Consider the following 72,089-nt stretch of genomic DNA (forward strand, 5'->3'; position numbering starts at 1 on the left):
AAAAATATAATCCAAACACTTGTGGCTTTCTGTGACGAGTGCAAATTACCCATGACTAATGTTTTACATTTCTTTCCTCATGTGCTACTGTCAATTAATATCAGTTTGTTTGCCTTGTACAAAAGATAATAAACCTCTTTGTCTAAACATCAGGACAAGCTAAAAGTGGTAAGCTAGATACATATTACTACTAAGCCTCCTCACTTTCTGATTTGTCATGATCAAATATTAATGGTCCATCAGCAATACTCAGAGGGAGCTTATATTGCATTTTTGAGTAGACTGGTAGTAATGTACAGTGGATCTATCCACTTCTTCAAATCCCAGGGCTCTAGGCCATTCAAGGCTAGCACTGCATTTTCAATTAAGCTCTGAGTGAATCCCTGGCATGTGCAGAAGCAAAACGGGTGCACAATTAGCTTATTGTTCCTTTAGCTGTGTGTGTGTGGAGAGAGGATCTAAAGGACTGAAGAAAAGAAGCCAGTCAGTTACAAGAACTGCCATTGATGTGGAATAAGGGAGTTGCTCTTTTCATGCAGCAGCACTTGATAAGACTGAAAATACAGCTATCGCCAAACTGCATTGAGAGTCATCTTAAAAGCATTTGCCAGAGGCTAGATACTTGGACTGCTCGGCTTTACTGGGGGTGTCAATTTTTTTTCTTCAAATTACCATCTGCACAAAATGGAACCCAACAGTCCTAAAAAGATACAGTTTGCCGTGCCATTATTTCAGAGTCAGTTGGACCCAGAAGCCTCAGAACAGGTAAAATAACAATAAAAACGTGTGTGTGTGTATATGTGTGTATATATATATATATATATATATATATATATATATATATATATATACACACACACGCACTTTTTTTGCATGTATGCTCTATGATGTTTCATAAAAAGTTAAAATGTATTGGTATTTTAACCTATTATAATATATAGCCATGTGTGATATTTATGTGGTGCTTTTAGGTACCGTAGTTGGTAAATTCTTATTCTTGACCCGATTATTCCCTCTGTATAGGGGCTTGAGTGCGTGGCCATACATGGGGTCAGTGTTTCCTAGTACAGAAACGGGAAAGGTCCACTGAGAAGGGAGTAGGAAAGTCTTTATTTTACAGGACCATTTTACTACTTCCTTCTGCTAGGAACTAATCCTGTTTTTGTGAAGAAGAAAAAGGGGCTCTAAGAACATGGGCCACCAATACAGTCCTTTAGACAAGCCTTAAGCACATCTTGTGGTCTTCTATACCTAAAATAACATTGAAAATGTTATGGCCACTTAGAATGAGCAAAAATGTGTAAGCTGTGCTTGTAAATACTTGGCTGGGATAGTTATTTTTAGCCAAACCCAGGAGTGGGTCCAAAACACAGAAATGAGCAAATCTTTTTTTATTTATTTTTTAATCTCTTCTCGATTCTACTTCTTGTTTAAAAGTACTGAGCAAAATGGGAACCAAAATAGGTTCCAAAGACTGACCAACATACGTTCGAGTCCAACCTTTACCTAAAAACACTCGGTATTCGACCATACCTTTACAAATATAAAATTTCCTTTAGCTCTAATTTAGATCTAATGTCTAATCCTCTTCACATTAGAGGGAGTATGCTTCTGGTAGAATGCTTTTAGGAATTCCAGAAGCCATTTCCTAAATCTTAGCCACTGTTGTTCTTAGATGTACAGGAACTAACCATATTGCATGATCTATATTGCTTAGATCTGTCATTGGTGAAAACAATTATATTAGACGACAATTCGAAGAGCACTAAATATCATTTGTTACAAAATGCATTCTGTTACAGGTGCTGGCAAATTGTATGATCAGAAAACATATATTTATCCTCAAACATATTTATACAAATATAGGTCTATTACTCAATAGCACATGTGTAGTAGCACATATTTATTTGCACACACACAATATATACAGATATATTACTTGATAACACATTATTATTCGTCTATGATAAAATGTAGGTACGTTTATGGGCAACTGTAATTTGTTTTATGAAAAATGAAGAGCACGTCATATATTTACGTTTCAGTATTTCAGTTTCGAGAAATATACATTCTTCTTTATATAAAGGTTCCTTTCAGGTATCAAAATCTCTGCTTGCTGTCGTTCAATAGGAATTGGTCATAAGCTAGAATAAACATCCTGGTCAGGTGATTATTACTTCTCCATCTGTGTCCCCATAATTTTTATTTATGAAATTTAGATTTTTATCTATGAAAGTAAACAATGATGTTTTCTATTAAAAGACAGTAAGCAGAGAGCTTAAAATCGCAAGAAAAATGGAAACTAATACGAAAATATATTGGAAAATTGTACGTTTTCATTATACAAAATACATTACAAAGATAAGATAAAGCATCATATTAGTTAAGTAGCTATATTTAAAAACTAGTGTAAATTACATAGTAGCTTATTCTGTATACAGGACAGGATAAATATTTAAAATCATAAAAACATTAATTATGAGGCAGGTGCACTTTAAATGGATACGAAGACAATGAGGGGTTAATTTAAAGGGAAACTTAGAGCTTATTATTAAAGTGCCTGTCTTTTGTTGGCCTCATATACTGTAGGTATGTATTTGCAACATGCAAGATTGAAGAGGCCCTTTTTGTCCAGCCTGATGTGATATGTCCACAATGGGGTCAAGTCAAGGCCTTTGAGTTTTTGTGTGAATTACCGAATTATGACTAGGATGTTGTTCACATTTAGTGTCTGTGTTTTAAACAGATCAGAAAGAGAAGGCCGACGCCAGCGTCTCTGGTTATTTTAAACGAACCATCACCGCCAGGTGCGTACTGTTAATATTTTTTTTAATATTTTTATTTCACAAAAAAAAAAAATGCTAGATTCTTTCTCTTTCTAATGTTACCATGTGCATTGAAATGGTACTTAGAATGTGCTGGAATAAAGAATTTGTATTGTCCATGACCCATGTGGAAAAACAGATCTTTATAGATCAAGTGCAAGGAAAAAAAAATTAAGATATATGTCCACCTCGGATTAACATTGTCTATATAGTCGTCATGAGAAAAATGTGCTATCTATTTGATTCACTTTTTAATATTTGTTTTGCAGCAAGTAAAAATACATATGTTGTTAAAAGGAAAGCACTGCTGTTGACAGATCTTATCATTGTATGCATCTTGTGCATTGTTTTGTATGCATCTGCAATATTTTCGTGTGTGAGCCAGTGTAATAAAGCCCTAAGGGCCCAAAATGTGTTACGTTCTTCGGGGGTTAAACCAATCTTTCCCAACCAGTGTGCCTCCAGCTGTTTCAACAGCTGGAGGCACACTGGTTGGAAAACACTGGGTAAAACATTTTATTTACATTTAGCTTGTCAAAATAAAGCTTTGGGTGACAACCAATATGACCACTAACAATATCATATTCACAGTTTTTTTTTTCTTGTCTCATCAGGGTGCTTTCATACATGCCTTTTTGATACAGTTTTTTAGGCAGTTTTTTTTACATCAAAGAGCAAATAGTAAATAGTTGCAAACAGTAAAGTAAATTATAGTAAATTAAAAAAAACTATATATGTTTTCCTTAAAGGGGTACTCAGCTGGAAAAAAAAATTTTTTAATCAACTAGTGCCAGTAGGTTAAACAGATTTGTAAATGACTTCTATTTAAAAATTTTAACCCTTCCAGTACTTATCAGCTGCTGTATACTACAGAGGAATATCTTTTCTTTTTGAATTTCTTTTCTGCCTGACCACAGTGCTCTCTGCTGACACCTCTGTCCATTTTAGGAACTCTCCAGAGTAGGAGCAAATCCCCACAGCAAACCTATCCTGCTCCGGACAGTTCCTTAATTGGACAGAGGGGTCAGCAGAGAGCACTGTGGTAAGACAGAAAAGACATTCAAAAACAAAAGAACTTCATCTGGAGCATACAGCAGCGGATAAATACTGGAAGGATTAAAAAATTTTAATAGAAGTGTTTTACAAGTCTGTTTAACTTTCTGGTACCAGGTGATTAAAAAAATGTTTTCCAGGGGGAGTACTCCTTTAATAATTTCCTAAATTTGGCATCAAATACTGCATCAAAATGGTACATGTGAATGCTCCCTCCAAACTCACATGGGAATTACGGTTTCTGATCTGATCATTTATTTGTTGCTATTCATTTAAAAATCTTAATGTAAAGGAATGTAGGTGTAATTGTTATAATAGATTCTATTAGCATTGAGATACAAGATTATATCTTGCATGATACAAAGGGGTATTTTTTTTATTGCAAATGCATCAAAATTTTAAGCACAATTGTATGTGTTTTCTTGGGCTTTACCTGCTGTGGGGGCATGGCTTTTCTGGAGAAGATTGTGCGACAATATGTACCAAAACTGCACCAAAATTTGGTGCAAAGTAAGCCAACCAGAGTAGGGGGATACCTATTGGATTTAAGGGGTCCAACCAATGGGGCCCCTTGTGACCTCAAGAACGGGGACATAACGGGGGATAACTTTGTAAGTTGGGAAAAACCTTTTAATTTAACACCTTGTCAGAATCCATAGAATCAGATTCTGTTCACCCTAAAATAGCTGATAACAGAGATCAATTGATTTAGAGTGAACAGCAATAAAATGATATAATAGGCTTTAGATATAGTATATGTTTTGCATTATTGGGCCCTGAGCAGACAACAGATATTACTGTCAAAAAAATCTGTTGTTTATCCATGTCAGAAATCTGAGATAAAATGACATTTCATGTCAGAAATCCAAAGATTTTTGAGTATCGCAGATCTTGCCACAGTTTTGGTGCAGATTATCCCCATGCATTGTATTTTATGTAAATCCTGCAAACCAAATGCGGTTTCTGTGCAGCATGTATCAGTGATTTGTCACGTATTTGACTGCAAAAGTCAAGAATCTGATATGTATGTATTTTCCGTACTGTTTATGAACATTAGTCTCCCTTTCAATAAGAGCTGTGTTATAAAGGCATGCTATGCATAATGTAGGCAGTTGGGGTATGCAGACAGAGGATAGGAATCTGGAATATATTCAGAGTAATAGATGTATAGTGAGGGGAAAAGTATTTAGTCAGCAACCAATTTAGCAAGTTCTCCCACTTAAAAAGATGAGAGGCCTGTAATTTTCCTCATAGGTATACCTCAACTACGAGAGACCTAATGTGAAAAAAAAATTCATAACATCACATTGTCTGATTTTTAAAGAATTTGCAAATTATGGTGGAAAATAAGTATTTGGTCAATAGCAAAAGTTCATCTCAATACTTTGTCATTGCCAACAAAGGGTATATAACAGAGGCCAAACGTTTTCTGTAAGTCTTCACAAGGTTTTGACACACTGTTGCTGGTATTTTGGCCCATTCCTCCATGCAGATCTCCTCTAGAGCAGTGATGTTTTGGAGCTGTCGCTGGGCAACACTGACTTTCAACTCCCTCCAAAGGTTTTCTATGGGGTTGAGATCTGGAGACTGTCTAGGCCACTCCAGGACCTTGAAATGCTTCTTACAAAGCCACTCCTTCGTTGCCCGGGTGGTGTGTTTGTGATCATTGTCATGCTGAATGACCCAGCAACGTTTCATCTTCAATGCCCTTGCTGATGGAAGGAGGTTTTCACTAAAAATCTCATATTACATGGCCCCATTTATTCTTTCCTATACACGGATCAGTCGTCCTGGTCCCTTAGCAGAAATAAAAGCCCCAAAGCATGATGTTTACACCCCCATGCTTTACAGTAGGTATGGTGTTTTTTGGATGCAACTCAGCTTTCTTTCTCCTCCAAACACGACGAGTTGAGTTTTTACCAAAAAGTTCTACTTTGATTTCATCTGACCATATGACATTCTCCCAATATTCTTCTGGATCATCCAAATGCTCTCTAGCAAACATCAGACGGGCCCGGACATGTACTGGCTTAAGCAGGGGGACATGTCTGGAACTGCATGATTTGAGTCCATAGCAGCATAGTGTGTTACTGATGGTAGCCTTTGTTACTTTGGTCCCAGCTCTCTACAGGTCATTCATTAGGATCCCTGTGTGGTTCTGGGATTTTGCTCACCGTTCTTGTGATCATTTTGACACCACGGGGTGAGATCTTGCGTGGAGCCCCAGATCGAGAGAGATTATCAGTGGTCTTGTAGGTCTTCCATTTTCTAATAATTGCTCCCACTGTTGATTTCTTCACCCCAAGCTGCTTGCCTATTGCAGATTCAGTCTTCCCAGCCTGGTGCAGGTCTACAATTTTGTTTTTGGTGTCCCTCGACAGCTCTTTGGTCTTGGCCATAGTGGAGTTTGGAGTGTGACTGTTTGAGGTTGTGGACAGGTGTCTTTTATACTGATAACAAGTTCAAACAGGTGCCATTAATACAGGTAACAAGTGGAGGACAGAGGAGACTCTTAAAGAAGAAGTTACAAGTCTGTGAGAGCCAGAAATCTTGCTGGTTTGTAGGTGACCAAATACTTATTTTCCACCATCATTTGCAAATAAATTCTTTAACAATCAGACAATGTGATTTTATGAATTTTTTCTTTCTCATTATGTCTCTCATAGTTGAGGTATACCTATGATGAAAATTACAGGCCTCTCTCATCTTTTTAAGTGGGATAACTTGCACAATTGGTGGCTGACTAAATACTTTTTTGCTCCACTGTATGTGTATGGGCTCCAGTTTATCTGAAGATACAGTAAATATTTTTTTTTTTTTTATAATGGTGTTTTTTCCCTAAAGTCTAAATCAAAAGTACAAAGGGCTACTATAATATTGGGGTTGACAAGTGGGAGTAGAATCAGCTCACCAGTCCACACTCCTCAGAGAACCTGTGCTCGGCTCAGATGGCAGCATTCCAGCTCCTGATTCAATGCAAACACAGTACCGGATATCCAACTTTAGGATGTCAGGATAAAAGCATTCTTCATTTATTTATCTTTAGAAATCCATAAAACACATAGCAGTATAGCAAAGCACCTGATGCCTTTCAGGTTAAACACCCTTAATCATAGTGCACAATGTGAACTTTAAAGATTGGGGGGGGGGGGGGGGGGGGGGAGGAGATTTATCAAAAACTGTGCAGAGGAACAGTAGAGCAGTTTACCATGTACCATGGCAACCAATCAGATTGCTTCTTTCATTTTTAAAGAGACCTGTGAAAAATGCACCACTTCTATGCACAGTTTTTAATAAATCTCCCCTAGGGTCACTGGACCATGTCCCACCCATGCAAGAAAACTTGACTAAACTGAGCACAATGTTACAATAAAGTATCAAAGCTGTAGGTTAATATGGTAGCTGGATGTCATTACAAATATAAACAAACAAATGAGCTTCTGAGGTATGCCAAAAAAAAAAAATATTCATAAAAATAAATGGAAGGGAAATTAACACCAAGAGCCATGATGAAATTCATGATAGTACATAATATAATGGAAATGAAAGAGATCGGATCCAGCTCAATGCAGGTAAAATCAGGTTTAATCCATAGGACAAGGAAGGAACAAGTAACGCGTTTCAAGCGCTGTAAGCGCTCTTAGTCATAAGACTAAGAACGCTTACAGCGCTTGAAACGCGTTACTTGTTCCTTCCTTGTCCTATGGATTAAACCTGATTTTACCTGCTTTGAGCTGGATCTGATCTCTTTCATTTCCCTGATATCGGCTGGTGCTGTCCAGCGCCTGGATCCGCGCTCTACTGTCCGGGGCGGGGTGAGCTTGCTTTCACCTTGTTTGCCTACATAATATAATGTATATACTGTAGGTAAGTACTTTCCTCTTACACATCATATAATAAGAAACAAAATACTAACTATTAGTAGCACATCATGCCAGCATGCCAACCCTACTTCATCCAATTTCTTCAATAGGTAAGTATGAGATCTTATCGCGTCCCTAACAAGAACATCCAGAAGCTTTCCCACATGTTCCTCCCTAAAATACTCTGAAGTGCACCCCATGTACTGTACCTTACATGCCCTGCTTGCTTCCATATATAAGCGAGGCTGTGTTATAGTTAATCTTTTTAATCTTTTGCCTGTCACATACAATTCAACCATTGCTACCTTCATATAAGTGCAGGCAATACACTTACAGTGACCAAATTTCCAATTGTCGTGTTTAGCCACATGGAGGTGTCTGCACTCTGGCTGGGGGCGGCCTTGGAGGAGCTGAATAAACTGATGGACAGTACAGATCTAAGCAAAAGACCTCTTTTAGAAACGGCTGGTACCAGATACTATTACCTCAATTAGGACGGGGCCCTGCTGAAGTATGGGAATATACCGTAAAATAATGCATTCGATAGCACCAAATTGTTATCAAGTAATTCCGCAGGATAAACCCTATTCTTGAGATGCAGGTGGTTTGATTCCTGTGTAAATGTAGTATACTCTGAGAAGTTCTATATGGGGCATTATTAAATCACATGTTTAGGATGGCAAGGGGATGCAAGCAATACTAAATTACCAGCAAACCCCTGTCTATAGTTTACAGAAGCAAGAGCTCCAGCAATAAGCACGTGGGAGATCTCATCAAGAACATTGATTTTTTTTTTCTCTCAAATTATTCTACAAGTCTTTTCAACAAGGAAATTGTTGTTAGTCTGTAATAGCTTTTGATGTACATATGTGTCCTTCCTTATTTTTCATCTTAAAATGACTAGTCTCAAAACTAAAAATTCATCATTTAGTCTCAAAATAAAAAATGCATAATTTCACAATACTCTTTCCAAGGATGTTTGTGCTACCAGAATGTGTCTGTATGTGGCCTCTCAGTAGTTGTGATGTGAATTGCAGCCTATTGAGGGTTTATCTAGTATGCCAATTTATTCAATTAATATCATGAGAAACTACAGGTTAAACATCTATATGTGAGCCTTGGACAACAAGTGATCCATGTCTACCCCACCATTGGCTTAGTAAGCAGAAGCATCATATCACCAAAGGTCCTCACCTTCAAATAACGTATGATGTAGACCAGACAACAGGCATCCTTTAAAGGGGTACTCCACCCATAGATATCTTAACCCTTATCCAAAGGATAGGGGATAAGATGTCTGATCGCGGGGGTCCCGATCGCTGGGGACCCCCGAGATCTCCGCTGCGGAACCCCAGACATCCAGTGCACAGAGCGAAGTTCGCTTCGTGCCAGATGACTTGCGATGCGGGGTGGTGGCTCGTGACGTCAAGCCCCCTCGGATAGACTTGCATTGAAGGGGCGTGGTCATGACGTCATGAGCCGCCGGCGCTGCACCCGATGCTCTAAACGAATGCCGGGTGCAGCAGGGATACTTTGGATAGGGGATAAAATGTCTTGGCGCGGAGTACCCCTTTAAGCAAGGAGCTATTATACTTACCAAAAATAAAGGTATCTGCAATCCGTGACAATGTTAATAACATTATCTGTTCTTAACTCTGTATATAACCCCGCTCCCCTTCTGAATCTGCTGCGACAAATGTCCCTTTACTCATTTAATTTATGGCTATGGACAGAGCACAGAGGAGTGCTATCAGACAGGAGAGAGCACAGAGGAGTGCTATCAGACAGGAGAGAGTGCAGAGGAGTACTATCAGACAGGAGAGAGCACAGAGGAGTGCTATCAGACAGGAGAGAGCACAGATGAGTGCTATCAGACAGGAGAGAGCACAGAGGAGTGCTATCAGACAGGAGAGAGCACAGAGGAGTGCTATCAGACAGGAGAGAGCACAGAGGAGTGATATCAGACAGGAGAGAGCACAGAGGAGTAATATCAGACAGGCGAGAGCACCGAGGAGTCCTATCAGACAGGACAGACCTCTATAGGGGATACTATCATGCTGTAGGTGTTGATAATGAGCCCCTGCAGAGCAACGCTGATGCTATGACTTTTGCCATCCTAGGCAAAACTTCATTTTGACTCCACCCATTTGGCTATGCCACTATTTTGCACCACCCATCTATTTAATGATTGTTACTTTTTTCATGCAACTTTAGTGGCCACTAGTTACGTGTAACGCAACTGGCTGTGTCCACATTGTGCACCACTGATTACCTAAATCCGCATTCTTATCCCACCCCTGACCATGTTGGTGACACAGGACTTTTTACGCAAGGAATATAGGTTACCTGCAGAGTCGCCACTTGAGTACAGTACAGTGTAAAGTGGGCATGCGGTGTGCGATGATCAGCCCTGCCCGGCTTCCAGTCTCAGGATACAAACTAAGAAGCTGGCCATAGTGAGGAGGGGGCTGGGAGGCATGGTTGGGGACAACCTGGGGAGAGAGGGAAGAGCCCTGATTACTTCTTTAGTTGCACTTTGACTGTATCATGTGTAAGTAATATGCAAATGTGTGTATATGATATGTACATGTATAGACTGTATTAAATGTTTATACACTTGTGTACCATGTGTCCTGTATGTGTGGGTATGTATTTATATGATGTCATATATGTATGTATTATAATATGTAGAGGTACTAAAGAAGTTGTGCAGCAACTTTCACCCAAGCTGACACCAGACATGGAGAGATGTTGCTGCACACCAGACGAGACAATGGCCAAGAAAGCCATTTTTTTGCACTAGGGCCCTGTTGTTTTCTGCTACTGCCCGGCAGCCATTTATTGTTCATGTTGGTCAAAGAGTCCATTACCATATATTTTAACAGTACTATATATTTATGGGAATGGAAAACATGGTAGTTTGGCAGTTGTTTTCCAGTTAAGGATACGTGCATCCCAACATAACGTTTTCATCGGAATATTGTTGTCTTCCACTGACATATGATGCAGAACTGTACAGAATCATCTTTACCAATTTACAGAAAGTCCAAGTCAAGTTAAGTTTAGCAATATTTTACAGTATGAGAATGAAATAACCTTAAACCTTGCAGTCAATGTTAGCACGCTCCCTAAAGACTGTGGTTGGGCTCTGCATTGTGTGAGTTGGCGCTGTGCCAAGCTCTGAGCTTTTATCCTTGGTGTTCTGCTTCCTCTTAATATTTTATGGATGACAGTTGAATCTGATATCTTACTGTAACTCAAAGGAAGTTCACTTCTTAGAAGCAGATGAAAAAAAAAATGTAGTGCTCTGTATGGGAAAAAATATTTAGCTTTTTTCCCTTTTAATTCTTCAGTTGTGTTTATAAATAGCAAAGGAATAAAGACTACGGATCCACACAGACACGCGCACACGTATACATCCTTTACTGCTGCAGGGAGATCGCGGGGGGGTCTCAGCAGCGGGCCCCCCCCCCCCCCCCCCCCCCCCCGGGATCAGACGTTTTTGCCCGGAATACCCCTTTAATGCTTATGTAAGATTTTTATATGGCTGGAATTCTCTTTAGCTTTTTCCCTATTTTTCAATTATAGATTTTGGAAAAGGGAATATTTTGAGTGGCTTTAAGAGGGACATATCATTTTCTATGATTATATATGTGCCAATGGGAGGTCATAAAAGCTGGAAGCCTAACCATGTCCTTTAACTCTGGATGACATGCTGAAAAGTTTATGCACATGACAGAAATAATTTAAAGGGGTACTCCGGTGGAAAACAGAGTACATATTTAAGGCCTTTTCTGCTTTAGTTTTTTTTTCATTTGTATTCACTTCGTTCTATGGTACAAAATCACACAATTTGTGCAGCTCCCACCTAAAATAAACGAGGTTAAACTAAATGATCACCAATACCCCAAGGTGCATTTTCTATGTTCTACAATAAACCAATATTAACACACATGCTGCACACATTCTGTGATTTTCTAGCTGTGAGCTAATTTTGTCAGTCATTTAAAAAAAAAAGTTTTTCTGTTCTATTATGCCATAGTATTGTATTGACTTCCCTAAAAATGTTTGCGTATTTTCATGCATCAAATTAAAATTTCTTAGTGTAGAGTCAGACATAGGGTATATGCCGCATATTTCACGCTTTGTGAAATCAGCTGCACAGATGGAAATATGCTGCATATTCTCCTTTGAGGAGACACACAGGCTACCCGCAGCAGCCCTGTGTGTGCAGTGAGGTTTGGGGGCGGGCATGCTGAGCTGGTCTTCAAACCTTACTGCACACACAGGACTGCCACGTATTTTGTGCAGCTTGCAATACGCTGTGTATTGGTGCCATAGTGTGGAAGCTGATAAGTAGAATGCAGTCATACATTTCCTAGTGGAATTCATTGCTACTTTCAGTTTAAAAATAGGTTTATGTACTGTCTTGAACGGTTCAAGAGCCGTGGCCTGGTTCACAGCATCTCCCCTTTGTGCTTGTATATTACGGCGCATGCTCGAGGACACTGTGAGCTAATCACACAGAGGAGATGCTGTGACGTAAGCAGAGAGGGCATTGTGGATCTGGGGCCATGCCTCTCTGACCATTTCAGACAGTTTTTTGTTTTTTTTTTAAATATACTTGTTAACAGCTTCTACATTGTGTGGTCCATTTACTAAAGAAGTTTTAAGAGACAGATGTTCTTTAAAGGGGCACCCCTGTGGAAAACTTTTTCTTTTCTGGTGCCAGAAAGTTAAACAGATTTGTGAATTACTTCTATTAAAAAAATCTTAATCCTTCCAATACATTTTATGGGCTGCATACTACAGAGGAAATGCTTCTCTTTTTGGATTTCTCTGATGTCATGACCACAGTGCTCTCTGCTGACCTCTCCTGTCCATTTTAGGAACTGTCCAGAGCAGCATATGTTTGCTATGGGGATTTTCTTCTGCTCTGGACAGTTCCAAAAATGGACAGCAGAGGTCAGCAGAGAGCACTGTGGTCGTGAAATCAGAGGAAACCGAAAAGAAAAGCATGTCTTCTGTAGTATATAGCCCCTAAAAAGTACTGGAAGGATTAAAATTTTTTAATAGAAGTAATTTACAAATCTGTTGTTGTTAACCTCCATGTAACTGGGTGCAGTTTGGCTTTTTATTTTTTAATTTTTTTTTACAGCCAAATCCCAACTGTAACATGGTTGCTAAATTGCCTAAAGGGGTACTCCGGTGAAGGACAAATGTTTTCAAATCAACTGGTGCCAGAAAGTTATTCAGATTTTTAGATTACTTCTATTTAACCCCTTAAGAACGCAGCACATTTTCACCTTAAGGACCCGGCCATTTTTTGCACATCTGACCACTGTCACTTTAAGCATTAATAACTCTGGGATGCTTTTACTTTTCATTCTGATTCAGAGATTATTTTTTCAGAACATATATTATACTTTGTTAGTGGTAAAATTTTGTCGATACTTGCATAATTTCTTGGTGAAAAATTCCAAAATTTGATGAAAAAAATCGAAAATTTTGAATTTTTTTACTTTGAATCTCTCTGCTTATAAGGAAAATGGATATTCCAAATTAATTATATATTGATTCACAATATACAAAATGTTTGCATCATAAAGTTGACATGTTTTTACTTTTGGAAGACATCAGAGGGCTTCAAAGTTCAGCAGCAATTTTCTAATTTTTCACAAAATTTTCAAAATCGAAACTTTTCAGTGACCAGTTCAGTTTTGTAGTGGAGTTGAGGGGCTTTCATATTAGAAATACCCCATAAATGACCCCGTTATAAAAACTGCACCCCTCAAAGTATTCAAAATGACATTCAAAAAGTGTGTTAACTAAGGTGTTTCACAGGAAAAAAAATCTTCATTTTTTTACACTCGCATGTTCTTGTAGACCAAGTTTTTGGATTTTTATAAGGGGTAAAAGTGGAGAAATGTTCCTAAAATTTGTAACCCAATTTTTCTCGAGTAAGGAAATACCTCATATGTGTATGTCAAGTGCTCTGTGGGTGCACTAGAAGGCTCAGAAGGGAAGGAGTGACAATTGGATTTTGGAAAGCAAATTTTGCTGAAATGGTTTTTGGTGAGCATGTCGCATTTAGGAAGCCCCTATGGTGCCAGAACAGCAAAAAATAAATAAAGCACATGGCCCACTATTTTGGAAACTACACCGCTCAAGGAACGTAACAAGGGGGGTACAGTGAGCCTTAACACACCACAGGTGTTTGACAAATTTCCGCTAAAGTTGCATGTGAAAATGAAATATCTGATTTTTTTCACTAAAAAGATTGTGTTACCCCAAATTTTTCATTTTCACAAGGGTAATAGGAGAAAAAGCCTCCCAAATTTGTAAAACCATTTCTTCTGAGTATGGAAATACCCCATATGTGGATGTAAAGTGCTCTGCGGGCAAACTACAGTGCTCAGAAGAGAAGGAACACTATTGAACTTTTGGAGAGAGAATTTGATTGGAATAGAAGTTAGGGGCAATGTACGTTTACAAAGCCCCCAGTGGTGCCAGAACAGTGGACCCCCTAGACATGTGACCCCATTTTGGAAACTGCACCCCTCACAGAATTTAATAAGGGGTGCAGTGAGCATGTATACACCCTATTGGCGTTTGACAGATCTTTGGAACATTGGGCTGTGCAAATTAAAAATTTTATTTTTCATTTTCACGGACCACTGTTCCAAAAATCTGTCAGACACCTGTGGGGTGCAAATGCTCACTGTACCCCTTATTAAATTCTATTAGGGGTGTAGTTTCCAAAATGGGGTCACATGTGGGGGGGGGGGGTCCACTGTTCTGGCACCATGGGGGCTTTGTAAACACACATGGCCTTCAATTTCTGACACATTCTCTCTCCAGAAGCCCAATGGCGCTCCTTCTCTTCTGATCGTTGTAGTTCACCTGCAGAGCACTTTACATCCACATATGGGGCATGTTCTTACTCAGAAGAAATGGGGTTACAAATTTTGGGGGACTTTTTTCCAATTCTCCCCTGTGAAGATGAAAATATTTTAGGGAAAATAAGTTTTTTTTTCATTTTCCCGTGGAAAACTTTTTTTTTTTAAATCAACTGGTGCCAGAAAGTTAAACAGATTTGTAAATTACTTCTATAAAAAAATCTTACTCACTATAGCCCTGGTTATGTTCCGTGAGGAGTGTAGTTTCCAAAATGGTGCCACGTGTCTCCAGCTGTTGCAAAACTCCCAGTATGCCTTGACAGCCAGTAGCTGTCCGGTGATACTGGTAGTTGTTGTTTTTCAACAGCTGGAGGCTCCGTTTTGGAAACAGTGTGGTACAAGACGTTTTTCTTGTTTTGTTTTTTACAGGGGGGGGGGGGGAGGGGACTGTGTAGGGGAATATGTATATGTAGTGTTTTACTTTTTATTTTGTGTAGTGTAGTGTTTTTATGGTCCATTCACACAGGCGGGGGTTTACAGTGAGCTTCTCGCTGGGAGTTTGAGCTGCAGCAGAAAATTTGTTGCATCTCAAACTTGCAGCAGAAAACTTGCTGTAAACCCGCCTGTGTGAATGTACCCTGTACATTCACATGGGGGGGGGGGGGGGGGAACAAGCAGGACAGTGATTGGTCGGTCGCTCTGACCGATCAATCACGTAATCGTGAGGTGGCACCCATCCCACCTCACTCCTGATGAGCAAGGGTGAATGGGGCTGTCTCGGACAGCCCCATTCACCCTTTTTTTCCGGGTGATCGGGTCACCTGAGACCCGATTGATCCGGAATCGCCGCAAATCGACGGTTTGAATTGGCCGGTGATTTCTGCCAATCGCCAACATGGGGGGAATAGAAATCAGCAGTTGGTCTGGTCCCCGTCCGGTGCGCGGCGGGGACCGGAATTCCCACGGGCGTACAGGTATGTCCCGGGTCCTTAAGTGTCAGGGCGTCCCTGTACGCATTGGGTCCCTAGGTGGTTAAAAATCCTAAGCCTTCCAGTACTTATCAGCTGCTGTACACTACAGAGGAAGTTGTGAAGTTCTTTTCTAGTCTAGCCACAGGCTTTTTCCGTGTCAGGAATTGTCCAGAGCAGAAGAGGTTTGCTATGGGGATTTGTTTCTACTCTGGACAGTTTCTGACATGGATAGAGATAGAAGCAGAGAGCCCTGTGGTCACACTGGAAAGAACTACACAACTTCCTCTGTAGTATACAGCAGCTGATAAGTACTGGAAGGATTAAGATAATTAAATAGAAGTAATTTACAAATCTGTTTAAATTTCTAGCACCAGTTGATTTGAAAACATCTGTTTTCTACATGTTTTTCACCTGCGTTCCCCTTTAATTCTTTTAAAGTCGCTGTGTGGCCCTAACCTAAATAGTTTTTCTTATAATGGTCAGATAAATCAAATAAGCTCAAAAGATAAGATATTTCTATTAGCTTCTGGGATTTTTATGCTGCTTTATACAAGATTTGGTTTCTGACAGATGACGCACATTTGACATTTTCATGATTATTTTAGGTCATGTTATTCTGGGTTTCTTGTTCTGTTCTGACTTTGTAGAGCAGCTCTTTGGGGAATATTATATTTAGGCAGGTAGGTGGCAGAGTGCCAGCAGCAGTGCATATAATTGAACCTTAGTAGCCAAAAATTGCCTGCATTTGGGATAGATGAAATTATATCCTAATAAAAGCCAAGGACACCTTTCAAGATCGTTGTCACACTCACATAAAGGAAATTTGGTCAGTGATTGGGATTTGCATATAGATGGACATTTATCAACGGGTTTAGTCAGGTTTTCTTTACTATAATTGTCGCAACTGCGACTACGTGTGTTTTCGTGCGACAATTTGCATAAAGAACAAGAAAAGCAAGAAAATTCAAACTTGCTTACGTAGTAAATTTTTCAAAATGGATTTGCTTTAGTCGGGTATTTATCAACTGCGACAGTCGCAACTGCGCAAAAAAAAGTCGCAACAGGGTTAAAAATTGACAAAATTTACTCCAGCTCAAACATGGAGCAGAAAAAGCTACTACCAAAGTAAAAAAGGAAAAATTGCTTACGTGAAAGAAAATTATCAACAGGCTGAAACCAGTTGATAAATAAGTCACACATAAGCAAAAAAAAAGTAAGGAAAAAATTACTAAAAAAAAGAATACATAAGCAAACATTGATAAATGTCCCTCATAGTGAGGGAACTGTGACATCAAGGATAGCATGGATCATGGGTTTTTCCTTATAGTACATATAGTGCACAGAAGAGGAAGATGATTACAGATAAGGAAAAATTACTATATTACCATTGGAAGGAACATATGGAGTGTTCCTTAAAGGGGTACTCCACCCCTGGCATCTTATCCCCTATCCAAAGGATAGGGGATAAGATGTTAGATCACCGCGGTCCCACTGCTGGGGACCCCGGGGATCGCCGCTACGGCATCCCGCCATCATTACTGCACAGAGCGAGTTCGCTCTGTGCGTAATGGCGGGTGATACAGGGGCTGGAGCAGCATGATGTCATGGCTCCACCCCTCATGATATCACGGCCCGTCCCCTTAATGCAAGTCTATGGCAGGGGGCATGATGACCGCCACGCCCCCTCCCATAGACTTGCATTGAGGGGGGCGGGCCGTGATGTCACGAGGGGCGGAGCCAGATGTAAAGATGCTCCGGCCCCTGTATTGCCCGTCATTACGTGCAGAGCGAACTCGCTCTGTGCAGTAATGATAGCGGGGTGCTGCAGCAGCGATCCCCGGGGTCCCCAGCAGATCTGACATCTTATCCCCTATCCTTTGGATAGGGGATAAGATGTCTAGGGGTGGAGTACCCCTTTAAGGGAAATCTCTGGCAAAAAATTTAAAAATGTACTTATCCCCTATCCACAGGATATGGGCTAAGTAGCTGATTGCGGGGGGTGGGGGTGGAACCGCTGGAGACCCCCGCCATCACCAGGATGGGACCCGGCCCTAAGTGAGAACTGCAGCACGCGCTCCATTCATTTCTATGGGAGCGCCAAAAAGACCCGAGTACAGTTCTCGGGCATCATCGGCACTCCCATAAAAAAGAATGGAGCATGTGCCGTCGAACGAGAATGCCAGGGTCCCAGCGGTCGAACTCCCCGCGATCAGCTACTTATCCCCTTAACTGGGGATAAGTTTATTTTTGCCAGAGTACTCCTTTAACTAGAAAGTAATGATGCATATGACAACAGATATCTTGATTGTAGTTTATCCGACTATCACCCATGTAGTGATCATTTTGAAATACAACAACCGATTTAACTCAAACTTAAATCGGTTATCCACCAGAAGGTGATTTTAGTACGTACCTGCCAGTCAGTAATGGACATGCTTAGTAATGATCTGTGCTTGTTGTGGGGGCTAAATGGCTATGTTGTGAGATCACCATAACACTGTGGCTAGCTTTTTGTCAACTGGCTATTTATTGTTGGAGTTTCCTTCTTCAACTACAAATCCCATAGTTCCTTTCTTTGTAAGCCTGAGGTCACTTTCCTCCTTCCCACACATCAGCCACCCCACCCATTGAAACACAAATGAGCTGCATTCCATTCAATAGACCAGTGTTTTCTAACCAGAATGCCTCCAGCTGTTGCAAAAATACAATTAGTTGCAGAATGATCTCTCTCCCACCCAGCGGTCGCTCCACCCATTGAAGCAGAACAGGCTCCCTGTCATCACCTGACTAGTGATGAAATGTCTCGGCCGCACTGTAGCCTGGAAAAACCAACACTCATTTTGTATGCTGTTAAAAATATTGGGGTGAAAATCACAGAAGAATTGTGAGACCCCCGTCACACACAGTAACAGACACTATATGAGATACTACACTAACTGTACAGCTAAGGATAGCAAACCAGGGTAGCTGGCTATCCTTAGCAAAATATTGTTAAAGGAGATATGCAGCATAAACATTTTTTGTCTCCCTGTGCCCGAGCTGCAATAACAAATAAAACTGGTCCTGGCCAGAGCTCCTTTACATTACAGTTCGCTCAGCCTATCACCGCTGACGGCTCTGTCACGTTCCGAGCCCATAGACCTGCAGCTGCGGAGGAACTGGACCCAATGCCGGAGCAACGGGGAATGTAGGAAGGTGAGTTAAAGTTTGTTTTATTTGTTATTGCAGCCCTGGCACAGGGAGACAAAAAATTGTTTACGCTGCATTTCTCCCTTAAGTCCTACATGGATGGATTTTATGGAATGACATGTAGGTTGGTAGTGGGACCTGTCATTCCCTTCCTTGCCAGTCTAGCTACTCTGCTTATGCCAAGCCAGTTCATATCAGGCCATGTGCTGGAGGCCACTTATTAGTGACCTGACAAGGGTTGGGCACAGTATGCACTAGGAAAAGCTGTGAACCAACAAAACCTCTGGTGTAAAGACCATGATACCGAGGCCTCTATGGTACATTGGCTGTTGTGTGAGTTTATGCATTCATTGTTGGCGCGGCTGGTAGTAAGCTGTGTGTTTAGAGGGGGCAAGTTAATACTTTAGTTAGTGCTTAGACTAACAGAATTTGTTTAGTTTTGTGCATGTGCGAATATGGCTTTATTTTGGCAAATAAAGATCAGCAAGCCTTGTTTTGAACTGTGTCACTGTCTTTGACTTCTGTTTAACCCCTTAAAGGGGGTACTCCAGTGGAAAACTTATTTTTTTAATCAACTGGTGCCAGAAAGTTAAACAGATTTGCAAATTACTTCTATTAAAAAAAAATCTTAATCCTTCCAGTACTTATTAGCTGCTGAATCCTACAGAGGGAATTCTTTTTGGAACACAGAGCTCTCTGCTGACATCATGCCCACAGTACTCTCTGCTGACATCTCTGTCCATTTTAAGAACTGTCCAGAGTAGGAGAAAATACCCATAGCAAACATATGCTGCTCTGGACAGTTTCTAAAATGGACAGAGATGTCAGCAGGATGCACTGTGCTCGTGATGTCAGCAGAGAGCTATGTGTTCCAAAAAGAAAATAATTTTCCCTGTAGTATTCAGCAGCTAATAAGTACTGGAAGGATTAAGATTTTTTAATAGAAGTAATTTACAAATCTTAAGCCACTAGAAGGGGAGAGAGCACACCGTGCAGCTAAACATGCAGATATACGATACCGCTGGTGTACACTGGCAGCCTCCGGACCCGATAAGTAACAACGCAGCACCTGCGGGGTGCACACACTAGATTAACTAGATGAAGAGGCTACACCGGCTGTTTCGGACGTAGGAACGTCCTTCTTCCGGCCTAGCGGAGGCCGTTAGAAGGACGTTCCTACGTCCGAAACAGACGGTGTAGCCTCTGAGCGCCCCTTACCGTCTCTGTCTATGCCGTGGTGATCCCGGACCTCGGGCCTGCAGCTGTTTACCCGTGGTGAGTGCACGCTACCTCTTTGCATTGTATAATTTACAAATCTGTTTAACTTTCTGGCACCAGTTGATTTAAAAAAAAAAAAAAGTTTTCCACCGGAGTACCCATGGAATCAGCCAGAGGCGTAACTTGTAGTTTCTGGGCCCCAATGCTAAATTTGTAACAGGACTCCATGTTAACCATGTGCCATTTATAATACAGGTGTTAGCTTATGGATCAGGTGTCTTTGGGGCCTCATTGGGCACTAGAGCCCCGCTGCCACTCCTATTTCTGGACCCCTTTTAGTCACGCCCCTGGACACAACCCATTTTGCCCCTAGGACACAGCCAATTTCCTTTTTTTGAGTTTTTTCCTCCTCACGTTTTAAGAGCCATAATTCCTTTATTGTTCCGTGCACAGACCCATATGAGGGCTTTTTGCGCAACCAATTGTACTTTGTAATGGTTTCATTTTATCATGAGCTGTTCGTTGTTACCAAGAAAAGATTATTTGTGGGGGAAATTGAAAAGAAAACCCCAATTTTGCAACTTTTGGAGGGTTTTGATTTTACGCAGTACACTTTACGGTAAAAATTACATGTTCGCTTTATTCTGTGGATTGATACAACAAAAACGATACCCTTGTTTCTTTTATTGTACTGCTTTAAAAAAAAACTCAAACTTTTTTAACAAAATAAATATTTCCTATTCTCACCCCTATAACTTTCTTATTTTCCATATACATGGCTCATTTTTTGCACGGTTATCTGTAGTTTTAATCAGCACCACATTTGTCTATATGTCACTGCATTTTTCAATCATTGGACCCCACAATGGTGTTGTTGGTGATCTAATGAGTGAATACAAGGACCACAACTGCTTCACATGCTAGGACCTGCTGTCTAGGAAGAGAGCGCAGCTCCTGTGCCATTATTAATGATTCTGGATGCACATTTATGCCCAAAGTTGTTATTGCAGTTTGCCTGTCTCTACTGAGCTAAACTCCCACATATGTACACTCCCTCCCCCCACTTAAAGGGGTACTCCAGTGGAAACCTTTTATAAATTTATTTATTTTTTTAATGAACTGGTGCCAGAAAGTTAAACAGATTTGTAAATTAGAAAAAATATACTTGATAAGACAACTATAAACCAGTCCTCAAGGTATAAGTAAAGGTTTGTAAATTACTTCTATTAAAAAATCTTAATCCTTTTGGTACTTTTTAGCAGCTGAGGAAATTCTTTACTTTTTGAATTTATTTTTTGTGTTGTCCACAGTGCTCCCTGCTGACACCTCTGTCCCTTTCAGGAACTGTCCAGAGCAGTTTTCTCCTGCTCTGGAAAGTTCCTGATACGGGCATCAGGTGTCATCAGAGAACAGAAAAGAAATTTAAAAATATTTTCCTCTGTAGCAAACAGCTGCTAAAAAGTACTGAAAGGATTAAGATTTTTTAATAGAAGTAATTTACAAATCTGTTTAACTTTCTGGCACCAGTTCATAAAAAAAAAAAAAAAAAAAGTTTTCCACCGGTGTACTACTTTAAAGGGAACCAATCATCAGATTTTACCCTATATAACGCTTGGCAAAGCGTTATATAGGGTAAAATCTTTATTTTCACCATTCCTGGGGGATGCTCATGCCCCCAGGGATGGTGAAGATATGAAGTTATAAACTAGTCACCGCCGCCGCCGTAAGTAGTCACCTGGGCGGGGAGCTCTTCTCATCTACTCCCGTTCTTCGGCCGGCAGCGACGCCCCCTCCGCTTGATTGATGGTCAGCGTCATCGCTCTGCTCCGTCTGTTCAGTGAGCGGAACAATGACGCGGCCCATCAATCAAGCGGAGGGGGCGTCGCTCCCGGACGAAGAACGAGAGTAGATGAGAAGAGCTCCCCGCCCATGTGACTACTTATGGCGGCGGTGGTGACTAGTTTATAACTTCATATCTTCACCATCCCTGGGGGCAGGAGCATCCCCCGGGAATGGTGAAAATAAAGATTTTACCCTATATAACGCTTTGCCAAGCGTTATATAGGGTAAAATCTGATGATTGGTTCCCTTTAAGGTTGCCATCATCACCAGGGCCCTATACAGTTCACTGCTTAGACCAGTGCTGCTTATGTGATGTATCCAGTCTTGCTGTGACCCTGTTGCTGTTTTTCTTTCTGCTCACAAAGCACATAGGCTTGGCCAAAAAACAGATACTTCTAGCAGTAAGTTATCTTATATGGTGAAGACTGGATATGTTGGATTTGAACATGCCTGATGCTCCTTTTCCCTTACATCTGCTGTTTGCAGGATACCTGGCTAACCCCAAACTAGGGATAACTTGCATCACCTGTGCCCCAAAGCAAATCCTTAACAGGGTCCCCGCCAACTATGCATCATTTTAATAGTCTTCTTATGTGGCAGAGTCCTCTGGGCACCGGAGTGTGGATGTCATTGCTGTCTTTGCATTCCCTATAGCTTTGTCCTTGACCCATACACAGTAGACCCTCACATCATCCAGCCAGATCCATCTAACTTTTTTCTAATATATAGTCAGCTTAATAGAAAGCTTATTGTACCAAATAAACAATTTTAAAGCTCATGTCCTTTTCAAATATATAGAGGATAGACAGTAATAATAGCAGGTAGTACAATATATATATATATATATATATATATATTTTATGATTTACAACATTTATTATTTTTAGTCCTTCTACACCAGTAGTTTTATTAGCTGTAGATAATATTAGCTGTATTTATCTTACTTTATAACTATGCATGTTAAGAATGAATAGGCCCTGAGCTGTAACTATTATGCATTGTGTAAGACAATGAGCCACAGGAGAAAGGGAAAGATTAGCTGTGCCTTTGTTTGCTATTCAAATATCATGCACAATACCTACATTGCAGGATCGTATTATACTTCAGTGTGTGTTTTTTCAAATGTTCAGTGTAGGGATAATTTCTGTTTTTAAGCCCATATAACACCTCTGCCCATATTTAAAGGGACACCATTAAATCTAATTTACCAGTACCCTGTTAGGGTATGTTTACACTAAGGACTCTTTGCACGCAGAATTCCCATGAGAAATTCCGCTCAAAATTTGGCAATAGGACTATGTGGACCTGCAACGTCACCATTGATGGCAATGAAGTCTTTGCGTAATTTCGCTGAAAGAATGAACATGTTTATTCTTTCAGTGGATCAATTTCAGCAGCAGAATTCTCCGCAGCCGAAGTTCCGTAGTGTGAATGGGTCTGTGGAAGGCCCAATCATGCCAATGTTATGGTTCACACAACGTAATTCCCAAGCACAATTCCGTGGGCAGAAATTCAGTAGTGTGAACATACCTTAAAGGGGTACTCTGCTGCTCAACGTTTGGAACAAACTGTTCTGAAGGCTGGAGCTGGGAGCTTGTGATGCCATAGCCCCGCCCGCTCAAGAGGTCACGCCCCACCCCCTCAATGCAAGTCTATGGGAGGGGGCGTGATGGCTGTCACACCCCCTCCCATAGACTTGGATTGAGTGGGTGGGGAGTGATGTCATGAGGGGTCGGGGCTATGAAATCACAAGCTCCCGGTGCCAGCTCCAGCCTTTGGAACAGTTTGTTCCAAAAGCTGAGCAGCGGAGTACCCCTTTTATTGAGCAGGATTAGCTGAGTAGATTATTACTGTCAGGGACCGACCAGGGGACAGGGAGAGTGAGCCCAAAACTGACCCTAAAACCACTCTCCCTGCCTACTTGCCCATCCACCCTATCCGGTGGATTGACAACTGGGCACCAGTCTCTCCCTGAACTAAAGTGCAGGCGCCTAATAAAAACACATACTAATAAATAATGAAGGCATCAGTGGTGTGCCCCGCGTCTGGGAGCTGTGCTGGCTCTCACTCCCCACTTTGAATTTGTACTCCTTTACATCTCTGCAGCTATTTCATAAGAATAAACTTCTTCACATTGCAACTACAGTCCGGGTGAGTGCGACTTCTTTCTGTCTTGCTACTTTTCCATATTTGAAGTTATGCTTGTTTATGAATGTTCGCACCCGAAGACTTAGTCAGCTGCTATTTGCACCCATAAGCCACACAGAACTGTTCTACGGGACTATCAGTAGCACATAGAGCAGTGCCTGGTATATCTGTATTTCAAGTAATTTACAAGTTATGATGATCTTTTCCCAATAACACAATAGATTAATCTATTCAGCTCCTACTTCGTGTTCCATCTGTCAACTTCTGTTTGGTGAACTTACAATAATACAATTCTCAATACTGAAATTGCCACACCAAGAACCAAGCCATCAAGGAAGTTTTGATGTGTGTCACTAAGATCTGCGAGTGAATAAATATACAACCTCAGATATTAGATCAAATCGGTACAGTATGACTGTATGATGCCTCGTATTCATCAATGTGCCAGTTATCACTACGTTTCTACGTCAATTCATGAACCTTGTTTTATATAGGTAGTCCAAGTTGTCAGCATTGTCCAATGTTGCGTGTCCCAATGATGAACTGGATTGACAGAGGTGAATCTCTTCATGGATGGATAGTCAGACTAAGAAGAGCATATAGTGATCTACTCTGTAATGCAAGTGAATTTGATGTCACATGCCAACCCTAGGTCATGGGTCAGTGTATTCACAAACCATCAGAAGGTGCTTGCACAACATTGGGCTTTGAGCTAGACATCCAGCTACAGGTGTTCCATTGACTTCATGCCACCGTTCTTAAAGGGGTACTCTGGTGGAAAACTATTTTTTTTTTTTTTTTTTTATATCAACTGGCTCCAGAAAGTTGAACAGATAAATTACTCCTTCGAGTATTTATCAGTTTCTGAATACTACACAGGAAGTTGAGTTGTTCTTTTCAGTCTGACCACTCTGCTCTCTGCTGGCACCTCTTTCCCCTTTCAGGAACTGTCCAGAGTAGAAGCAAATCTCCATTGAAAACCTCTCCTGCTCTGGACAGTTCCTGATATGGACAGAGGTGTCAGCAGAGAGCACTGTAGCTAGACTGGAAAGAACCTCACAACTTCCTCTGTAGTATACAGCAGCTGATAAGTACTGGAAGAATTAAGATTTTTTAATAGAAATATTTACAAATCAGTTGAACTTTCTGGCCCAGTTGATTTAAAAAAATAATAATAATAATGTTTTCCACCGGTGTACCCCTTTAAAGGCTATCATGGGGCAAAGTAAGATGACAAAGTCTAGAATGGAGATCTATCCTTATCAGCAGAGTCCTGCTTTTGTCACAGTCTTATCCAGAGATATGCAAAAGATATGCAGAAAGTGCTCTGTGGTGTGACATCCTCAGGATAACTTCGTAAAATAATAGAATGTGCACTTACCAACAGTGATGAACAGGCGCTGGGAGTCACACCGGTCCTACTCCCAGGGATGTTATGTCCCATAGACATTATTTAGCAGCAATACAAAGATCATGAGGGCTGGGAAGTAAAGCGTGCTGCTGAGCACTTCTCTCTGCTTGTTCACCTTACCATGAGGGTCTCAGCACAACATCCTTGACAGATTAAAACTTTTGACACGTCTTTAGGACACGTCAAAAGGTCTTTGTTTTGTTTTTTTAAAGTGACAGTGATACTTTTTGAAATCCTAATTTCAAAATAATCTGTTTTTGTATCCATATGCAGGTAGATGTCAAATATCATTTCACAAATGAGTAGATTGATGCAACCTGTTGCTATTAGTATAACCTTTTACAGTATTTTTCCTTTATACGCTTTGAACTTCTTAATAACCATATGTCCCAATCGTGCAATGAGTTGTTGAGTAAGAACATTTGGATTACTGCCATTATTGGATGTATAATCACTCAGTGAACATATAAAAAAAGCTGTTCATAAATGTGTCAGTATCTAAAACATAGACCTAAATGACACTAGTCATAAATATAGTGAGTTATATCTAATAAAAAAAGAAAAAGCATGCATTGCGTATAATATTGTTTTTATTATCTAGAAATCAATGACAACAGGACGAGCAGTACACACCAAGAGGTGAGATGTCTGTTGTATATGTATTTAAGGTATCGCTGCAAACATTTGCTGTGAAATCTCTTTTATTTGTTCATTTTTCAATTGGAACTTAAGGTGGCCATGTACTGGTGGGATGTACTGATTTTCTGAGCCCCTGTAATGATGAGGTCCTCTGGGTTAGGATTTAAAGGGGTACTCCAGTGGAAAACTATTATTTTTTTTTTCAAATCAACTGGTGCCAGAAAGTTAAACAGATTTGTAAATTACTTTTATTTAAAAATATTAACCCTTCCAGTTCTTATCAGCTGCTGTATACTACAGAGGAAGTTCTTTTCTTTTTGAATTTCTTTTCTGTCAGACCACAGTGCTCTCTGCTGTCTCAGGAACAGTCCAGAGTAGGAGCAAATCCATACAGCAAACCACTCGTGCTCTGGACAGTTCCTGACATGGACAGAGGTGTCAGCAGAGAGCACTGTGGTCAGACAAAAAAGAACTCCAGTAAGAAATACAACTCCCCTGGAGCGTACAGCAGCTGATAAGTACTGGAAGGAATAATATTTTTAAATAGAAGTAATTTACAAACCTGTTTGTTGCAAAACTTTCTGGCACCAGTTGATTTGAAAATAAATAGTTTTTCACTTGAGTACCCCTTTAAGACTATATTCTCTATATAACACTGCAGTATATATATATATATATATATATATATATATATATATATATATATATATATATATATATAAATAAACTATCATCTCTGCATTTTTAATAACACATTGATCTGATGCAATCAACTGAAATCTTGGAGCTTTTGGTATAGCCTTTCAATGTTACAGACTATCACTGGAGTTGATATGTCCCATTCACTTGCATTTTGTTAATCATGGAGAAGATTAAAGGGGTATTCCGGGCAAAAACATTTTATCCCCTAACCAAAGGATAGGGGATAAGATGTCTGATCATGGGGAGCCCACTGCTGAGACCCCCCGTGATCTCCCTGCATGCGGGTGCTGAGTCTCCAGTTTCGGAAACCTCTGGGTTTCCGGGACTGGGGACGTGACGTCAAGCCATGCCCCCTCCATTCATGTCACGTCCCCAGTCCCGGAAACCCTGAGGTTTCCGAAACTGGAGACTCAGCACCCGCATAGAATGCGGGTGCTGCAGGGAGATTGCTGGGGGGTTTCAGCAGCGAACTCTCGCGATCAGACATCTTATACCCTATCCCCCCTTCTCAGTCACAAGAATTCATTTTTTAAAGTTCTTTTTGTAAATGGGGCAGCAGTGCACTTGCTATGGGACTGATGGAGGTTGTGCTTGACAATCTCCATCAGTCCCACAGCAATGAAGGTAGAGGCAGTCACACAAGGCATCTGCCTCCAGATTCACAAGGGGCACTCTGGGACTTCTGTTCTCTGCATATTTGGTAACACCCCATGACGGGTTTTTGCTGAAATATTTGGCTTAGATAACACATCTTCGGAGGTCTTGTGGAGATAGATTGGAGCTATTTTCATGGCATGAGGGGACCCAATTTTAGACAGATTTTTAACAGTAGCAGAAACTTTGATGTTTTTATTTCCATGTTTGTTGCATATTTCCAGCTCTCTTTTTGATTACCATCCCATGAATGATATAGAATATACAGACAAAATTATATATATTAGAATTTTTAATTTTTTGAATAATTAATGTACACAAGGCTGTATGAAATATACTTTAGAAAGACAATACAATTTTAACATGTTTTTCTTTCTTATATCTCAAACCTAGAATGTTTCCCCCAAACAGAGGAAGCAAAGTGTCTATTCGGCCCCTAACATGAAAGGTACTGTTCAGGTACTGTTCCATGTTTTAATGTACTCATTTTTTTTCTAACTAAATGTGAATTACATCTATCTGTATATCCTGTTTGTTCCTTGTTTTTCAGCTGATGTCAAATATTGTATGTTTATATTTCCAGTTGTTCCTAACAAATGAACTTTATGGTGTTGTTTGTCATTTTTTGGTGTTTTTTTTTTTGCTTATGATTGGAAAAAACTGTACTCGCTCACCCAATCCCCTACTTCATTGTGCCCCACTGATCTCCACTTCCCGGTCATTGTCTCCATACAAAGAAATGCCCGTTCTTGCAATCACTGGCAGTAATGGGGCATACAGGAATTTTCTGTGTGTCAAGACAAGACCAAGAAGTGGTGATTAGTTTACAAGGCCACAGCTTGTCCATACAGGTGGATGTCCTTGGTACTGCAGGTCATATTATTCGGTTATACTTAAGTTAGGGGAACAAACTGCAGTGCCAGACCCAACCGCCCATTTTGTTGAGTGCTGTTGCTTTGTATACACAGCCGCCTCATTATGCTAGTTGGCAGAGGTCCTAGATAGATAGATAGATAGATAGTTAATACCATAGATAGCTGATAGATAGATAGTTAATACTATAGATAGATAATAGATAGATAGATACTGTAGATAGTTAGATAGACAGACATGAGATAGATTCACTCCTTAAAGGGGTACTCTGGCGCTAAGACATCTTATCCCCTATCCAAAGGATAGGGGATAAGATGCCTGATCGCGGGGGTCCTGCCGCTGGGGACCCCCGTGATCTTCCACGCCGCACCCCAAGCGTGCTCGCTCCAGGTCTGATTACTGGCGATCACGGGGACGGAGCATAGTGACGTCACGGCTCCGCCCTCGTGTAACATTACGTTCCGCGTGATGTCACACGGGGGCGGAGCCATGACATCACTATGCTCCGTCCCCGTAATCGCCAGTAATCAGACCCGGAGGCTCCGGGGGCTGATTCTAACGGGCTGTGGCGTGGAAGATCACGGGGGTCCCCAGCGGCGGGACCCCCTCGATCAGGCATCTTATCCCCTTTCCTTTGGATAGGGGATAAGATGTCTTAGTGCCGGAGTACCCCTTTAACATTGAAATTGTAACACCAAGAAGGAAAACTCATGGCGTTATGGAAATCATGGGATCTATAGACATGTTAATGATATGCCAATGATAAAAATTGGAAACAAAATATTAAGAAAATCTTGTTTTTTTTCAGTATAGAGTATTAGCGCCACCTGCATAAATACACGCACTTACACTAGGCATACTATCAGTGTGGTTATTTATGGTTGTCTGAGGAATTTTCTGCCACCCTAAATATACTTGGGCATACATATCAAGATATGCATTTGCCAGTCAATGATATCTCAGATGTGCTCCATGGGATGTCCAGAGATGCTGCAGGTCATAGAAGAATGTTTAGACCAGGCAGGCTGCTAACAATAGCATGAGCAACATGTGACCTGGCATTGTCATGTTGAAAAATGGCTCCTGGAAAACTTCAGAGAAATTGCCATGCTACTGGTTCCAGATCAAATCAATATAACGTTGCACTGTTAGTGTACCTAGAATAAAGACTAGAAGGGTCCTGCAACTGATTTTACAACATAATTCCATGATTAGGACATGTGTGACGTTCCTTCATGAAGGCCTCTTCTTGGTGGGCCCACGTGATCTTCAGACCAATCCCTGACTATCATTGTATAAGAGACAAGAGCAGGACTCAGCACTGAACAGGATAGACCTCCATTCCAGCCTCCATTGCCATCTTGCTCTGCACATCATAATCTTTGAGAGTGTTGTTGAGAGGTCAATGGAATGCTTGTAGCTGGATGTTCGGCTCAAAGCCCAATGTTACGCAAGCACATTCTAATAGTTTATACAGACACTGTTCAATGCCCTAGGCTTGAAATGAGATGTCCAATGTACAGAATAGATCACTGTGCGCCACTCATCTGATCTGATCCGTCCGTGCAGAGGCTCATCTATTTGCACCTCTTGCTTTCATTCCCGTCCGTGCATTGTTGGTGTCCCAACCACTGAGACATGCAACATTGAGCAATGCTGACACCTTGGCCTATGTGCAGAGTGATTTGCCGGGTTATTAAACCAAGATCTCTCAGTTCAAGCATTTTGTCCCTCCGATTATGTGATGATAACTGTCAGGTCGATGAAAAGAAGACATCACACAGTCATACTGTACTAACTTGATCAAATTTCTGAGGTTTCATGTGGCTAAAAAAATTGCTTTCAATCTGGCTTATAAATTTGCAGATTTTAGCGACATCTGTTGCTTCCTCGCTTTGCATAACCTTACAGCTTTTTCTCCTTGGCCTTGGTGTTACAATTTCAAAGTTAAAGAGTGTAGATATAAGGATAGATAGATATGGTACGTGTAGCATGAACCTAATAACAGGTTCCTTTAATCCTTCCATCACTCCATTCTATGTTCCCAGTCCAGTTACTTCACCTTCTATTAATACATTGCTTTTAAACCAAAATTGTTCTGTCAAAGCGTATTGCTTTTCGTTTGACATTACCTTGATTTAATAATATTTCTTTTGATTTTTTTCCTTTTCTTATTGTGCAGACCTAACATTATTGTTGACCTCCACTCATGTTTCTGTCTGAACTGCATACTTGTTCATTTATTTCTATGCAGAGATTCAAGGCATTAGTTATTAGACCAGACTACACAACCAGTTTTTTAAGAATTATTTGTTATGTAACTTCATTGAGGACTCCTTTGGCATTTTTAAGTGTAACTCACTCTTCACATACACTTTTGTTGATATATAATGGTGAACTGTATACATTCCCAAACAGATGTTCCAATGAGAGAAAATATAGGGTAAAATTCTTACTGCCTGTAACCACAGCTAGTGAGATCCTAGGAGATTACTCCATGTTCCTTGGGAGGTTGATACATTAGATTAGGGCTGCAACAAAGGTCACATGGTAAAAAATGGCTGTGTCACATGCCTGCATCAAAGCTAATGAAAGTGACTGTGTGTTGTGTTGTGACTCCAGAATCCATCCATCAGGTCCTGGCAACTTATATGCCCCAATAGGACCATGTTTATTATGATTAGCTGCATTGCACATAGGACATCACTGCAATCTTTGGCCTGCATCCTTTGTCACTGCCAGAGTCACAGCATAGCCCTAGCGTAAAGCACATGGGGAAAGATTATTAAAAACCTGTGCAGAGAAAAGGTGACCAGTTGCCCAACTTTTCAACTTTTCCTCTATACATTCTACCCCATGGTGGCAGCTGCTGGCAGCTAGAATATTCCTAAAAAAAAAATAAAAAATTTTGTGTTACACCAGACATCCAGAAAATATATCTTTAAATTAATAGTAGAAAATTTTAAATCTATTCAGATAAAACAAAATACAATAATGATCAAATCCTTCCACCTAAAGGGGCCCCCAAATTCTTCCCATTTCCCATTTAATACGTATGGAATATGACAGTATAAATCCACGTTTGATAGGTGGGACCCCCCACTTACAGATAGAAAAATCAATTCAAAGGAACAATCTGAATAAATCTCATGCACTATGTTGCACCTACTGCATGGGCATGACGAACAAAGAGAAGACTAGTCATAGTCTGCACTAAACATAACACATAACCACATAACAGTTTTTCTGGATTATTCCTTTAAGTAGTTTCAACTATGATCCATACATCCCCATTTCCCACAGTTCCCCCAATAATAGTGCCAGCACACAGTCTCCTCCCATAACAGTGCACACCAAAAAGTGCTCCCATTACAGGGTCAGTTACAAAGTACCTCCATACCAACACCAGCAATAGAATGGCCTCCTTTACTGTGTTCCCTATTACTCGGGACAAGTATCGGCTGTAATAGGGCAAGCAAATGCTTGTTCGTTGGCTGATCGCTTCTTTTTGATAGATTAAAAGACAGTTGTTTGTCCGTGGCACAATTCCTCATAGGACATAATAGGACATGTGCGACCCCCAAATGAAGGAAGCAAATCGTTTGGGCAAGGCCATTCTTATGGCCTTGCCGAAACGATAGTTGAGCTGTGTAATAGGCTCTTTAAATAAGTGCTAATCTAGGCGATCAGTGCTGGTTTACACCATACCTTGGCCCATGTAAAAAGGGCCCTAAGAGCCAAACAGTTTATAATTTCTTTGACCTTGCACTGCAAACCACTCCTAGCGCCATGTTTTCTTTACATGGAAGATACATGACTGTAGCCACTAGACAGCCCTTATATGCACCTTCCAAGACTTACACAGATATCTTTGACCATTGCAGAGTTAAGTTGCTGTCTAATGATGACACATTGTTCTTTGCATCAGAAACATGTGTCTCACTAAATCATTGGGACACACAGAATGACATCTTAGAATTAGCAGCCACACAGAATGACATCCTAGATCACAGGTTGGGCACCACTGTAATATATGTTCCAGTTCATTACAAACAGTCTAAGGGTGACCTTTAATAGCTGTTGTCTGGAGTTTTGTTTTGCCATCTCTCCCGTACACATGAATGTTCAGCATGACCGAACGCTCATGTTTTTACAATGGGGAGAGGAGGAGTAAGCCGCTGCCAGATAGCTCTGCTGGTGGCATTCCTCTGAAAATGAAAGGTTTGGTTAGTTAAAATTCAATACACCCAATCCTTTTTTCCCCTAACATCACCTATTAAAGGACAAGTATCATGAATAAAAACTTAACTTGTAGGATAGGGGATAAGTTTTAGATTGCGGGGGTTCAGAGCGCTGGCCCCCCGTGATCTCCTGTTTGGAGCCCCGGGTCTCCAGCACAGGAGTGCGTCACGACCCCTGTCCGAAGCCGGAGCCGCCACGCTCCCTCCATAAAGCTCTATGGGAGAGCCGAAGATTGACGAACGTCTGTACCATAAAGCTGTATGGAGAGGGCTCTAGTGCTTGGACCCCCCCGCAATCTAAAACTTATCCTCTATCCTTCAGATAGGGAATATGTTTTCACCCATGATACTTATCCTATAACAGAGAATTAAGAGGCCCCCAATAACTTTATACAATCCTCCGCTCCCACCGAAGTAGGATAGTTCGGCCAACTAAAGACTAAAATAGAGATGGGGCTCATAATGCTAATGATCATTTTTTTCAGCATTTCATCCATTCACATACATATTTGAGTCTATACACTACTAGTGGTACAATGAATAAGTAGACATCTTATCTAAAAAACTACTATAAAAACCAAAAGTTGTGGGATCATCCTAAACACTAAAGTGGTCTAATTTTCAGCAGAGCCTTACAAATTCCATTTTTGCTACATGTTTACCTGCTTATGAACTCTACTTCCCTACTAGTTATTTTTAAGAGCTTCATATGTAAACTGAGTTAGTTGCTACATAATTCCAGATATAGCGAGCTGAAGCATTCTAGGTCTACATAGGGCATTTAGTATTACTGGAAAAATGATTTGTACCATAAAATGTGAAATTGGCCATATGTATGTAAATCAAAACTTAGAGCGATAAATATATATATTTTTTTATCTTAAAGGGGTTGTCCATGAATATAAAAACAGTGTGAGCAGTATTAAAACTTGACTCCATTCACTTTAACTGGTGGACAGGTGGAGAGCTGTTTTTTGAAGAAATCACCTCTGTTTTCCTAATCCTGAATAAGCCCTTTAGACTAATATTGCAATGGTAAATAAACTGTTAAAGGGGTACTCTGCTGTAAACATCCTATCCCCTATCCAAAGGATATGGGATAAGATGTTAGATCGCTGGGGACCCATGTGATCACCGGGCCGGCAGCAGCGGCATTCGGAACATGGAAGCTTGCAGCTCCTGCGTTCGTGACGTCACGCCACACCCCCTCCATTCATGTCCATGGAAGGGGGCATGACAGCTAATACATAGCCATTATTCCTTCTCCCATAGACATGAATAGAGGGGGAGTGGCGGCTGGCCTTGCCTGTCATGGGGCACTGTGCAGAGTTCGCTCCGTGCACCAAATTACAGGGGTGCTGCTGCGGAGATCGTGGGGGTCCCCAGCAGTGGGACCCCCACGATCTAACATCTTATCCCCTATCCTTTGGATAGGGAATAAGATGTTTACAGTGGAGTACCCCTTTAAGGCCTCGTCCACATCAGCATTACAGAGCTCCTTTACACACACTAATAATGGGGCTGGACAGAGTGTGTCACAATGGGCACCAACTGATCCAGACAGGCCTCATGCACTTTGAATGGGGTTCATAGGGTTTTCCATTAGATGTCCATTATTTTGCAGGATTTTAGCAGTCTCGTCATTTTAATGGAATCAACAAATGGATCTCCTAATGCTGATGAGAACAAGGCTTTAATGATTTATTCACTATTGCAATATTGACCTTTTCTTTGTAGTCATTGTGGCAGCCATTCTGCAAAAGTGACAAAAAGTAGTATGTTCTTAAGTTGGGGTTCTGGCACCATCCCTGATGGGTATGCCGGATTCCGCAAACTGTTTTTTTTGCATCTGACGTCCAGTCTGTTGCCCCATAGGATAAAATTTGTCACGTCACCAGACCTATGGATCATCTGGCAAATTTGCCATCCAGTATAAATTTGCCAGATCAAAAAATGCTTCATGTAGCATTTTTTGATCCACCACACCGGGCCGGATGGCAAATATGCCAGATGAATGGAAACTTATTTAATTTGGGTAATTTTACATATAGGTCCTCTTTAATGCTGGGTTCACATTGTGTTAACACAGTCTGTCAAAAAAAAATAAAAAATAAGATGTGAACTGGCCCTTTCATTTTAAGGCCCAAACTTAGTCAGCTACTGATGTTTGGACAACTTCCCACCTGTATATGTCTATTTGGCGGACTCAATTGCATGACCTGCAAATCCAGCTAAATAAATCTATACATGTTGGAAGCGGCCCAAACATAGTCACCTACTACTTTTGATCAGGCCGTTCAAGTCCATAGGCGTGCCGAAGTTTGCTGGGGCATATATTGGCATCCTTATTATACAGGATGCTGTCGTATATCCACGATGTACTGCATTATAGCATACCTGTCGTATAACACAAAAAGTATTGCATATATATGTATATATATATATATATATATATATATATTTACATGTCTTTTATATGTGTATATCTGTATTTGGCTCACAAATCCATCTGTTCTGCTGCTCACTCATTCTGACATCCACTGCTCAAAGAGAAGCCCTCCCTCACCATCCATTTACCTTTTCCCTGAAGTTGCTGTGCTGGGTCTCCTAATCTAGTCACTGCAGGCTGCTGTGTAACCCCCTCCTCTCTGTTTTTATACTGTAGTCTGAAAGGACAGGAGAGAGCACAGAGGAGTGCTAGTCCCACCCTCAGTTACTGGACTTTGTCCCAGCCTGTGCTTCAGCTGGGACAAAGAAGATGCTGCAACCAATATGTTCTGGATGGTATGGGGACCCCTAGTGGTCTTTTTTTATAAGCTATAATTTCTATAAATGGAGATTTATATGAAGTATATTAGAAAGGTTAATGTTTAGCCAACATGTACAACATACAAACACTTGTTGATTCTGGAAGTGCCCATTTAACACGGTGTGAACCCCACCTAAGACGCTGACCTTAGATGTAAAGATTTCATTGCTAAATTAGACAAGTGTTCCAAATATCTTGCTGTCAGAATGCTTTTTGTAGAAATGGAGAATATATGACAAGACATTTCCTATTATATGTTATGGTAGATGAATTTCGGAATGGAAAGTCATTCACTGGGAGCCCTGTGCAAATCATTTGTATAGAAACAACACCATACCTGCTCAGATATGGCGCTATTTCTGAAATAGGCAGCCATGTTTTTCTAATTCTGCACAACCATCAAATCATTTGAATCAACAACAAAAATCTTTACATCTAAAGTTGCATTTAGATTGAGATTCCCATAGAGTAATATTTTGCTTTCTTACCGATTTGATTTGCTGTGTTATGCTTTTTATATTTTCATTTGCTTTATTGCATGTACAGGCCTCAATGAGCAGACTAAACCTTTAATTTATACTGATGACAATCAGCAAACAGTGACTGAGACAACTGAACTTCTTAAACCAAGACGAAAAGACACTCCATACGGCCTTGACTTGCCATTATTTCCAGGTAGGGTATGTAACTTGGGAAAGTTAATCATTTCAAAAACATCTCCACTAGAAACTCAGACGTTAGGCTAGAATTATACATGCAGTTATGTAATGGTAGAAGAAACGTCAAAAAGGATCCGGGCATCAGTGGCGCAATACGTGTTCAAGTACTTCACAGTACATGTGGAATAGGGAAACTGTACATTTATTGAGCCAACAAACGCGTTTCGAGACTAGCACTGTCTCTTTCTCAATGTTAAAATGGCATATGCAGGTTAAAAGATACACAAGGTATTTATAGCCGAAAAAAACGCTAAAACAAGTGATTGACAGGTCTTGGGCATGCTCCTCCTCTAGCTGAAAAACGCATCCTGATGACATGTGGTGTAGATCATGACTGACAATTTCACTTGTGGTGTCAGTATGTATAAAATAAAAGTTTAAAGATTTACCCAGAGTTTGTTGGTTGATAACTATCATAGGGTTTATAGTGTGTTTGAACGGGTCCTGACAGTATTTGCGGTTGAGTTGACATTTCCATGGGGTATTCCTATCCATTTATTAAGGAGTAGGTCATATAGTTATAGATTGCAAGCCTACTAGTCCTCTCGCCCATAACAGTTAGTGTGCGGAGGGCTAGTCATGATTCTGAGCAATAGTAAAGGAAATTGTTGCGCTGCAGGGGCACAATAAAGTTCGCGCATGCGCCTGCTGTGAATAAAAGACATGAGCAGTGTCCCGATCTGTGGGGGACTACAGCGCTGCGGGAACATTGTTTTGTGCGCATGTGCTGGCTAAAGGTGTGTGACAGATTCATTGTTGGTGTGTTCCGATCCGAAGGGGAATGCAGCGCTGAGGAAGCATGGTATTATGCGCATGCGTCGGCTTTAGGTGTGTAACAGATTCAATGTTCACAGGGGATGTTTCTAAAATGTGCTCTTTTCTTATTTATGAATGAAGGACTTCTGTGCTGATGGATTAAATATGTGTCAGCACTGGATGGGGTCTCCTCACTGGTCTATAGATATATCAATTATTACAGTGGCCGCTGAGTGATGAGTGGATACGTTTCACTAAACATTGGACTGTGTATATGTTTATATGTTTGGTTTCCGTGTATCATATTTCAGACGGTATTGAATATATTTTACCAGAAGGGAAATGCAATGTGATTAGATATTAAATCTGGGTTTATGAGTTGCTACAACTATGTTGGAAAAAGGGGGGTGGGGGGGAAGGAGGAGGGAAGGGGGAGGAAGGGAGGGAAGGAGCACCCTCTTTGTAATGTACAGTTACTGTGTTCAACATTGGTAGACTGTGGTGATCAACCTTGAATCGCTCAAGGGCAGATGGCCGTTTCTATACATTTTCAATCCCTACGTTCTACCCCCATGGCTCAGAATCATGACTAGCCCTCCGCACACTAACTGTTATGTGCGAGAGGACTAGTACACTTGCAATGTATAACTATATGAGCTACTCCTTAAATGGGCACTGTCACCAACTTTATTTTTTTGATATGTTGTAGTACTTATGTACTACAACATATCAGTAATATATTTTCATTATTTATTTTTTCATTTTGAGGGTGAATTTTACGTTTGAAAACCGGCCACTAGGGGTCACCCTCCTAGTGGCCGGCTGCAGCCTGGCGTGACGTCACGCCTGAAAAAGGACTGATTTTGGCCTGGCAATCAGTCCTTTTTCATTTAGGGTGCTCTCGCTCCCTGCCTTTCAATCAGACAGGCGGGAGCGAGCGCATTGGCTCCCCGGCCACTGGCTGGGAGGCCACTCCTCCCGCACGTGTCGCCCCGCTGATGCCCGGATACTTTTTGAAGTTTCTTCTACCTTTGCATCTTATGATCGGCGTGGGTTTCCGCATCGCCGATACCCGGGTGGCTGCCCCGTGCTTACATGCTATAAGAGGTGGTTGTGTCTAACACACAACCCCAAAAGGTGAGCATAACCGCCTCTCATTTTTTCATTTAGCACTCATTGCAATTTACTGTATCAGACGTACTATCCCATAAGAAGCTCTGCTGTCTTTAAACAGCTCTCCACATGCAGTTATGTGGTAGTTTCCAGTGCAACTTTTAATGTATTTTTTTTAGACAAATCCCAGAGTTGATTTACAGATTGATTATTATGTAAAGTGACCAACAATGAGCAATTTTGGAATTTTGGTATTTTTTCACATTTACACGATTCACCTTGCAGTTTTATTAGCATGATATTTTTTAAGTTTAGACATTTCCACACATGGCCATACCATTTGTTTTTTTTTTTTTGTTTTTGTTTTTTTACATTATTTTCTTAAAAAATTGGGAAAAGGGAGGAGATTTAAACTTTTATTAGGGAAGGGGCTTATTCATGTTTATTAACATTTTATTACATTTTATTTATTTACATTTTTTGCACTATTTTATAACCTGCAATCTTTCAATTGCAAACACAGAATAATGCTATGCCATAGCACAGCATTTAATCAGTGTTACTGTACTCCATTACTGCAGGCTGCTTGCACATGTGGAACTTTGATGGGGCAGGGGGGGAGGTAGGTAAGGGATCTCCGCTGAACCTCTCAGCTAATTAGGGCCCCGCTATTTCATAGCAGTGATCCTGATCAGCATTCTTGATGCTGCAATCAACTTTGTTCACGGCAACTTTAGTCACGACTGCTGATGGCAGCCGGGACCAACCGGGTACAAAAAATGCTCAGCTCCGGAGCACGCTACATAGAATGGGAGCGGCCTCAGGAAATACATTTACTCATTGCATCCATTAGGGGTTAATTTGGGTTGTTTTTGCAGCATGTGCATGGATTTCTGGAATCATCCAAATTAATGAAACAGTCACAGATGCTTTTACAGTGTTGGTAAATTTCATCCTCAGGCTTCCTTTAGACACAAATTTTGTTAGTAATTTTTTTGGGCTGAAAGAAATGCCACAAAAAATCCTGGTCCCCCTTTTTTTGTCCTTTGTGATCTTATCTGGCATTTTTCCCATCTTTTTCTTTAGGAGCCATATGATTACTTCATCATGTGATTTATCATCGGTGCTGAGCTGCAGCAGGCACACTTTCTCCCTCCTCCACCCCTCTCCCTGCCTTGACTGAGTGAGGTACAAAGCTGGGCTTCTGGTCCTAATCTCTGTAGGTCAATCAGGTTAAGGCAGGGAGAGGGGGGAGGGATTAGGCATGCATGCTGCTGCAGTCCCTTTAATTGATCTCTCCTTGTACCCACCTGCCAAATATCCTTTAGCTTCTCCCTCAGATCCATTCCTTATTTCCTACTTTACTGGCACTGCTGTCTACTCCATCAACCTCCTTGACATCTTGACCCTGTTCTCTGTAATACATAAATATAGGTAAAATACCCACTGGGCATTTTTATTTTCGTATATATTGTTACCATTTGGCCCCATGTTAATGTTATAATTGTCCAGTGGGTATGTCATCTGTAAGTCGACAAAACCTTCAACTCCCATATTGTCTTTTTTGAACAGCACATATATATATTTATATATATATATATATATATATATATATATATATATATATATATTCCCTACTGTGTAAACTCTCAGATAATGCCTTTTTTAATCTTTTGAATGTTCTTTCTTGGTGTTATTGAAGCAGTCAATTTTGAACAAAGTCTTTTGGGTAAAAAAAATTGTTATGGATGAATACAGAACAAAGTCAATGTTTTGTTTAGATAGGAGGAAATAATAGCCTGGTGACAAGAGCTCCAGATAATTAGGAACAATGGAAGTTTGACAAGAGCCATAAAACAAGACAGAACAATCACGTTACATGCCAAACAAGCCTTAGAATCAATAAGAAACAGCCATAGTCATGCATATGTAAGCTTACAGATCTGACAGATCTAACAGGACAGGGTGACCCCTCGTTCCTGCCAGTAACATCAAGTAAATTCACTATGTGGAATAAACACAAAGCACACACAGAAAAAGGATAAACTTTGTTAAATGCATTGTAACATCATGGTTCAAAGCAATATAAGATTGTATAGTAGGGAAATAAATGAAGTTGACAGTTGGACCATGTAGAAGGACATTATGGAGACTTCTGAAGATGGGAGGTACATGGTGTTGCTTAATAAATATTTTAATGAATGCTGTAAAATAGTTTAACAATTGAAAAATTGTCCAGTGGTGTCTTTTGTGCTCTTGAGGCTTTTAGGATCTAATTTAATGTCCTAGAGACATTTTTCATGGTATTTACATGTGTGAAAAATGAGATTTTTTTAATCACTGACACATTTCCGGATGTAGCAATGCCTATGATGTTTATTCTTTTGGTAGTTTAGATTCATCATTTAAAAATAGGATGAAAAGGGTGATTGTAAAGTGGTCCTTAATAGCCTTGCCCCATAGAGAAGATCGTAGGGGGTCCCAGCGGTCGGACTCCCCGCAATCAAACACTTTTCTCCTATCCTGTTGGTAGGGGATAAATGTCTAATAACTTTAGTTCCCTGGAGTACCCCTTTAGGGTATGTGCACATGTACACAGATTTGATGCGCAGGATTTTCTGTTTTTGTATTCTGTTAATTGTTTTTTTTAGGGCAAATCTGTGACTTTGTTCCACAACAACTGGTCTGCTGGTTATACTAGTCTGTAGACAGTATAATCCATACCCAGCAGTCCATTCCGAATAGTATTTGAGAGAGAGTCTTATTGCAATTTGGGGTTTAGTACACAGTGACTGTGTGCTCCAGAATTGTTGTGTACTGCTGGTGATGTGGGCAATTTTTTTTTTAGCATACTGTAGCGCATTTTTCTGCCCTCAATAGTGCACATACCTACATCTAAGTGGTGTTCTATTTTGTACCTGTTAATTTGTCAAGGGCCTACATACTGTGAAAGGACAGACAAAAGTGATCACAGGCTGGTGTTTTACTGAATAAGTTTATTAAGCGTACTGTAGAGCATTTATCTGCCCTCATAAGTGCATACCACATACCTACATCTAAGTAGTGTACTATTTTGTACTTGTTAATCTGTCAAGGGCCTATATACTGTGAAGGGACAGCCAATAGTACACACCTGCTGCTGTTCTAGACAAATACTGTTTTAAGCGTAGTGAAGCATATTGTACTCCCCTCATATACGCAATAAGTATGTCAGGCAGAGTAGTGCCAGGACATGCACAGTGGAGTGGCAGAGGTCTAAATTCATCAGGCACAGGCAGAGGTCCCAGCAGAGTAGCCGTGTGGCAGCCGGAGTCGCAGTGAGAGGTCTGAGCTCCTGGTGTCAGCTAGCAGTCGTGTCTCGACCAGCAACCCGGCAGCCATGATTGATCGGTTCACTCGGTAATCCACTTCATCCCAAGTGACATCCGAAACCCCCCAGTTAACAGTCTGTGGGTTCCTCAGACTCAACCCTCAGGCATGGCCCTCATGCTGCTGCTGCTGCCACCTCAAGGCTCTCTCATTGTGCTGCCATGTGACATGTGACTCCTTGTTTGAGTTGGTCCTTTGTACCCACACACCGGGGCCCCGGACACTAAAACTTGAGTTAAAATTTAAATTTCAAAATCCTCAATTTCAATTTCAAAATCTTAAATTTAAATATCTTAAATTTCAATGGTCTCCTCATGCTTCTACCAACTCAAGGCTGTGTCATTCTGCCACTATATGGTCTCCTCATGCTTCAGCCACCTCCAGGCTGTGCCATTCTGCCACTATAGGGTCTCCTCATGATTCAGCCACCTCCAGGCTGTGCAATTCAGCCACTATATGGACTCCTCATGATTCAACCAACTCCAGGCTGTGCCATTCAGACACTATATGGTCTCCCCATGCTGCCACAAACTCCAGGCAGTCATTCAGCCACTATATGGTCTCCTCATACTGATGCCACCTCCAGGCTCTGTCATTGTGTTGCCATGTGACATGTGACTCCTTGTTTGATTTGGTCCTTTGTACCCACACGCCGGGGCCCGTACACTAAAACTTGGGAGTTAAAATTTCAATTAAAAAATCCTCAATTTAAATTAAAAAATCTAAAATTTAAAAATCTTAAATTTCAATGGTCTCCTCATGCTTCAGCCACCTACAGACTGTGTCATTCAGCCACTATATGGTCTTCTCGTGAATCAGCCACCTCCAGGCTGTGTCATTCAGCCAATATATGGTTTACTGATGCTGCTGGGCCTGGGTCTGGCCTAAATTTTTTTTATGGTAGCACTAGCTACCCGAAATCTTCAATTTAAATTTCAAAATTCATCTTTTAATCTTAGCGATTGTGAAGCCCTAGTGTCTACTCATGCTGCTGCCAGCTCCAGACTGTGTCATTCAGCAGCTATATGGTCTCTTCATGCTGCCAACACCTCCACGCTGTGTCATTCAGCCACTATTTGGTCTCCTCATACTGCCAACACCCCCAAACTGTGTCATTCAGCCACTATATGGTCTCCTCATGCTTCAAAAAAAACTCCAGGCTGTGCCATTCAGACACTATATTGTCTCCCCATGCTGCCACAAACTCCAGGAAGTCATTCAGCCACTGCATGGTCTCCTCATGCTGCCAACATATCCCCGCTATGTCATTCAGCCACAATATGGTCTCCTCATGCTGCCAACACCTCCACGCTGTGCCATTCAGCCACTATATGGTCTCCTCATACTGATGCCACCTCAAGGCTCTGTCATTGTGCCGCTCTGAGGCAGTGATTCTAATAGCGATGCCGGTAATCTGCATGTCATTCTGTATAACAGTATTATTTCACTAACCCAGCACACTCCATATGCGTGTTAGAACAAAGCAAAGTGTTCTAAACCCCTATTAAGGCTCTCTGTAGGCCAGAAATAGCCGTTTTTAACCCCTTAAGGACACAGCCCAATTTGACCTTAAAGGGGGTACACCTTATCTTGATTCTGTAGGTCCATGCGGTTAAAATGATACCCTACTTATATAGGTTTGATTTTGTCGTACTTCTGAAAAAAATCATAACTACATGCAGGAAAATTTATACGTTAAAAATTCTCATCTTCTGACCCCTATAACTTTTTTTTTATTCCGCATACGGGCCGGTATGAGTGCTCATTTTTTGCGCCATGTTCTAAAGTTTTTATATGTACCCTTTTTGCATTTATCAGACTTTTTGATCGCTTTTTATAAATTTTTTCATGATATAAAAAGTGACCAAAAATATACTATTTTGGACTTTGGAATTTTTTGGCCTGTACGCCATATACCGTGCGGTTTAATTAACAATATATTGTTATAGTTTGGACACTTACGCATGCGGCGATACCACATATGTTTATTTTTATTTACACAGTTTTTTTTTTATGAGAAAAGGGGGGTGATTCAAACTTTTATTAGGGAAGGGGTTAAATTACCTTTATTAACTTCTTTTTTCACTTTTTTTTTTCAGTGTTATAGCTCCCATAGGGGGCTATAACACTGCACACACTGATCTTTTACCATAGCTTTGCATGGATCAGCGTAATAGGGGATTGATTGCTCAAGCCTGTAGCTCAAGTTTGGAGCAATCAAACGCGATCGGATGCGACGGAGCAAGGTAAGGGGTCCTCCGCTTGCGTCCTAGCTGATCAGGACATCGTGATTTTATCGCGATAGTCCTGATCCGTCCGACTGAGCTGCCGGGAAGTTTTTACTTTCGTTTTAGACACGGCGATCAACTTTGATCGCCGCGTCTGAAGGGTTAATAGCATGCGGCACAACGATCTGTACCGCACACTATTAGCCCAGGGTCCCAGCTATCATAAGCCGCCGGGACCGACCCGGTATGATGCGGGGTCACGGCGTCCTTAAGAGGTTAAACGAAAATCAAATTTAGCAAATTTGGGGGTTTCATTTTCACGCTGTACACTTTGCGGTAAAAATGACATGTTTTCTTTATTCTCTGGGTCAATACGATTAAAATGATACTTTTCTATTATTGCACTGCTGTTAAAAAATCTTACACATCCCTGGATACAGAAAAATAAAAAAGTTAGAGGTGGTCAAAATAGGGCAATTTTAAACATACTGATTTTGTAGGAAAAGTTTGAGGGCTCATTTTTTGCGCCATGATCTGTAGTTTGTTTTGGTACCACATTTGCATATATATGAATTTTTCATTGTTTTTTATTATATTTTTTTGCTGTCTTTTTTATTTTATTTATTTATTTTTTTTAACGTTAACACCGTTCTCCGTACGGGATCATTAACATTATAAATTTATAGCTCGGACATTTACGCACGTGGCTATACCAAATATGTTTATTATTTATAGTTTTTTTATGCTTTTTTGTATTAATATGGGGAAAAAGGGTGATTTAAAACTTTATTGGGAGGGGATTTTTCACTTTTTTTTTTTATTCTTTTAAAATGTATTTTACACTTTTTTTTAGTCCCCATAGGGGACTACTAATAGCAATCATTAGATTGCTAATACTGTTCAGTGCTATGCATAGGGCATAGCCCTGATCAGTATTATCGGGGATTTTCTGCTCTGGTCTACTGAAAAGCAGATCAGTGCAGAAGACTCCGGGAGACGGATGGAGGCAGGTGAGGGGACCTCCGTCCGCCATCTTGGCTGATCTGATCCCTGCGGCAGTGCCACCGGCGATCAGATCAGCCATTATAAATGCTGCACTGCCGCAGATTCCGTGATCGGTATTGATCACGGCATCTGAGGGGTTAATTGCAGACATTTGCGCGATCGCTGATGTCCACCATTACAGGCGGGTCTGCAGCTGCTCCTGCGCTCGCATCACAGCTGTGCCGTAAATGTACGGTGCTGTGCGCTAAGTGATACTATGCAGCGCCGTACATTTACGGCACATGTCATTAAGGGGTTAATATATATTCTCCGCGAATCGGCAGAATCTAATTTTTCAAAAGTTCGCTCATCTCTAATTATAATGATGCTGATGGCACTATAGGCAGAGAGTTTTGAGCTGTGTGCCTGCTATTTGCACCATTATAATGCATCTAGAAGGAGCTTGGCAAAGAAATCAACTCCCCACGTATTCACTCCAACTTCACTCTCGTGTCTGCATTTAAATCTTGATTTGCAAATCCTGCAGCCACATATTGTGGGAGAATTTCAAAATCACCTCCTCCCGTATCCCTGCTACAGCAGAAAGTTGTTCTCAGTCCGTTTTACAAACTGTGGTCAAAATATGATATGATACAGCAGGAGGCGGTTTTAAATTTTGCCTCCGTATCCGCCTGCCAGTTTTGGGGTGGGAGGCTTACCCCTTTGGAAGAGATGGAGAAGGGAGAACTGCCTTAAAATGACTATTACTTGGGAGAGCTGACTAGAGGGAGGATGGAGGAATAGCCAGAAAGGGTTATATGAACACCTGTAGTTTCCATGTTTGCTTGGTGGACTGTGTCTAGCTAATATGGCTAAAAACTAGAACTAAAAGCAGAGTTGTGGAGCACAAATGGCTGAGCTGACAAGAGCAAAGCTGCACATACCGATTTATCATACATCAGTTTTGGCCAGAGGAACTCTTAAAGGGGTAGTCCACCCCTAGACATCTTATCATATATCCAAAAGAAAGGGGATAAGATGTCTGATCGAGGGGGTCCTGCCACTGGGGACCCCCGTGATCTCCCTGCCGCACCCGGCATTCATTTAGAGCACCAAGTGCAGCTTCGGAGGCTCGTGACATCATGGCCGCGCCCTGCTCGTGACGTCATGGCCATGCCCCCTCAAAGCAAGTCTATGGAGGGGGCGTGATGACCGTCACGCCCCCTCCCATAGACTTGCTTTGAGGGGGCATGGCCATGACGTCACGAGCGGAGTGTGACATTGACGTCACAAGCCTTCGCCCTGTATCGCCAGCCATTCGGCACAGAGCGAAGTTCGCTCCGTGCATCGGATGTCTGGGGTGCCAGAGCCGAGAGTTGGGGACCCCCACGATCAGACATCTTATCTCCTATCCCTTGGATAGAGGATAAGATGTCTGTGGGTGGAGTACCCCTTTAAAGGGTAGCTCCCACCATCCATTTTTTTTTCTGTCCCTGCCTATTGCCCATCTATCCCTAACCCCCTCCCTGCCTTTACATTTTTTTTACTATATTAAAGATGCTTTTTTGTCTGCCTGGTAGTGTGCTCACAAGCAGTCAGACTTCCCCAGCAGGCGGGACATCACTGATGCCTGCTGGGGCCGACACTTCCACTATACAGGGTGCCTCCAGCTGTTTCACTACTGCAACTCCCGGCGCTACCCCGAACCCCCCCCCCCCCCCCGTTGAAATCAATAGTTGCCGCATCCCCCGTTGCAATCAAAAGTTGCCGCAGCACGACCCCAAACCCCGCTGTCCTCCCCCCCCCCCCCCTCCAGCCATACCCGAGTGCAGAGCAGCAGCAGCAGCAGTGGCGGCGGCGTGTGAAGCCAGGGAGCCAATGCGCACTCAGCGCTCGCTCCCCCTTGTCCGAATTCATGCATGAGGTCACGCCAGCCTGCAGCCGACCACTAGGAGGGAGACCCCTAGTGGCCGGTTTTCACCATTAAAATAAACTATTTTAATGAAAACAAATTTAATAGATTTATATTACAGATATGTTGTAGTACATAAGTACTACAACATATCAAAAAATAAGTTTGGTGACAGTGCCCATTTAAATAAAGAATTGAAAACAGATATGTCTACCTTCTGTCCCAACTTTAAAGGGAATTTTCACAATTGTGTACATTTTGATTTTTGTTCACAAATAATAATGTTTTTTGTTTTTTTTATGCTATGAGCTCGGTTTTGGACTAGACTGATGTACTCTGGGAGACTCATCAAAAGCACCTTAGTGTTGATGAGAAACAGTCAGCAAGCACTATGGTAAATCTCTGTGCAGCCTCCTGTCAGCCAGAAAGGGAAGAAATAACAGCGTTTTCTTAACCCTACACGCTCAGTATATATGGCAGGGCTCACAGATCAATCAAATATAAATATTCCTCATACATAGCTATATGTGATTTTGTAATTCTACATTGAAATGTAAGACAGATCATGCAGTTGGCATTCTGTCAGGGATAGAGAAAATGTGCTCTTTTTGCATTAAAGTTTGATCGGTGTATTATAGCCAGTCATCATTTTATCCAGGATGTGTCTAGTCATTCCATCGAGTTATAATGGAAGACTTATAATAGGGAAACTTCTTTAATTCATAATGTCTATTGGAAAATGTGTGCCCAGCTGTAAATTAAAATTACATTAGCAGACCTGGATCTCCATTTCTCCAGACCCATAGCACTTTGGCAGCATTCATCTAATGCCTACTGTAGTCTTTATTTTCACCCCCCTCTGTGTACCGGCTTTACATCATTTCTTAAAAATGTGTCAATATTATTACTTTATTGGTTATCCAGAAAAGGATTTCTAGTCATTGGCTTACATTTCCTAATTAGTTTATCTATTTATTGAAACTGCCCTTAAAAAAGGTAGCAATTGAGTACATGTGGCATTTAGTAAAATACCAGTCTTCGTAAATATGGGCAATTTTATAAAAGGTAGAAACCAAGATGCAAACATATAATTATTTAAATGTGTTCAACATCCTATCAAATTAAAGTAACAAACTGGTTAAAAAAGATCTACATTTTTCATGGTGGCGTTAGATGTTTTCCTTATAGATATATACTTTTGAGAAATCTGCAGTATTAGATTGAGTTTACAATAGAAATAATAAACCTTAAAGGGGTATACTCCGGCCCTAAGACATGTTATCCGCTATCAAAAGGATAGGGGATAAGATGCCTGATCGCTGGGGACCCCCACAATGTTTCATGCAGTACCCTGCTATCATCAGCCACTGGAGAAGCATCGCTCCGCGTCTGATGAATCATGATCACGGGACCAGAGTATCGTGACATCACAGCTCTGCCCCGTGTGACATCACGCTCTGCACCCTCAATGCAAACCTATGGGAGGGGGTGTGGTGGCTGTCAAGCCCCCTCCCTTAGACTTGCATAGAGGGGAGGAGCGTGACGTCACGCAGGGGCGGAGTCGTGATGTCACGATACTCCGGCCCCATGATCGTGATTCATCAGACCCGGAGCGATGCTGCTCCAGTGGCTGATGATAGCAGGGTGCTGCATGAAAGATTGCGGGGGTCCCCAGCAGTGGGGTCCCCAATGGCGGGACCCCCATGATCAGGCATCTTATCCCCTATCCTTTTTATAGGGGATATGATGTCTTAGGGCCGAAGTACCTCTTTAACTTACCTCCTGCCGCTGTCCTGGTTCTTCTGGAATTGCACTTCCGTCCTCCGTTCCAAGTCTTCTTCCAGCTTTCGGTGTCCAACATGTCAGACTGCACTCAGCTTAGCTGCGGCCGCAGCAATGTCCCACCTCAGCTAATGATAAAGTGAGCGGTAGATGTATTTAGCCCAGGCCCGGCCTTCTTCCTGGTGCCCAGGCCTGTTTACGTGACAACGCTGCTCAGCATATCACTGGCCGACAATTCATGACAATGATGCTCAGCTGACAATTAGCTGAGCACAGTTTGACATATCGGGCACCAAAATCTGGAGGAAGACCGGGGCTGGAGGACGCAAGAGCGATTCCAGTGGCATCGGGGGTTCCCCTTTAAGTAAACTATTAATTTACATTAGACAAGACCCAACAGTCAGTCTGGTTGTGAAAGGTGGTGTTTAACATGATATCTATCTGTTCATTCACAGGGGTTACACAGATAAAAAATCAGGAGGGATCTCCTTTTCTTGAGGAAGAAGAAGACAATGCCGAGGATGAAGAGTGCGACCACTGAATACAGATGCGGCCATTTTTTTTTAATTACGTATAAGAACTATAACTGCAGACTATTTTGTCATCCTCTGAAAACATATTGGGAGGTATTTGTCTTTCAGCATTGTAGAGAGTGTTTTTTATAGGAGAGATTTCTTCCATGAACTGTAGAGAATCAATAAACAACTTCATCATAATCAGATACAGAATCCGAGCACATACATGATGTCACAGCCTTCAGATTTCCTCTATTATTTCTAATACCTGGCTAACAGTGTGCAGTGCAGCGAGAAGACAATCATCTGTAAATAGTACAAATAACAACCAATGTATAAATAAATATTTAGAGAAAAACTATGTTTATTGTTTCCATGATTTAAAGTAAGAGATGACTACAGATCTTGGTTCAACTGGTACAAAGATCCAAAACCCCTTATTTCTTTTTCTATAGTCCTCATACAGCTACATTACACTTCCTGCAGCCGCCACTAGGAGGGGCTTACTGAATGGTGATTTTATTTTATTTTATTTTATTAAAACAGACCGGTAAGCAGGAAAATAGTCGTGTAAATAAGCCCATAGCTAGACAGGGTTTATCATCATGATTCTAGGGATACCCTTTTTATTTCCATAGTACTTTTTAACACTAAGATGTAAAAAAAAATTTTCACAATTTTCCAAGCTATATTTTGCCTTGAGATGTAAGCCTTTATGTTTATTTGTAAATTAGGCTCAAAAGTGGCATTCCCCAGTAAAAGTCAAGACAAATCCTGCAGCCTGCTGCTGAGACCCCACCCCCGCGATCTCCCTGCAGCACTCGCATTCTATGCAGGTGCTGAATCTCCAGTTTCGGAAACCTCCAGGTTTTCCGGGACTGGGGATGTGACGTCACGCCACACCCCCTCCATTCATGTCTATGGGAGGGGGCATGACGCCCGTCACGCCCCCTCCCATAGACATGAATGGAGAGGGCATGGCGTGACGTCACGTCCCCAGTCCTGCAAACTCGGAGGTTTCCGAAACTAGAGACACAGTCCCCGCATACAATGCGAGTGCTGCAGGGAGATCGCGGGGGGTCTCAGCAGAGGGCCCCCCCCGTGATCAGACATCTTATCCCCTATTCAAAGAATACCCCTTTGACTACTGTCTGTCAGGTGAATGCAAGCAGGTGCACAGGTGGACTAGACTTACCTGGGCTTCTACTGTTCTGCATAATGCCCCCTGGGCCTTTGAGCCTCATTTACATATAAACAAAAAGTCTTATATCTCAGTGCTGGAAAAGACTGTGGAGATAAAACAGCTATGCCTAGAATCCTAATGACTAACCCTATCTATCCATACACTTATATACACCCCTGTTTTCTTGCTGAAAAGTCCTCTTTAAGCTGTATATATATATATATATATATATATATATATATATATATATGTGTGTGTGTGTGTGAAGTGAGCTCCCTCTATTGGTCACTGCCGGTGGCCAAAATTGCATTCCTTCACTATGGTTGTGGAAAGGGAAGCAGAAGATTTAGAGCTCTCTAACAGAAAAACAGAACACAAGCCACTATGATTATATATTAGAAAATAAATCTGAACATAATTTAGGACATGGTGATGTTTGTGATATTTAACCAACATCTGCACAGACATGGACAGGACATAGTAATGCGCACTTGCCAACTAATATATGTGTAGGGAGAGGTAAACGAATGGGTTGGTTGGTATAGGAAACCATTTAAATACCTTATTTTGTAATTCTGAGATAATAGAGAGAAGGCCTTCATCAATTTGCAAGAGGGGAATATGATTACAAAAGACTGTCTCATGCTTAGAGAATCAATTGACCGTTCATGTTGTATATGCAATGAATTACATGTTGGGTCCTCCAGTGCAAAATACTTCATTTCCCCTGTAGTGCAATACATGGGAAGGAAATACTTAAATACTTTCCTCCACAGATTAAAGTAAATCTTCGGGTTTTCATTAGTCAGACCAACATCCTATGACCAACTTGTCTATGGGCAATCCTTATATCAAACGGGCATTGTCAATGGGTGAATGAAAGAAAGAGGTGCACAGATGCAAAGTGATCCATTCTGCACTGCAGGGGAAATTGTACATAAAATACCAATCCTAGGGCGTATAACATTGTATACACTGCTTAAGGTCCAGCTACAGGTGTTCCATTCACCTCACACCACCACTCTCAAAGGTGACAGCAATGGAGTCTAAAATTGAGGTCTATCCTCTTCAGAGATAAATTAGATTTTGGTTTGGATGCAATGATAGGTGAAGATTGGTCTGGAGACCACATGGCCAAAGCCAGACAGAAATGTCATACTGGCTCTTCTTGTGGCACTATGGTGTGGGGTGGCCAGACCCCTCTACTCTTCTTTCCAGGTACACTAACAGCTCTGCTCTACCTTAGTCATGGAACCAGTGGTGCAACCATTTCTCCAAAGTATCCCAGGAGCCATGTTTAAGGGTACGTTCCCACCTGGCGTATTTGCTACGTATTTGCTGCTGCGTATTTTATTTTCCCATTGAAGTCAATGGGAAGGAAAATACGCAGCAGCAAATATGCAGCAAAATACGGCAGGTGGGAATGCACCCTAATACAACAATACAAGGCCGCATGTTACATATGTTTCTGTGATTAGCTTGCATTGCCTGCAACATCTCCAGACTTCTCTCCCATTGAGGACATTTGGGATCTCATTTTCAGCAATGGCAAAGGGAGCTGCCGGATCATACCCAAGTGTGTTCAGCCTTGCAGAACATCCCATTTGCATATGATTTTTTATTTATTTATTTTTTATTCTGTAATTTCCATAATTACACGACTTTTCCTTTTTTTTATTGCAATTTCAATGTTGAGGAGTGTATTTAAGAAGGCTCTCTGCACAGACAATTCCTTTAAGTTATATTTCAGCAGGTCAGTGCTTTACTGTCTTATTTCGTATAATTTGTCTTACAGCTATTCTAAAGTCTAAGCTATAAAACAATCACAGTTTACAACTTGGATGAGTCCTGATCCATTATTTATCTGTATTCAGATTTGTATTAAGCCTATAAGGCTGTATTTCTGCGAGGGACGTGAGTATTTCCGCCCCTGCACTTCTAGGGGGAGCGTTAAGGAGTTGTGGGTAAGGGGCGGGGGTATATAACACCCCTGCACCTACTGTCGGGGCGTATGTAACATTTTGCGGATGTGTTACATTTGGGGTGGAAGTTCAGTGTTCGAATCTCCCGCCACTGCTCGGAACGCTGACAGCTGCTTCTCCCCTCGTAGCCATGCTGTTTGCCTGTAGTGTTGCCTGAGCATCGCAGTATCTCTTAGCTTGGTGGCTGCCTCATGAGATGTTTTTGACCGCCCGCCGTGGTAAGTTTGTGGCTTACCTCAGGCGCTGAGCAGCCGATAGTTCCTGGTGTGACAGATGTCCAGTTCTAGTGATGAGCGGCATAGGCCATATTCGAATTCGCGATATTTCGCGAATATATGAACGAATATTTGTCATATATTCACAAAATTTGCATATTTGTTATATTCTTTTTTGCGCATATGCGAAAATATATGCGCATATTCGCGAATATTGAGTCCTCCCTTCTTTAATGGTATAGGGAACTGTGACTAGTCCATTAACTCTGTGATTTTTTTGCCCATTGAAGCTAATAGGCCTATTGTGGTCTATGGGGATCTCACGCCATGTAAAACAGTAAGCTAATCAGGACAGTCTTGGCAGCACAGTGGATGGGAGACCACCACGGGTTCGAGTCCCAGGGTGGGACAGAGTGTTACAGTGTTACAGTGTTGTGGTTTAGCTTTACTTTCCTGGAAACGCTGCTGAGTTGCCCATAGCAACCAATCAGATTGCTTCTTTCATTTTTCACAAGGCCTCTGCAAAATGAAAAAAGCGATCTGATTGGTTGCTATGGGCAACTCAGAAACTTTTCCTGGAAAAGTTTCTGAGTTGCCCATAGCAACCAGATTGCTTCCTTAATTTTTCAGAAGCAATCTGATTGGTTGCTTTGGGCAAAAAATCACGAGTTAATGCACTAGTCACAGTTCCCTATACCATTAAAGAAGGGATGACTCAATATCCGCGAATATGCGCATAAATTTTCGCATTTGAGGAAAAAAACTAATATTCTGAATTACGAATATATAGTGCAATATTTGCGAATTCGCGAATATGTGATATTCGCAATTAAAATTCGAATTGTGAATATTCGCGAGCAACACTATCCAGTTCTGCAGTTGTGGCATTAGCAATCGTGCAGCTCCTGCCATGGTGAGTGAAGTAAGTCATGTTTACTGGGTTGCTGCTATATGTTGTGGGTGTTGGGGGGGGGGGGGGGGAAATAGCTGCATACATGGCAGTTATAATGGGTCTGCATATGTAAGCCTGTAGGTCTGAATCTGTGCTATTCGATTGTGGCTCTGTTCTGCTCATTAAAGTATTCTGCATGTCTTTTCATGCAGTTTGGTGTTCTGAATCTTCAGTCTTCCGCTTTTCCACTGGTTCATATAATGGTACTGAGTGGGTTATAGAGCTCGCCAGGTGTGGATAACCTTCCAGAGTACAGAACTGGGGACTGTTACACTCCTGTTTAAAGGGGTACTCCGCCCCTAGACATCTTATCCCCTATCCAAAGGATGCTGGGGACCCCCGGGATCGTCGCTGTGGCACCGCGCTATCATTACTGCACAGAGCGAGTTTGCTCTGCACGTAATGACGGGCAATACAGGGGCCAGAGCATCGTTATGTCATGGCTCCGCCCCTCGTGATGTCACAGCCCACCCCCTCAATACAAGTCTATGGGAGGGGGCGTGGTGGTCATCACGCCCCCTGCCATAGACTTGCATTAAAGGGGCAGGCTTTGATGTCACGAGGGGCGGAGCCATGACGTCACGCTGCTCCGTCCTCTGTATCGCCCGTCATTACGCACAGAGCAAACTCGCTCTGTGAAGTAATGATAGCGCAGTGCTGCGGCGGCGATCCCGGGGGTCCCCAGCAGCGGGACCCCGGCGATCTGACATCTTATCCCCTATCCTTTGGATAGAGGATAAGATGTCTAGGGGCGGAGTATCCCTTTAAGTTGATCATTTGAGTTATATTTGTCTGAGTGCATTTGAGTATGTAGCTGGTTTATAGTCTCAGTGTCATTGGTGTGATATGTGTAGCCTGTGTGTCTACAGGCTCTGTGAATTATCTGCTGGGCAGGCTGCGTAGTGCTGTGCAGAGCCTGTACCTATATAATATGCGAGGAGGCCAATAAACTCCTGTAGTGTGAACGCTGTCACTCCTGTCGTGTATCTTGGAACCATATCCAGTTACGTTTTTTTCCATCATTGTCCCATAGGTTTTCACTTTCTAGTAAGGTGCTACTTATCATACAACCAGCTAAACGGGTTTCTGAGGGTATTTGGGCCAATGGCCCCAGAATAGCATATCTGACTATATATGGTATACAGCGTCATGGTACATGTTTATTTGGGGGCATGGCATAGTTTGGTAGGGTACATGCGTAAACAATTCCCTGTAGTCAAGAAGATTAGGGATCCACATTAGGATATGCTCATATCTGTACCACACAGAGGCTTCTGATGTATTTCACAATTATATGTACTAAAACAAGACAATTTGTTAAATACCATTCATATATTCATGGCAGTTATGCTGTTTCATTCGCTCATGGCATTTATACTGTTCATACACTTATAGTATTTATACTGTTTATATGCTCTTGGCATACAAACTGTTCATACGCTCATGAAATTCCTACTGTTCATACACTCATGGCATTTATAATATTCATACGCTCATTGCATTTATACTGTTCATACGCTCATGGCGTTTTTACTGTTTCATACTCTCATGGCATTTATACTGTTTAATACGCTCATTGCATTTATACAGTTCATACACTCATGGCGTTTTTACTGTTTCATACTCTCATGGCATTTATATTGTTTCATAGGCTCATGGCATTTATGCTGTTCATACACTCATGGCATTTATACTGTTCATACGCTCTTGTCATTCACTATTCATAGGCTCATGGCATTTATACTGTTCACCTCATGGTATGTATACTGTTATATGCTCATAGTATTTATACTGTCCATACACTCATGGCATTCATGCTGTTCATATGCACATGGCATTTATACTGTTCATACTCCCAAAGTATACTGTGTTACGCTCATGGCATTCACACTGTTTAAACGCTCATAGTATTCATACTGTTCATATGCTCATGGCATTTCATACTGTTTCATTCACTCATAGTATTTATTCGGTTCACAGGTTCATGGCATTCATGCTGTTTCATAAGTTCATGGCATTTATACTGTTTCATGCGCTCATGGCATTTATACTGTTTCATATGCTCATGGCATTGATACTGTTTCATACGCTCATGGCATTGATACTGTTTCATACGCTCATTGCATTTATGCGGTTTCATACGCTCATGGCATTGATACTGTTTCATACGCTCATGACATTGATACTGTTTCATACGCTCATAGCATTGATGCGGTTTCATACGCTCATGGCATTGATACTGTTTCATACGCTCATGGCATTGGTACTGTTTCATACGCTCATGGCATTGATGCTGTTTCATATGCTCATGGCATTGATGCTGTTTCATATGCTCATGGCATTGATACTGTTTTGACGCTCATGACATTTATGTTGTTATCGCGCTTATGGCGTTTATATTGTTTCATGCGCTCATGACATTTATACTGCTCATACGCTTATGGCATTTATTCGGTTCTTACGCTCATAGCCTTCATACTGTTCATACACTCATGGTTTATACACTTTTCATACCCTCTCACTGTTCATTCATTAATAGCATTTATGCTGCATGTGCACTCGTGGCGTTTGTGCTGCAAATGCGCTTGTGGCGTTTTGTATTCATGCGCTCATAGCAGTCGTGCAGCGTGGGCGCTCGTGTCGTTTGAGTTTCATGTGCTCATAATGTTTGTGCTGTATGTAGCATTTATGCAGTGCATACGCCCATAGTATTTCAGCTCACAGTGTTCGGCATCTGTTCTGTGCATACATTCATATCAGTCATACATTACATATGCTCATAGCACTTATATGGAGCACATGCTTATAGTTTTATACTGTGCATACACTTATAGTAGTATTGTGTACATACAATCACAGCTTATACGGTACTTTTGCTTGTATCGTTTATACGGTATATTTGCTCAGATTTTACGGTACTTTCACACCTACCGGTACATACGCTCATTGCTTTACAGGGAACATATGCTCATAGCATTCATACTGGTTATAGGCTCATAATATTTTTTACGGTACATAAATTGCGTAGCATTTATTTCAGGCACACATTCATAAGTATTATACTGCATATTGTGAGCATTGATATAATTTTATGTTCTTTTACACTGTGCAGTCATACGCAGCATTTTAGCTTTACATCAGTTGTTCGTCCATGACCATTTACTGGCGTTAAATTTACATGCATACTCTTGTTAGTTTCATAATCATCTATACGTTAGAAAGCACACTTACACTACTACAGCCGTCATCCCACGTATGTGTTGAAATTGACATTGCTGAAATCACGCATATGTTTTCAGTTGTGTTATTATGTCTGTCAGTTTCAGCAGAAGTTCCGGCTATTTATTACTACAGCTGATATTATATTTAGCAATAAAACATTAGTATCATGTACATCATCAAGTCAGTCTCACTTGTTTGTCAGGATTTGGATCAAATTCTCATGTTACACGCAGCATCTACCTTAAAACCTTTTCCAAGGATCTGCACTACCCTAGTAGTTGTGGTTATCATGATATTCGTCATGGCTGCAGGGGCACAATCTGAGTATTTACTGTTGTTGACTTTTCTTTAGAATATCAACATTATGACACATAAGCAGTTGGATACCTGTCATACCTGCCACATCTGCAGGGGGATGCTCTGCATAAATGTTGCTACTGACACATCTTCAGAGCAACAACATCACAACACATAGGTGGTTGTATACCCTTCATAACTGCCACTACTGCAGGGGGATACACTGCGTAATTGTTGTTACTGACACGTCTTCAGAGCAAAAACATCATGACACATTGGTGTTGTATACCCATAATACCGGCCACGTCTGCAGGGGATACACTGCGTAGTTGTTGTTACTGACATGTCTTCAGAGCAACAGCATCACGACACATAGGTGGTTATATATCATTCATACCTGCCACGACTGCAGGGGGATACAATGCGTAGTTGTTATTGACACGTCTTCAGAGCAACAACATCATGACACACAGGTGGTTGTATAGCCATATTACCTGCCATGTCTGCAGGGGGATACACTGCATAGTTGTTGTTAATGACACGTCTTCAGAGCAAAAACATCATGACACATAGGTGGTTGTATAACCATAATACCTGTCGCATCTGCAGGCGGATACACTGCGTAGTTGTTGTAAATTAAATGTTTTCAGGGCAACAACATCACGACACATAGGGGTTATATACCCGTTATACCTGCCACATCTGCAGGGGGATACACTGGGAAGTTGTTGTTACTGACACACTTTCAGAGCAACAACATCACGACACACAGGTGGTTGCAAATAATAAAATAAAAATGGTTATGCAAGACCTGTCACGGCCACAGGCACAATGGTTATGCAAAGCCCTGGTACATTTATAGGCACGATGGTACACAAGAGCTATCTAGTCTACAAGCACGAGGGTTCACGTAAAGAACTGTCATGTCTACAGGTATGATGGTTATGCAAAGAGCTGTCACGTCTACAGGCATGATGGCGGTGAAGGGATCGGTCACTTCCAGTGGGATGCCACTCCTTAGACCAATTTGGCAGTTTAAGATATGGCTTAGTCTTCAGGTAAGGTGATTATTCGAGTGTAGTTTGATTTACAGGCAATATGGCACCGCAAGTGTCACGATGCCGGCTGGCAGGTAGTGGATCCTCTGTGCCAGAGAGGGATTGGCGTGGACCGTGCTAGTGGATCGGTTCTAAGTCACTACTGGTTTTCACCAGAGCCCGCCGCAAAGCGGGATGGTCTTGCTGCGGCGGTAGTGACCAGGTCGTATCCACTAGCAACGGCTCACCTCTCTGGCTGCTGAAGATAGGCGCGGTACAAGGGAGTAGACAGAAGCAAGGTCGGACGTAGCAGAAGGTCGGGGCAGGCAGCAAGGATCGTAGTCAGGGGCAACGGCAGGAGGTCTGGAACACAGGCTAGGAACACACAAGGAACGCTTTCACTGGCACGATGGCAACAAGATCCGGCAGGGAAGTGCAAGGGAAGTGAGGTGATATAGGGAAGTGCACAGGTGATCAGACTAATTGGAACCACTGCGCCAATCAGCGGCGCAGTGGCCCTTTAAATCGCAAAGACCCGGCGCGCGCGCGCCCTAAGGAGCGGGGCCGCGCGCGCCGGGACAGGACCGACGGAGAGCGAGTCAGGTACGGGAGCCGGGGTGCGCATCGCGAGCGGGCGCTACCCGCATCGCGAATCGCATCCCGGCCGGAGGCAGTATCGCAGCGCCCCGGGTCAGTGGATCTGACCGGAGCGCTGCAGTGAGGAGAGTGTAGCGAGCGCTCCGGGGAGGAGCGGGGACCCGGAGCGCTCGGCGTAACAGTACCCCCCCCCTTGGGTCTCCCCCTCTTCTTAGAGCCTGAGAACCTGAGGAGCAGACTTTTGTCTAGGATATTGTCCTCAGGTTCCCAGGATCTCTCTTCTGGACCACAACCCTCCCAATCCACCAAAAAAAAGGTTTTCCCTCTGACCTTTTTTGATGCCAGGATCTCTTTGACGGAGAAGATGTCCGAGGAGCCGGAAACAGGAGTGGGAGGAACAGATTTGGGAGAGAAACGGTTGATGATGAGTGGTTTAAGAAGAGAAACGTGAAAGGCATTAGGAATACGAAGAGAAGGAGGAAGAAGAAGTTTGTAAGAGACAGGATTAATCTGGCACAAAATTTTGAAAGGACCAAGATAGCGTGGTCCCAACTTGTAGCTAGGGACACGGAAGCGGACATATTTAGCGGAGAGCCATACCTTGTCTCCAGGGGAAAAAATGGGAGGAGCTCTTCTTTTCTTATCCGCGAACTTCTTCATGCGTGATGAAGCCTGTAAGAGAGAATTTTGGGTCTCTCTCCATATGATGGAAAGGTCACGAGAAATTTCATCCACAGCGGGCAGACCAGAGGGCAAGGGGGTAGGGAGGGGGGGAAGAGGGTGACGGCCGTACACCACGAAAAATGGGGATTTGGAGGAAGATTCAGAGACTCTGAAGTTATACGAGAATTCGGCCCATGGAAGGAGATCTGCCCAGTCATCCTGGCGGGAGGAAACAAAATGTCGTAAATAATCACCCAAGACCTGGTTAATTCTTTCTACTTGTCCATTGGATTGGGGATGATATGCAGAAGAAAATTTTAATTTAATCTTGAGTTGTTTACAGAGAGCCCTCCAGAATTTAGACACGAATTGGACGCCTCTATCCGAGACGATCTGCGTAGGCAACCCGTGAAGACGAAAAATGTGTACAAAAAATTGTTTAGCCAACTGAGGCGCTGAAGGAAGACCAGGAAGAGGGATGAAATGTGCCATTTTGGAGAATCGATCAACGACCACCCAAATAACAGTGTTGCCACGGGAAGGGGGTAAATCAGTAATAAAATCCATACCAATCAGAGACCAAGGCTGTTCGGGGACAGGCAGGGGATGAAGAAAACCAGCGGGCTTCTGGCGAGGAGTCTTATCCCGGGCACAGATAGTGCAGGCTCGCACAAAGTCCACAACATCCGTCTCCAGAGTCGGCCACCAATAGAAGCGGGAGATGAGTTGCACAGATTTCTTGATGCCCACATGACCTGCGAGATGGGAGGAGTGACCCCATTTGAGGATTCCGAGGCGTTGGCGTGGAGAAACAAAGGTCTTTCCTGGAGGAGTTTGCCTGATGGAGGCTGGAGAAGTGGAAATCAGGCAGTCAGGAGGAATGATGTGTTGCGGAGAGAGTTCAACTTCCGAAGCATCCGAGGAACGAGAGAGAGCATCGGCCCTAATGTTCTTATCGGCAGGCCGAAAGTGAATTTCAAAATTAAATCGGGCAAAGAACAGAGACCACCGGGCCTGGCGAGGATTCAGCCGTTGGGCAGACTGGAGGTAGGAGAGGTTCTTGTGATCGGTGTAAATAATAACTGGAAATCTTGATCCCTCCAGCAGATGCCTCCATTCCTCAAGTGCTAATTTGATGGCTAGAAGCTCTCGATCCCCGATGGAGTAGTTCCTCTCCGCGGGAGAGAAGGTCCTAGAAAAAAACCCACAAGTGACAGCATGCCCGGAAGAATTTTTTTGTAGAAGAACAGCTCCAGCTCCCACTGAGGAGGCATCAACCTCCAATAGGAAGGGTTTGGAAGGGTCAGGTCTGGAGAGCACGGGAGCCGAAGAAAAGGCAGACTTGAGTCGTTTAAAGGCGTCTTCCGCATGAGGAGGCCAAGACTTGGGATCGGCATTTTTTTTGGTTAAAGCCACGATAGGGGCCACAACGGTAGAAAAATGTGGAATAAATTGCCTGTAATAATTGGCGAACCCCAAAAAGCGTTGGATAGCACGGAGTCCGGAGGGGCGTGGCCAATCTAAGACGGCAGAGAGTTTGTCTGGATCCATTTGTAGTCCCTGGCCAGAGACCAAGTATCCTAGAAAAGGAAGAGATTGGCATTCAAACAGACATTTCTCAATTTTGGCATAGAGTTGATTGTCACGAAGTCTCTGAAGAACCATACGGACATGCTGGCGGTGTTCTTCTAGATTGGCAGAAAAAATCAGGATATCATCCAGATATACAACAACACAGGAGTATAAAAGATCACGAAAAATTTCATTAACAAAGTCTTGGAAGACGGCAGGGGCGTTGCACAGGCCAAAGGGCATGACCAGATACTCAAAGTGTCCATCTCTGGTGTTAAATGCCGTTTTCCATTCATCCCCCTCTCTGATGCGGATGAGATTATAAGCACCTCTTAAGTCCAGTTTAGTAAAGATGTGGGCACCTTGGAGGCGATCAAAGAGTTCAGAGATGAGGGGTAGGGGGTAGCGGTTCTTAACCGTGATTTTATTAAGACCGCGGTAGTCAATGCAAGGACGTAGGGAGCCATCTTTTTTGGACACAAAGAAAAATCCGGCTCCGGCAGGAGAGGAGGATTTACGGATAAAGCCCTTTTTCAAATTTTCCTGGACGTATTCAGACATGGCAAGAGTCTCTGGGGCGGACAGAGGATAAATTCTGCCCCGGGGTGGAGTAGTGCCCGGGAGGAGGTCGATAGGACAATCATAAGGCCTGTGAGGAGGTAGAGTCTCAGCTTGTTTTTTGCAAAAAACATCCGCAAAGTCCATATAGGCCTTAGGGAGACCGGTTACTGGAGGAACCACAGAGTCACGGCAAGGGTTACTGGGAACCGGTTTTAGACAGTCCTTGGAACAAGAGGGCCCCCAACTCTTGATCTCCCCAGTGGACCAATCCAGGGTTGGGGAATGAAGTTGAAGCCAGGGAAGTCCAAGGAGGATTTCCGAAGTGCAATTGGGGAGGACCAAAAGTTCAATCCTCTCGTGATGAGATCCGATGCTCATTAGAAGGGGCTCCGTGCGGAAACGTATGGTACAGTCCAATCTTTCATTGTTTACACAATTGATGTAAAGGGGTCTGGCGAGACTGGTCACTGGGATGTTGAACCTGTTGACGAGAGAGGCCAAAATAAAATTTCCTGCAGATCCAGAGTCCAAGAAGGCCACAGTAGAGAAGGAGAAGGCAGAGGCAGACATCCGCACAGGCACAGTAAGACGTGGAGAAGCAGAGTAGACATCAAGGACTGTCTCACCTTTGTGCGGAGTCAGCGTACGTCTTTCCAGGCGGGGAGGACGGATAGGACAATCCCTCAGGAAGTGTTCGGTACTAGCACAGTACAGGCAGAGGTTCTCCATGCGGCGTCGTGTCCTCTCTTGAGGTGTCAGGCGAGACCGGTCGACCTGCATAGCCTCCACGGCGGGAGGCACAGGAACGGATTGCAGGGGACCAGAGGAGAGAGGAGCCGAGGAGAAGAAACGCCTCGTGCGAACAGAGTCCATATCTTGGCGGAGCTCCTGACGCCTTTCGGAAAAACGCATGTCAATGCGAGTGGCTAGGTGAATGAGTTCATGTAGATTAGCAGGAATTTCTCGTGCGGCCAGAACATCTTTAATGTTGCTGGATAGGCCTTTTTTAAAGGTCGCGCAGAGGGCCTCATTATTCCAGGATAATTCTGAAGCAAGAGTACGGAATTGTACGGCATACTCGCCAACGGAAGAATTACCCTGGACCAAGTTCAACAGGGCAGTCTCAGCAGAAGAGGCTCGGGCAGGTTCCTCAAAGACACTTCGGATTTCCGAGAAGAAGGAGTGTACAGAGGCAGTGACGGGGTCATTGCGGTCCCAGAGCGGTGTGGCCCAAGACAGGGCTTTTCCAGACAGAAGGCTGACTACGAAAGCCACCTTAGACCTTTCAGTGGGAAACTGGTCCGACATCATCTCCAGATGCAGGGAACATTGGGAAAGAAAGCCACGGCAAAACTTAGAGTCCCCATCAAATTTATCCGGCAAGGATAGGCGTAGACCAGGAGCGGCCACTCGCTGCGGAGGAGGTGCAGGAGCTGGCGGAGGAGATGCTTGCTGAAGCTGTGGTAGTAACTGCTGTAGCATAACGGTCAGTTGAGACAGCTGTTGGCCTTGTTGCGCTATCTGTTGTGACTGCTGGGCGACCACCGTGGTGAGGTCAGCGACAACTGGCAGAGGAACTTCAGCGGGATCCATGGCCGGATCTACTGTCACGATGCCGGCTGGCAGGTAGTGGATCCTCTGTGCCAGAGAGGGATTGGCGTGGACCGTGCTAGTGGATCGGTTCTAAGTCACTACTGGTTTTCACCAGAGCCCGCCGCAAAGCGGGATGGTCTTGCTGCGGCGGTAGTGACCAGGTCGTATCCACTAGCAATGGCTCACCTCTCTGGCTGCTGAAGATAGGCGTGGTACAAGGGAGTAGACAGAAGCAAGGTCGGACGTAGCAGAAGGTCGGGGCAGGCAGCAAGGATCGTAGTCAGGGGCAACGGCAGGAGGTCTGGAACACAGGCTAGGAACACACAAGGAACGCTTTCACTGGCACGATGGCAACAAGATCCGGCAGGGAAGTGCAAGGGAAGTGAGGTGATATAGGGAAGTGCACAGGTGATCAGACTAATTGGAACCACTGCGCCAATCAGCGGCGCAGTGGCCCTTTAAATCGCAAAGACCCGGCGCGCGCGCGCCCTAAGGAGCGGGGCCGCGCGCGCCGGGACAGGACCGACGGAGAGCGAGTCAGGTACGGGAGCCGGGGTGCGCATCGCGAGCGGGCGCTACCCGCATCGCGAATCGCATCCCGGCCGGAGGCAGTATCGCAGCGCCCCGGGTCAGTGGATCTGACCGGAGCGCTGCAGTGAGGAGAGTGTAGCGAGCGCTCCGGGGAGGAGCGGGGACCCGGAGCGCTCGGCGTAACAGCAAGGTTATTATCACCCAAGGTCTGTCTGTAGTTGTTGTTGTGTGTTATTTTGCTAACAGTTTATTTTTGCCGCTTAATAGTAGGGACTTGGATAGCTTCATTTTATGCCTGACAGGTATCTATTGGTTTCACTCTTGCCTTGATGTCATAGGCAAGTATGTTAACGAGGCATATATCAGCTAGTATGTCAGCCTGATCCTGTTTCAGTGCCAGCTCGTTTATTACAGAGTGGGCGTGACTACCACAGCTCTCCGGTACTAGGCATCGATTATTAGGATAGCTAGTTTGAGGATTCAATATTTTCTGTCCCAAGTTAGAGTCTAAATTTGGTTTTCTGTTAGGGTTGTGGTATTGGTTCATGATTACAAATTCTCTTATTTTTTCCTTCTTGGTTGACTTTTTGCCCACTAAACCAACTCTGTCGCGGTTATGGGCACAAATCTGACCGCGTGTGCAGCTCACAACCAAAGATCCAAGGTTTGAATGGTAAAAGCCAATCCCCACCAGCAAGAAAGGGAGGTAAATAATAGTAATATTAACCACACCTCAAAGATCTCACCATATGATATGGTGCATAATGATTAAAGACAGAGTTGTTTGAAAATATGCAGAATTTTTATTAGAATGTAAGTAAAAAATTATAAATCGTATATAACACAAATATAAAACTGTAAAAAGCACCTATTAAATCCTCTACCACTGGGCCCTAGTGGTAGATAATAGTTTATAGTGATATGGTAGTATGATAATCACTGATTGGTACTGAGTAGTGTTGAGCGGCATAGGCTATATTAGAATTTGCGATATTTCGCAAATATATGGACGAATATTCGTCATATATTCGCTAAATTCGCATATTCGTAAAATTTGCTTTTTATTTCCACATATGCGAAAATTAGCGTATGCAAAAATTTGCATAAGCGAAAATTCGCATATGCGAAAATTCGCACGCCAGTCTCACACAGTAGTATTAGAGCCTTCTTTATACCCCACAAGCTGGAAGCAGAGAGGGGTGATCACTGTGATGTGTAGTGTGAAAAAAACACTGAATATTCGTAATTAGGAATATATAGTGCTATATTCGCAAATATTTGCGAATATGCGATATTCGCGAATAAAATTTGCATTGCGAATATTCGCGAGCAACACTTGTACTGAGATGGTTAATACCAGAAATGTCCCGAACAAATGTAATACAAATATAAATGATTCGGATGGTAACAGTCCATGGCTATGGTTTAATCCAGATAGAATAAAGTTTTTATATATATATGAGCGTCCATGTGGACTCGCTATTTGCTGCAGTTTTAAACAGATGTGATACACTCACCAGTGTGGTCACATTCTGTGACAGACCTGGTGGATGTAGAGTTAGTGGTTTAACACTGGGAGAGTGAACCGTTGCATTAGTGTGAATTATGTCCTATATACTTATGTTTCACACACAGGTTTATCCAGGTTTTGTGTAGCACCTTGTATGTTGGAAAATCCATTCTCTTTTTAGTCGATTCCACAGGTTATTCACATTATATCTAATGACAAGCAAATGTGGACCGGCTATTTAAATAAGACCATATCCCGTTATTCTCTACACAAGTCTATCTACTGAGGAAGGGGTCGTATAGAAATTCTAAGTACCCTGAAATGCATCTAGATTGATTATATATACAGCACCAACGGGATATATCGCGAGGATCCACTATCCATTTGAGCTATCCAGGACTTACCTGTTCAGAGCCTGTAACAGCTGCTGACATCACCCGCTGCAAGTGAGATCACAAATTCTCAATTCTTTACCTGCCGGAGCTCCAGCCAGACTGTGATTGCGACTAGCACGCTTCTGCCAGAGCCTCAGCCCCACGAGTATTTTGCTCCTGCCGGAGCCTCAGCCCGACAAGTATTGTGCTCCTGCCGGAGCCTTAATGTGACATCTGCCGTCGGAGTTCGTTCAAACCAGTACAGCACAACATCGGTTGTCTTTGTGAGTAACTCTTCCAGTGTTAAACCACTAACATTACATCCATAATGTCCATCGCAGAACATGACCACACTGGTGAGTGTTTTACTGTATATATAATCAATCTAGATGCATTTCAGGGTACTTAGAATATCTATACGACCCCTTCCTCAGTAGATAGACTTGTGTAGAGAATAACGAGATACGGTCTTATTTAAATAGCCGGTCCACATTTGTTTGTCATTAGATATAATGTGAATAACCTGTGGAATGGACTAAAAATAGAATGGATTTTCCAACATACAAGGTGCTACACAAAACCTGGATTAACCTATGTGTGAAACATAAGTATATAGGAAATAATTCACACTAATGCAACGGTTCACTCTCCCAGTGTTAAACCACTAACTTTACATCCACGAGGTCTGTCGCAGAACGTAACCACACAGGTGAGTGTATTACATCTGTTTAAAACTGCAGCAAATAGCGAGTCCACACGGGTGCTCTTAAATATAAGAACTTTATTCTATCTGGATTAAACCCTAGCCATGGACTGTTACCATCCGAATCATTTATAATGGACCTTTGTTCGGGACATTTCTGGGATTACCCATCTCAGTACCAATCAGTGATTATCATACTACCATATCACTATAAACTACTGTATCTACCACTTGGGCCCAGTGGTAGAGGATTTAATAGGTGCTTTTTACTGTTTTATATTTGTGTTATATATGTTTTATAATTTTTTTTACTTACATTGTAATATAAATTCTGCATTTTTTCAAACAACTCTGTCTTTAATCATTAAGCACCATATCATATGGTGAGATCTTTGAGGTGTGGTTAATATTGCTATTACAAATCTGACCGCCTTGTTAAATTTAATGTCTTTCATTCAGGTAGGTATGCATCGTTGTAATCACGAGCACGAGTGTGAAGCCCTGAGCACAAGTATTAATCCTATAAGGCTGTTTGTGCAAGGGGGGGGTGAGTATTTCTGCCTCTGCACTTCTAGGCGGGGTGTTAAGGAGTTGTGGGTAGGGGGCGGGGGTATATGACGCCCCTGCACCTACTGGCGAGGCGTACGGAACGTTTTGTGGACCCCTCCCAACCATCCTCTTTTTCAAATTATTGCATTACAGGGAATGCCCACTAAAATTGTCCACTCCATTGCGGTTATGGGCACAAATCTGACCGCCTTGTTAAGTTTAATGTCTTTTATACAGGTATGTATGTATCGTTGTAATCACGAGCACAAGTGTGAAGCCCCAAGCACTAATATATATACATATATATATATATATATATATATATATATATATATAGCTCAGTAGAGACTAGATCTGCCAAACCCTAAAAATACTGCAGTTCTTATTTTCCATTCCAAAATCATTGAATACACTTGAGATGGAAAACATTGATCTGAGTATTAAGCTATTGTCTGTGAAGCTAGTTATTGTTTTATATGGTTATTATTTATGATGCCATACTTAGCTTTAAGCATTACTATCAGACTATTGGTCATCAGACATGTAAAAAGTTTAGATTGCATTGGGTCTCAGTCTTGTGATCTTTATAGCTGGGCTTTATAGTCTATGGAACACATCAGTTGGATCGGGCGGCCCGGCTACAGATTGCAGCTGGTCTCAGGATGACATGTTACTTATTTACACAGATAGAAAAAATATGACCCTTTTTTTTCGTAATATATACCGTGTGCACAGACTTATCATGGACTGAAGTAATATTAACATTAATTTAGCAAATACGGAAACAAATTGTCAGCAACATTTTTTTAAGAATGAAATTTACATGAAAATACACTGTGCGAACATATTGCCTCTCATACAAAAAATATCAAATTAATCACCGAGGAGGCAAGTAAAAAATGTTTAGAGGAAATCTGTCATCAGTATCACCTGCACTAACCTATTGGTACTGGCTTGTAGTGCAGGTGACGCTGATGACAATGGTACTTACCGTTTGCTGATGTGTGGCTCTGTTGCCCTGTTATTCCTGGATATCTTTTGCAAATTTAGTAACTTGGTGCACGTGTCGCATTCCTAACCCCTGAATGCATCGTGATGTCTGGCCTGGATCTTAAATAGTAAATGCCCTTCACTCCTGTGCTGATCCTCCTCATGTTAAATCTCTCTTGTGAGCAGAGATTTTACTTCATGTCTCCTGTCTGCAGCCATTGCACATGTGCTGAGAGGAGAACCAAGTCACTTAATTTGCAGAGCAACAGACCCACACATCAGCAAGCGGTAAGTACCATTCTCATCAAGGTCACCCACACTACGAGCCTCCACCAATAGATCAGTGCGCATGATGCAGATGACAGATTCCCTTTAACTGTGTGACCCAGAATTTCCTGATATAATCCAATGATATATTTATTTTTTTGTCTTTTGGTTTGGCAAATACTATGCCCAATCAAAGTTTAGAAAGGCCTACCTGCTAATGATCTTGGCCTTAAAATGTAAGTACTAGGATGGAATTGCTAAGGAGTATGGGGTGTTAATACGTCATTATATGCCACAACAATTATATAACATTCTTCTGAAGGAGTCTCCATAGAACATGCTAAGAGAGGTCCCTACATCCTCTGTTTCATCATGTTAAGGCTGTTAGTACAGATGGTCTTCCCCTAACAGGTAGTGGACAACAAGGAAGAGAGACACATAGTGGCCATGACTTTACAGTTGTTTTTTGTGGGATAAGGAGTCATTCTAGGTAAACTGATTGATTTACAAAATCAAATTAGGAATTGCATAGGTAATCACATGGAGGGAAGTTGTTTGAAACAAAAGTGACCATTTAAATAAATCCCCAACCTACCCTATGCTGTTCATTGAACAGGTGTCTTCCTATGCATCACAGAAGCCAATGGGCTGCCTTTAACCCCTTAAGGACCAAGCCCATTTTGCACATCTGACTACTGTCACTTCATTCTGATTCCGAGATAGTTTTTTTGTGCCATATTCTAATTTATGTTAGTGGAAAATTTTTGTCGATACTTGCATCATTTCTTGGTGAAAAATGCAAAAATGTTATGAAAAAATTGAAAGTCTGAGGAAGCGGGTGACCGTGAAACGCGTTGCATTATGGAAAATAAATCCTTTTAACTTCTTATCTGGTCCCAGCACTTCCATTGATCCCGCTCTGCTACCTGGAGATTGCTTGTTTTTATCGTGATTCTATTTCCGCAGGACGACGCTGCTGAGACCCTTTGATGATACGCCCTGTTCCATTGTTGTACTTGGTTGGAGTACAACTTCATGTGGTAAGCGCAATTCACACTTAGCGTTACCAACTCACCTTTGGTGTTACACTACGGAGCGCATCCGTTTGTGCTTTTTAATTTCAGTCTACTGTCACTTGAAGCATTAATAACTGGGATGCTTTTGCTTTTCATTCTGATTCCGAGATAGTTTTTTTGTGCCATATTCTAATTTATGTTAGTGGTACATTTTTGTTGATACTTGCATCATTTCTTGGTGAAAAATGCAAAAATGTTATGAAAAAATTGAAAATTTGGCATTTTTTTTTATTTGAAGCTCTCTGCTTGTAAGGGAAATAGACATTCCAAATAAATTATCTATTGATTCACATATACAATATGTCTACTTTATGTTTGCATCATAAAATTGATGAGTTTTTACTTTTGGAAGACATCAGAGGGCTTCAAAGTTCAGCAGCAATTTTCCAATTTTTCTCAAAATTTTCAAAATCTGAATTTTTCAGGAACCAGTTCAGTTTTGAGATGGATTTGAAGGGTCTTCATATTAGAAATACCCCACAAATGACCCCATTATAAAAACTGCACCCCTCAAAGTATTCAAAATGACATTCAGTAAGTGTGTTAACCCTTTAGGTGTTTCACAGGAATAACAGCAAAGTGAAGGAGAAAATTCTAAATCTTCATTTTTTACACTCGCATGTTCTTGTAGACCCAGTTTTTAAATTGTTACAAGGGGTAATAGGAGAAAAAGCCCCCACAATTTGTAACCCAATTTCTCTCGAGTAAGGAAATACCTCATATGTGGATGTCAAGTGTTTGGCGGGCGCAGTAGAGAGCTCAGAAGGTAAGGAGCAACAATGGGATTTTTCTGAGTGAATTTTGCTGAAATGGTTTTTGAGGGGCATGTCGCATTTAGGAAGCCCCTATGGTGCCAGAACAGCAGAAAAAAACCACATGGCATGCCATTTTGCAAACTACATCCCTAAAGTTGAATGTGTAAATGAAAAAAAAAATGTTTCCACTAAAGTGTTTTTTTCCCCCAAATTTACAATTTTTACAAAGGGTAATGGGAGAAAATGCTACCCCACCCCCAAAATGTGTAACCCCATCTCTTCTGAGTATGGAAATACCCCAAGTTAGGGCGTAAAATGCTCTGTGGGCAAACTACAATGCTCAGAAGAGAAGGAGTCACATTTTGCTTTTGGAAAGCAAATTTTGCTGAACTGGTTTTTGGGGGGCATGTTGCATTTAGGAAGCCCCTATGGTGCCAGAACAGCAAAAAAAAAAAAAAAAAAAAAAAACACATGGCACAATATTTTGGAAACTACACCCCTCAAGGAACGTAACAAGGGGTACAGTGAGCCTTAACACCTCACATGTGTTTGATGACTTTTTGTTAAAGTTGGATGTATAAATGAAAAAAAAAATGTTCACTAAAATGCAGATTTTTCCCCAAATTGTAAATTTTTACAAGGAGTAATAGGAGAAAATTACCCCCAAAATTTGTAACCCCATTTCTTCTGAGTATGAAAATACCCCATATGTGAACGTCAAGTGCTCTGCTGGCGCACTACAATGCTCAGAAGAGGAGGACCGCCATTGAGCATTTAGAGAGAGAATTTGTTTGGAATGGAAGTCAGGGGCAATGTGCGTTTACAAATCCCAACCCTCCCCCATGATGCCAGAACAGTGGATCCCCCCACATGTGACCCCATTTTGGAAACTGCACCCCTCACAGAATTTAATAAGGGATGCAATGAGTATTTACACCCCACTGGCGTTTGACAGATCTTTGGAACAGTTGGCCATGCAAATGAAAAATTACATTTTTCATTTTCACGGACCACTGTTCCAAAAATCTGTCAGACACCTGTGGGGCATAAATGCTCACTGCACCCCTTATTACATTACGTGAGGGGTGTAGTTTCCAAAATGGGGTCACATGTGGGGGGGTCCATTGTTCTGGCACTATGGGGGCTTTGTAAACACACATGGTCTCCCATTCTGGACACATTTTCTCTCCAAAAGCCCAATGGTGCTCCTTCTCTTCTGAGCATTGTAGTTCACCCGCAGAGCCCTTTACATCCACATATGGGGTATGTTCTTACTCAAAAGAAAGGGGGTTACAAATTTTGGGGGGCTTTTTTCCTAGTTTCCCTTGTGAAAATGAAAAATGTAGGGTAACACCAGCATTTTAGTGAAACATTATTTTTTTCATTTTCCCATCCAACTTTAATGAAAACATGTGGGAATTCATTTTTTTTTTTGCATTTATGTCAGAACCGCTGTAAAATCAGCCACCCCTGTGCAAATCACCAATTTAGGTCTCAAATGTACATAGTGCGCTCTCACTCCTGAGCCTTGTTGTGCGTCTGCAGAGCATTTTATGCCCACATATGGGGTATTTCTGTACTCAGGAGAAATTGTGTTACAAATTTGGTGGTCAGCTGTTTCAAAACTACAACTCTCAGCATGTACTGACAGACCGTGCATGCCTGGAGTTCTAGTTTTGCAACAGCTGGAGGCACACTGGTTGGAAAACCTTCAGTTAGGTTCTGTTACTGTATAGTGTATAGTGGTCTCAGACTGTAGCCCTCCAGATGTTGCTAGGCAACTCACCGGCTTCCATAGGATCCAGGGAGTCGCATCGCCGTCCTCTGCTACCACCGCCGATGAGTAAGTGGGCCTTCAGCGCTGGTCCTCGTCGGTTTCCCCGTACTGCCCCGCCTATTGTGGGTGGGCAGAACGGGGTAACCGAAAGTTAACCCCCCTGCCCCGATCTGCTATTGGTTGTTGCTTCTAGATGACCAATATCAGGGACAGGAATAGGCGCACATCGCCGGTGTAAATTCACCGGCGATTTGCGGCGATCGCCGACATGGGGGGGGGGGGGGGTTGGGGGATTGGGTGTCTCAGGACCCCCTGGGCATTTGCACGGGGTGCCTGCTGATCGATATCCCCCCATGAAATTCCCACGGGCTTCCAGGTACGCCCTTGGTCCTTATGTACCATGGAGCAAGGGCGTACCCAAGAGGTTAAAGGGGTACTCCAGTGGAAAACTTTATTTTTTTTAAATCAACTGAAGCCAGAAAGTTTAACAGATTTGTAAATTACTTCAATTAAAAAATAGTAATCCTTCCAGTACTTATTAGTGGCTGTGTACTACAGAGGAAATTCTTTTCTTTTCGGATTTCTTTTCTTTCACTACCACAGTGCTCTTTACTGACACCTCTGTCCATGTCAGGAACTGCCCAGAGCAGGAGAGAATCCCCATAGCAAACATATGCTGCTCTGGACAGTTCTTAAAATGGACAGAGGTGTCAGCAGAGAGCACTCTGGTCGTGAAAGAAAAGAAATCTCAAAAGAAAAGAATTTCCTCTGTAGTATACAGCCGCTAATAAGTACTGGAAGTGTTAAGAATTTTTAATAGAATTAATTTACAAATCTAAGATGGTAGCTTCAAAAGATTCTTTATTGTATAAACACGGTGGCGGGGTCAGACAGGTGAATGGACAGGAACGCCGAGGGCCTCAGCGTGCAAGTAACAGCTGTCTCGTACTGATGGTCTAACGAAGTAC

General features: G+C 42.1%; 1 protein-coding gene across 3 annotated transcripts; it reads left to right on the forward strand.

Annotated features, from left to right (window-relative positions):
• The first annotated feature begins 331 nt into the window (after positions 1-331).
• On the forward strand, positions 332-49,091 carry PPP1R1C (protein phosphatase 1 regulatory inhibitor subunit 1C). Of its 3 annotated transcripts, none has more exons than XM_056533528.1 (6): positions 332-765; positions 2,747-2,807; positions 26,021-26,058; positions 27,808-27,862; positions 35,884-36,012; positions 48,656-49,089. In XM_056533528.1, the coding sequence occupies exons 1-6, from the start codon at positions 685-687 to the stop codon at positions 48,739-48,741; spliced, it is 450 nt and encodes a 149-aa protein (XP_056389503.1). In that variant the 5' UTR covers positions 332-684; the 3' UTR covers positions 48,742-49,089. The 3 variants fall into 3 exon arrangements, 2 of the variants coding, with proteins under 2 accessions (XP_056389503.1, XP_056389504.1); XR_008846872.1 differs by having other exon boundaries at positions 349-765; positions 27,808-27,873; positions 48,656-49,091; XM_056533529.1 differs by lacking the exon at positions 35,884-36,012 and having other exon boundaries at positions 357-765; positions 27,808-27,873; positions 48,656-49,090.
• The last annotated feature ends 22,998 nt before the right edge of the window (positions 49,092-72,089 follow it).

Source organism: Hyla sarda, chromosome 8 (assembly GCF_029499605.1).
Source record: "Hyla sarda isolate aHylSar1 chromosome 8, aHylSar1.hap1, whole genome shotgun sequence".
In the NCBI taxonomy this organism is placed as follows: Eukaryota; Metazoa; Chordata; class Amphibia; order Anura; family Hylidae; genus Hyla; species Hyla sarda.

What these genes read in the sequence shown, in the direction of transcription:
- PPP1R1C (XM_056533528.1), top strand. Translation starts at nt 685, where the DNA reads ATGGAACCCAACAGTCCTAAAAAGATACAGTTTGCCGTGCCATTATTT. An exon ending in ACCCAGAAGCCTCAGAACAG is followed by an intron (nt 766 to 2,746) that starts GTAAAATAACAA and finishes TGTTTTAAACAG; the next exon opens with ATCAGAAAGAGAAGGCCGAC. An exon ending in TTCGGCCCCTAACATGAAAG is followed by an intron (nt 27,863 to 35,883) that starts GTACTGTTCAGG and finishes TTGCATGTACAG; the next exon opens with GCCTCAATGAGCAGACTAAA.